Raw genomic sequence first — 72,089 nt, forward strand, 5'->3', positions numbered from 1 at the left:
AGTCCATCACCAGGAACCAAGTTCTAGACCTGCTCCGCCAAATCCTCTCCGCTCTTCGCCATCCGACCATCCCGATCCTGTCCCCGAGGCAGGGCATCCAACCAGTCTCCAACCGCCTCCGGCCGGTCGAAGAAGTGTGAGCGACCCCCGAACTCAACCCGCAGCCTAGCCGGAAATAACATCGCATATTTCAGCTCCATGTCCCTCAAGCGCCGTTTGACGCCCAAAAATCCCAGCCGTTGTTTTTTAACCGCTTGCGTGAAATCCGGGTAAAAGCTAACATTAGAGTTCTCAAACTTCAGAGGCCCGGCCACCCTCGACGCCTGAAGGATAGCATCCCTATCCCGAAAGTTAAAGAGTCGGGCGATTATAGGCCGCGGGGGAGCACCCAGTTTGGGCGCCCCACCCGGAATCCTGTGGGCCCGCTCCACCGCGAAGAACTTGCTCAGTCCCTTGGGCGCGAGACGATTAAGCACCAGATCCTCCACAAAAAGATCAGCAGCAGAGTCCTCCGATCTTTCCGGCACTCCAATGATACGAACATTGTTCCGTCTAGCCCTGCTTTCGGAGTCCTCAAGTCGACGGTCCGTCAGGTCACTGGCTAGCCGCAACCTACGGACCTCCGTCTGCAGGGCGGCCACGTCCACAGTTAGGCTCGACGCAGCCTGAGCCAAGGAGTCGACCCGCTCGTTAGTTTTGGACAGGTCTGCCCTGACCAAATTCACATCGATCAGGACCGCGTCCAATTTATGAGCCGGGGTATCAAACTGCTGACCCACAGCAGCCTTCATCTCCTCAATGGCGCCCATGACGTCCAGCAAAGTCAATTCTGACGATGGGCCCGAGACCTCTTTGGACCTCTCAGGCGATTTATGCGAGCCACTAGGGGATCCCTTTGTCTGCGCATAACGATCCATGTTATTGACCTGAGTATAGGCGCCCCTCCGGGTTGACTTGGGTTTCAACTTGTCTCCGTCTAGTCTCGCCGCCATCGTCCGGGGGCCACCAAGGTTGGCACCCGCCAGCACCAGGAACAAGGACCAGGGAGCTAAGTCAATTGAACACAGCCGTCGTAGACAGTAAGCCCGGGTATAGTCCGAGAGTCAGGCCAGACACTCCGCCATCCGCGCTCCTCTGAAACACCAAAGTCCCTCAGCCGATATCAGCAAACAAGCTTGAAAACGAAAGTGAAAGTGCGGGGTACGTGGCAGGTCAAGCCCGGGATGCCGCTGTTGTTCACTTCGTACCCGGGCACCTCACCAACTCGAGATCGGGACCAAGGCAAGAGCAGGCCGCATACTTCGGAGCGCAAACATTGCGGTTCCCGGTGTCCGATTTGAATTTGAAAAACGGGTGGCACCTCAGCGCAAGTTCATCAGCAAAAGCCCGTCAAAAAAACCAGGATTAAGTCAGGATAGACGTGGGAGGTTGCGGAGGCCCTCGAGAGCCGTAAGCCTACGCGGCCATCTTGGTTGCGCGCTAGGCTCCTCCCCGAGGCCCTCAGTTTTAATGACGAGGTTTAGTCTACTTTCAGTGTCTGAGGCCCTCAGTTTTAATGATGAGGTTTAGTCTACTTTCAGTGTCTTAGGCGCTCAGTTTAATGACGATGTTTAGTCTGCTTTCAGTATGTGAGGCCCTCAGTTTTAATGACAAGATTTAGTCTACTTTCAGTGTCTGAGGCCCTCAGTTTTAATGACGAGGTTTAGTCTGCTTTCAGTGTCTTAGGTCCTCAGTTTTAATTACGATTTTTAGTCTACTTTCAGTGTCTGAGGCCCTCAGTTTTAATGACGAGGTTTGGTCTACTTTCAGTGTCTTAGGCGCTCAGTTTAATGACGAGGTTTAGTCTACGTTCAGTGTCTGGTGCCATCAGTTTTAATGACCGGGTTTAGTCTGCTTTCACTGTTTGGAGCCTTCAGTTTTAATGATGAAGCTGTGGTCTCCTGCAAGGTCTGGGGCCCTCACTTTTAATGATGATGTTCTGCTCTTCTGTCTGGGGCCTTCAGTGACAAGGTTGTTTTGTTTTGCCAGTGTCGGAAGCCCTCTGCTTCAATAGTAGGGTTTCAGGGCTCCTGCCAGTGTCTTGGCCATTGGTCAATGATTCACCCTGGTCTGCTGCCTGTGTTAGGACCCTCAGTGTTAAAGATCGTGTGATTATCCTCTGGTGGTGTCTTAGCTAGCACTTTTAATGATGGAAGGACTCTGGTCTGCTACCTCTCACCCTTCCCTCATCTCTCACACGTGGCCTCTCCTCAGACCTTGTTGTGGTTCTCGGCTGGGAGTCAGTGAACTTCTGCAGGCAGGCAGCCAGGCTCAGGCCAGCAGCCAAGTCTGGGACAGCCACCACCAGCCACTAGAATCAGCCACCGACAGTCACATGCACCCAGCTACCAGTGGTAAGTGCTGAGTGGCACATGTGCGACCTGTTTCAGTTTTTAGGTCGAGCCTAAGCGTACAATGTCTTGTATACTTTAGTATACTTCTCTTGTGGGTTTAAAGCCATCCTCCTGCTTTTGATTTGTGTGCTTCATTGTCCTTTAAAAATCCTTGCTTGCAAGTGGATAGTCCTGCCTCTTTGTCCCTCCTTTTCTCTCCATTCCTCCCATAGAGCAGGGACTAAATTCTGTCTCATTCCGCTAAGGTTCTTTATCTGATCTTTGAGAGACTATTTTTTCTTGGTTTCCTGATCTGTTACTGTTTGCCTGTGCTGATGGTGCACATGCCGGTAAGCCCCCTAGATATTGGCAACAATAAAAAGGTCAAGATATCTCAAGTGGTGATTGATCTTACGGCTGGAGAAGGAGAGACGTATTTTGTTTTGTGGCAGTTTGGACTTATCTAAGGTAGCGCAGAGGGTTCATATGCCTTCTTCAAAGAACGTGTACCATGCAGATCACAGAACTGTATTTTATGTGCATAGTTTAGTGGGTTACTGCTTTTGTCACAGAGATTCGTTTGTTACTTGCAGTTCATAACTGACCATCATAATCTAGCACAGTGAGCTATGAACTGCCATCAAGGAGCTGCATGCAAGGCTACTTTTGGCTTCCAGCCCTGCCCTTTGCTGCCTGTGTGATTGTGCCTTGGAGTAAGGACTGTGTGCGCCCACCATTCTTTCTTGCTTCCGCACATGGCCTTTGTCCTGCTATATAGATGTGCACTGCTAACCTAGCACATCATGTGGCCCCAGCTGCCCTTGCCAGGGCAGGCTTTAGTGCGATGTGACCGGTGGCACCCGACCCCAACGAGCGCAGAGCTAGCTTCACACTGTTGTGAAATACGTTATGTTTTTAACAGCACCTGCTGCAGAGGTCCTTGTATATCTAGCAGTTTTCAGGCAACAATAAAAGGTTCAAGATATCTCTGGTGATCAATGTTCTTGATAGAGAGAGATCAGAGTTTCGTCTTGAGGTAGTTTCGACTCTTCCAAGGTAGCATGCAGAGCGCAGACCTGTATTTTAATGTACGTAGCTCAGTGGGTTACTGCTTTTGTCACATAGATTCATTTGTTACTTGAATTTCAGAAGTAACAATCATAATCTAGCACAGTGAGCTGTAAACTGCCATCAAAGAGCTGCATGCAAAGTTCCTGGTACATGTTAGAAAGCTATGTTTTTCCCAGTCTTTCATTATCCCAAAGTTGCTCAAATGTGTTTGTTTTGGTAGAAATAAATACTTATTAATAACACCAACCCTAACCACTGTGTTACGTTTTGAATCATGAGTTTGTGCTTCTCCAGACCAAGCACTCTTAAAAAATGCCTCTCAGTATGGGTGTGAATCCTACACCTTGTAGTACACATTTTATTAAGTAGTATTTCCTACACACCACACTGGGGGGAGGAGGAGGGAGGGAGCGGGAGAGAGAGAGAGAGAGAGAGAGAGAGATTTGTGTTATGTAAAGAGCTCTGATACACTATACTGCTATGAGAGGTGCTTTAAAACTAATGTCAGGCTCTATTTTCTGACAAATTGATGCTTATTCTTTTAATATTGGGTTTGGTGTGTACTTTTCTTTCCCTGACTGCAAAGTGAAAGGTATTTTTAAAGTGAATTATGTGAAAATCTTGCTGAGTACAGGGAACGTGAAAGGCAAGGCTGTCGCATGTCGTGTTTTTGCAGCACACAACAAAATGTAAATACTGTTAATGGGGTACATGAACTGTATGCATTCAGCAGTTAGTAAAACAAGCATTTGCAATGCAAAGGGTCTAGCCTTTAGGACCTTATAAGTATTTAGCGATGCAGCACATTATCGCACATTACTGCTATGTAGCCCCGGGCACATGTATTTTCAGTAGGACATCCAAAGCTGACGGTAAGCACCACAACATATGGAAGACCCAACGACTACCGATGATTATTATATATAAATTTGCGTAATCACAGACCCACGAATAAAAGCAGGCACTGAGGATCCGTATTCGAGTTCTGTCACAATATTCACCACTGTGCGCATCAAACCGACAGAGATGCTCAAAAAGGCAGGGGCCGCAGATCATTCCATGTCAGGGGCCTTTACCGTAGAAATCAATGCATTCTGGACCAGAGATGCGCCTTCCATGACTTTATTTGAACCAACTTATCTTTGGAAGAAGGAAGTGAAGGGCTTGAAACAGGGTCTTTCTTTGGACATGGCCTTGCCTGGTATTTTGAAGAAGTAGCTCAGACTGCACTCCTTCAGGGCATATTATCAAGACAGGTGATAAAATTATATCCACTTTAGCGGCAGAAAACTGCCGCTAAAGCGGCGATAATGGGCCTGATAATATGCTCTATGGCATTCCAATTGAAGATCAGGTTAGACGTCCTACACATCTAACATGGGCTTCAATTGGAATTCCATAGAGCATATTATCAAGCCCATTATCGCCGTTTTAGCGGCAGTTTTCTCGCCTGTCTTGATAATATGCCCCTCAGTCTTTGACCACAGTGGTGGGAATCCTACCAAGGAGTATGGTGTGCAAATTGCTCTAGCAGTACTTCTTTGCAACAGACACCTGGGGGCAGATTTATGAAGCCCTTGCGCCTCATTTACGCCGCCGTTGCGTCACTTTTGTGACGCAGCAGCGGCGCAAATCCTGCGCCATGGTGCGGGGTATTTATAACGTGACGCATCTGGGAGATACGTCACGTTGTAAAGCCCTGCGCCACATGTAGGCGTTCCAGGGCAGGTGGGGGCGTTCCGGCGCAGGAACGCCTCCCAAAAGTGGCTTAGTGAAATCTACAAGATTTCACTCAGTCACTTTTGAGCCCATGCTGCGTCAAAACCCTGCGCCTGCTTGAAGCAGGCGTAAGGATTGACGCAGCATTGTGCAGATATGGCACCCTCGAGCCTTGCTGGAGCTGCGTCGCGCTTGCGACGCAACTCCAGCAATGCGCCACTTTTCGGCACAGATGAGTGACGCATCTGTGCCGTTTTTGCCCCATGGTGCGCCGCATTATAAATGCGGCGCATCCATGATGGCGGAGCTGGGGCGCAAAATAACTGGCGCATCCCTGCTGATATGCAGGGATGCGTCAGTTATTATAAATATGCCCCCTGGTGCCTTAGAACTTTGCACCAGATACCCGGGGCCTTAGAAATGGAGAGCATGGTCTGAATTCACACGTGTTACCAAACAATTTGATAGTTAGAGAAAGTGTTCGGCACCTGACAGCCAGTTACCTGAAGGAGTTAAACGCTCACTGCTGATATCGGCCTATCACTAACTTCAGTTTCGGCACGACACACGCAGCCTTCCAAGGTTGGCAAACCTGGAGTTAGTTCGGAATCAGTGACCCAAAACTGAAAGACTCCGCAGCCCTTCTCTGAACCCTTATGCGCTGAATACCCATACATTCTGAAATAGCCCGACAGATCTATGCTCGAGGTGGAAGACTGACTGCTGCTGTTCGATTAGCAGCTCGTGAACAGTGAGTGCTAATTGCACATAATGTTAGGAAAAAGAAGCCTATAACCAGAAATCCACAGTACATACATTAACGGAGAGCGCTGAGGTCTAACCAAGCCCCGGGAGCTCCCACAGGCCAGTGCTCCTCACGCGCAGCTGCCTTCGCCGAGCCGCCACACGTGCAGCTAGCTCCTAGAGGTACTTTGATGTGCAGCGGCCCCTGAAGAGCCCCTGAGCCAGAGTTTACCTTTCCCTTGCAGCCTTTCACTTAGCTACACATGAAAGGGCCGCTGTACAGTGAGAAGGGGAAAACAAGCAGTGGCGACTTCACCCACATTGGTTCTCCCCGTGCCCTCTTACACTCCTTGGCCAGGTCCCTTCCCTCACACTCATTCCTTGTACCTTCAGGTAGCTCCATGGCTCACCTGTTGCTTTCACTGATCTCCAAATTTCACGCGACAGTGACGGACAGGGCCATCGTAGCAGCAGCACCAGCGAGTGCTCTAGTGAGCGAAACAGAACCCAACACTTTCTCTGGGGGAGAGCAGGTCGTCAGCCCACTCGTTCCCATGAGCAGCTTGGCCCCTAATAAACTATGGGGCTTATTTACAAGGCCCTTGCGCCACTTTTGCGTAATTTTTAACATGGAAAAGTGACGTAAGGGTGGTGCCAGGGGCGTGTAAATAAGCCCATATGTACTTGCAGAGCGAGGGGGGTGGCCTTTTATCTTCAGCATAACAGTGTTGGTTGCGGGAGCACGGCTCACGGCCACCATGTAATCTTAGCACCAGCAGTAGGCAACACTCCCCTACCCCACCACAATAGCATGCATGTTCTACGCATAAATAAAACACACCACACAATTTTTGTTTGGGTAAAAAACTCCTGCACGTTTATTACATACACCATCTGTGCTGCCCCTTCGCTGATCCTCTTCCCGGATCACGGTCCCTTATTACTCATGCCCCTTTCAGGGCGTAGCGTAGCAAGGCAAGCCCCCGGTTGTTCAGGTCCACAACCACCCGAAGGACTAATGGGGCGCCAACACGGTTTTCCAGGAACCTCCCATGAGGCTCCTGGGCTCTGGCACCCCCTATGGTGCCGCGCAGAGGTACCCTTCGTTACCCATTTGCTTCCAGATCGCCCTGTAACTCCGCCACAGCTCTGGAGGCGGCCACCATCACCGCCAGAGCCCCCCACCAAAACAGCTATAGTCTTGCCCGCTAACTCTCCTGTCTAGAGCCTCCTGCAAATCTAGATGAAAGAGAACATCCCTACTGGTTATCGATGCCCCATCTATATCCCAGTAGCCCTAGACGTTAGATTGGATCAGCTAGTGTCTGGTGAAACAAAAACGCCCAAATCCAGTGAAGTTATGCCAAGCACTATTCACCGCATGCGGCAAAGTTCCACTGCGTCACATGACTCAGCCCCGTCCCACTCTGGGCAGGACAGTTTCAGACACCCTGGCTCACACTGCCCCATCTATTTGCTGATCCCACTGGCAGCCGCCCATCTAGCACCGTGTGTGGCTGGAAACATGTGTCTCCCATCTCTGGGACAGCAGCTCACACGTTGGAAGACCGTTCCTACCCCCGCTTGCCAGCTTCGGCTATGTGGGCGAAGGGGGATTATACTTAACCCTGGCACAGTCCCTTTACCTGCTAAATCCATGCGCACAGGAATGTCCATAACAGGCGTATGAGACAATGAGCACGGCTGCCCGCCAGCACGTGCCCTGCATCCCTTATTCCTTATGGGACTTTCGAACACTCCGCTCCCTCTGGTGAAGCCCCCTAGGCATACCCGCTCAGAGAATCTGTCTGATTCGATACAGGGTGCACTGTCTGTAATCCAGTGCCTAACACTTGATGTGGGAGATGCCACACACTGCCTTGGTCATGGGAACCTAAAGGAGCACACCATATTCCCCGGGCGTACCTCTAGATGGGACTGGCTCCACGCATCTGGGACACCAGAGACACACCTCTTTACTGGTTATTTGCCCCTTGGCACCCTTCTTGTTGCAGTTCTGTGTATTTGTAAAGCGCGCATGCCCCCGGGGCACGAAGCCGCTGATAAGCCAGTGTATGTTACCCACTCGCTGATACTTATCTCGCTAACTGCTCTTCCTTGGATTGAAGGAGTGCTGGATGCTACCCAAGGACTGAAGACTTACTGTTCCAACTCAGTTTGACCCCAGAACTTGGGGGCAACCCAAGTAGTGACCATGCCTTTGATGGTACATCTACCCCAGCGCTTGACTATCAATGTGTTCGGGACCCCGTCCCAAAAGATGCCCCTTCTACTATCTGGTTCTAGCCCGCAGAAGAATAACCCAGGGGGGGCAGACAAGTCTGTAGACCCAGGGGGAAAGTTATGTGCAAATACCTACCCTTTCCTGAATTTCGAAAAAGGTCGGTAATACCCTGTCGCCATTTGGCACTAACGCAGTGTTCACCAAACTTAACTGTGCAGCAGCACACTGTTAGCCTACAACTACCACCACCCGCCTGCCGCCCTTGTTGGAGCGCGGGTGGATATGTCTTAACAGAAGCTACCCGATACCGGCCCTCGGCTGCAGGGGGATGCCCGCCCAGTGTGCAAGGTACCTGATTCTATATGGTGCCCGCAGGTGTTCCACATGAGAGCCATCGTAGTCAATTGCAGAATGCAGTCTCAGTATTTAGCAGTTCCTTTTTTCGTGTTGAAGTTTCCTGAGTACGTGTAACATTCGATTTTCCCACCACGAGGCTGGTAACCGGTGGGAAAAGCAGATTGTTATTTTGCGGCTTCTGACCTTGTCTCCGGATATATGCTATAAAACCACACTACCACAACACGCCAGTACCCTTAGCTTGAACAATTGAACAATGCTTGTTAGTTGTATAAGATAACTAAACTGAAGCCACAATACTGGCTTCCTTGCGTAGCATATTGAAAATGCTTCCGTTCTGAACTGGTGGGACTGTCACCCTAACGTGAACATACATTAAATGTCTCCCTTCGATGAACAGCAAGCTCTACCGCAAATGGGACCATTACACTACACAACTTCCACAACAGCCAGACAGGTCACCTGCACGTGAGCCAGGTGCAGACGGCGGAAAGGGGGAGCCCTTTGGAAACGGAATATGGTGCACCATCTCCGCGTTGGAGACAAAATGTACCTCGCTGAACTGCGGACGAAGACCATGAGGGTACCAAATAACTATTCTTTGCAAAACCAAGCCTGTCCGTAACTTTTGTCCCTGTTGGGACAAAGGATGAACTATGGTTGACATTTAAGGACTAAGATTGACACTTTATTGCGAGCAAAATCAACAATTTAGATGAGGGTGACATGTTGATATCCGTAATAACCCCCATTAGACCAACGAGAAACTTTGAGACCACCAAGGTTTAGGGCTGCCATTGTGTGCATTACTGGGCTTAGGGGTGCCTTGAGCGACGTACACATGTTACATAATGCCTGGTGGCACAAGGACCTTGTCGGCCAAGCAGTGAAGTCTTCACTCAATGCAATAAAACAAAACCGATTGCTCCAGCGCACAGCCCCCACAGCGCCCCCCCTGACGCCAAAGTTTGTACCGAGCTCTGGGGACTTAAATCTCAGCACTTACTCCACCATGTGAGTGAGAAATGACACTAGTTAGCACCGTGCAATCTTGCCAAACAAGTACGTAATATGTAACGGGTCATGCGCATCGTGCTCCCCAACAAAGTGCAATGTTAAGAACATTGACTCCCTGTACTATACAGACCTGTACAACAGTACCTACATATAAACCGGTCCAACACGTGGTGCTCGATAACAATGTTCAAACTTAATGCAATTGACGCCGTGCCTATTCACCAGCGTATAAACAAGTCAACTTCTTCCGAGGAGAACATGTGAAATGCATGCTAGAGGCAGTGCATGACATTCAGCTTATGGGATACCTTGAGGATAATGGCAGAATTTGAACCCTTGTCTTGTGGGAGCGTGCTCCACCAGAGGCACAAGGATTACAATTGAGCTTGCGTAAAACAGTGCGCAAACGCGGTCCCAAAATCATCCACCGACGAGACCTGCAAGAACGATCATCCTCCCCTTAGTACGTTAACACCCCAACTTGGTTGGGTTGAATACCAGTTGGGATGTGTGTATAACATTAATAATTACTTGGCTTTAAGCCATCCCGGATGAAGTTGGCTTTGTGCTTAATGGAGACTTGCCTTCCCAGTAGAACAACTCATGATACTACTTTATCGGCAATGCTAGCTCGGGAACAGTAGAGCAATGCCCTCGAGTGACCTGCACCGGTTTACAGCCGGCCCACTGGAGGCAGTGGTCTGTCCAGTTCTCCTCCGAATTCTCCGCATCGGGGGCTCCAGGTAAGCTCAGGTGTGAGAAAAGTCTATCTAACGTAGCCAACCTATGCTTTATACGTGAGTGACTGCCCCCCATTATGGTACGACCAAACCAAGGCTAAAGCAATAGGAGCATGCGGCCTTAAGCAACGTGTGTCTTTGTGTACTGAAAACATTAATTAGCCACGCAAAGAACCATGGACATCCCCTTAACTGCGAGTCATCAGATCATCAATGCAATCGTGTTGGAATTGAAACATAGGCCCCATCCACAACCACTGATTAAAATTAGCGAAAATAGTTCTATGAAAGAAAAGCATGGAGCAATGCCCATTATTGGTATTAGTGAATGACGGCATCGTTCATTAATGTGCAGCCAAAGTGAGAAGCACTGCCCTCCAGTGGCCTTCCCACTTTATGGCCCCTGGCTGGACAAATTGGTTTAACGCACCAATCATCAACCCCAAACTGATATACTGTTTTGCCCCACCCAGGGCACCCTGTCCGGTTGCTGCCAAGACACACGCCCCGCCCGCAAAGTGCAATCAAGTCTGTGATGTCATAGTCGCTACCTCTGGCATATTCTCATAACTCGCCATATATGACTGACACCGCACTCTCATCCTATGCTTTGTGTAATCGTGGCCCACTTCAGTGTGAGCAGAGACCCGCGATGCATACTTGGCTTCATGGTCGACAATGCACACGTAAACTCCCCTGCTGCTCCTTGCCGCTGGGTCATCCTACCCCCCGGAGCCCTACAGCAAGACCAGGGAACATTATATCACCCTCAACACTTAAGCTTAAAACTTTTGCTTAGCCTAGGTGCTGAAAGCGATGTGTAAACATTTCACCTGGTCCCGGACACTGCGGTGAAGAGTTACAGAAGGACCTGGCCAATATAAAAGACACCAACAGAGCTGAGGGAGCCCTGAGCAAGCTTCAAGGATTGTTTAAGAGTAAAAACTAATCTGCAGGGCTACCCAGCTTGCTCAGGCAAGGACTATGGCATTCAGGCAGGCCACCGGCACACCGCGCATTTCTAGGTATTCCGCTCCCGGGAAAGCCTGACCGATCCGCCATTCATAGCATTAATCTAACGTGCATTGAGAATTACATATCAATTACACAAATGTAACGTGTATGTGAATGCAAATGTATTGAAACGCTATACATGAACGCTCACTTGCTGGTTGGGCGGAATTATTGCGAATGAAAACATCCGTTGAAGGCTAACAAATATGCCCCCCACCGTTGGAAGAGTACAAGGTGCAGCTTTGAGAAGCCGGAGCAGCAATGCCTCCGAAAAGACAAATGTGATTTCCACAATACAACGTGACTGAGCGGGAAGGTATGCGCTTAACAACCGTTCTAAAGAGAATGCTCGACTAAAACATGAGGCATTGCCTGCTTCTAGATCTTACCAGAGCTGCTCGGAAATGACGCAACAGGCCATAATCCCCAGTGAAGTAACATTCTGGCTCCCAACATTGCATGCGTGACCCCGCCCACTCGCGCTGGCCAGCGGGACCTCATGTTTGCTGCCCCGGCACCCTTACCAACCACGTGCGTGGCGGTGGCTATTTTACACCCTGAGTTTTACCTGCACCTTTCTGTTGCCACGTAAACCGCCCGGCGTCGCACTACTGCGCACCTGTAAAACAAAAAAATGTTCTTTAAAATCCGCAAGTTACAAGCACTGTGGTGCTGCACCCAGCTGTCCGGGTCCTCACGACCCATGCAACCGCAACCCTAGTCTGTGCGGATCCAGTGTTGTGACCCCCTTGCCTGCCGATAACCCATCTTGCAGGTCCCTCTGGCACCCATCATTGCCCACTCATTCACATCTCTGGAGCAGTGCCATCTGATGGTCAACCTGACTCTTCAGCTGGTTTATTAGTCTTTAAACATCCATGGTCTACCTGCTGTGTACACACACATTCAGGGACCCACCACTCGGGCAAAACCACGTGCAATATTGGTTGGTCAAAGTGGTGAATCCACATTAGGGGCAGCCTTTGTGCAGGCCTTTCCTGCAGTGTGCTCTTTAATGCTTGCTCCTAGTCAAACAGAATGAAGAATTTATGCTTTTTGTTGGGACCTAAAATCCATCTTTAATATTCATTATGGAGACCCGGGCAGGCCTTTCTTCACGGTCGGATACTCTTGCAGCCACTCCCCCTGGTATAGGGATTATTAGACTTACTCGGTCTGTAAGACGGGACTGCATTGCATTGCAGTGATGCATAGAGCAGAACGTTCAGTAACGTTGCACCCCAATTTCGTCATCGCTCTGCGAGGCTGTTTGTTTTCAGTTGCAGCATGGTCGTGTGGTGTGTAAACGAAAACGCTTACTACAATGCGCAGCCATAAACCAATGCTCCCGCGCTCACCTTGATGTCCGCGCCGCGATTGCCAAGTGTGCAGCAAAACTTTTCCCTATACCAACGACGAAGCCATTACCTCGCACACATGCCATCAGCCCCGTCAGATCGCCACGAGAAGTGGGTGACTGAGGCCGCATGAACTCCACCAAGCGCGTAGGGGAGGGAATAAACTGCTACACGAAGCACGGCTATCCGTTGAACTCTGCAATGGCACCATGACCCAAGCAAGATGTTTTGCTCGAGGCTTGCCGCAGGAATTTGAATACACATGCCCCTGCTATACCCGTCGGAATGCCATTATAGACTGTGATGAAGGAGATTACACAGCAAAATAGATAATAATTATTAATGCTTTGCTGCTGTTGACAAACATTGTTCACGCTAGCCAGTTTGCTTGTTAGGCGGGTATGTTTATTGTGCTAAATGTCTGCCTAACTTAATAGAATACTCACAGGCACGCACATACTAGTTGTTGATTTGATTGACTCCCAAGGGAGGGTCTACCGAGGTGTTACACATTAAGCACTTCAGCACGGATTGAACTCCAAATTGCTTGGAGGAGCAACCTCTGCTAAACCCGACCCCGCATACCGCCACGAGACCCCTTGCATCCTGTGCAGCAACGCACCGCCGGGGCATCGAGCGTTGTGAGTACCTCTGTGCAGATGCCCGCCGTGGCTCTATGCAGACGTTTAGTTCATGGGTCTTAACAGTAGCAAAATCTTTATAAAATCGGACTCAAAGAGCCCAGAACGGGGGCCCGGGGACGCTCACTGCAGGCATTCTAAGCGGCGACGTAATTGTAGTTAGTGGTGCCAAGTTTTGGTCAAATGGGACACTAATGCGAATTTTACCTAGGTCTACAGCTGGCATCAAAACCCATGGGGTGTGTTGCGCATGTTAATACCCTATACCTACGTGTGCGCGCCTTGCGATCCATGAAAGCAGCTGACTGCCGCGCGACGACTAGCGGACAGAGCTGCCCGCCGACTGTGTGCCGCGCTGCCATTAAATCAGCGGTGCCATAGCCTGTTACTCTCCACAACGCGCCCTTTCCCCGCCACGCTGGGTAACATCATCCCACGGAGGAACAAGGGAGAGCAACGTCGAAGAGCCACAAAACTCAGCATTGAGGGAGGCCATCCTCTATTCACCTGGCACTGGGCAGGACGTGCGCGCCCCCCCCCCCCTTTCTGTCCACATGGCCTCTGCCCCCACATAAGGAAAGCCAACGAAGCCCTTCCCATTATCCCGGGACCCCGGCTGACCCATGGTAGGCTGCCCTGGCATCCCAACCCCGCTGGGCCCAGGCACACCCAGGCCCCCATACCTGGCGCTCTTTTTGCCCCCAGCTTGCCGGGAAAACCGTACATCAATGTGGCGAAAGCTGGCCCCGCCCCCAACTCCCTCAACACCAACCGAAACTTCTACCTCCGGGACAACCTCAACCCCATACCGGCAAACTACGTGGTCGAGGCCACCGGGTCCTTTTAAGGGGAAGGGGGCTGCTCGTTCCACGTACTGGCCTCTCTTGGCTACACCACTGAGGGATCCCACTCCCACCCTGGGGCCACGCTTGCAACGAAAGATGCGAGCCCCGCATGGATTCCCTTGTGGTTGGGCCCGCCACCCCCATGCTGTCCCATAGTAACCTCTAACAGCCGCCCGGGCCAAACTTGCGCGGGAGCAGAGAGAGAGAGGTGGGGAGGTGGAAGGGGAATTTGGGCCGTCCTGAGAAGGAAGGTAGGAGGAGCGAGCGCTCTTCTGCCTGCCGCTTGCTGTGCAGGCCTGCGCGGCTACTGCTCGGGACATGGACACCCCCACCCTGTCCTGCCCCCTGCCCCAACCCACACAGGTACCATCACAAGCGGACCTCTCGCGGGGAGCGGACCAGGAACATAGAACAGTGGAAGGGACCCCACATGGGCCCTGGCCCACATGGTGGGGGGGTTAAGTGACTAACCTCGCAATTCCATCGACCTCACTTCAGCAGCTCCCAGCACGACCCACAACGGCGTGTCCCGCTCTCTTGCTCAGGGGACATGGTCGACCCACGTTGTGCCCCCTGGTTGCATGCGCGAGGCCTCTGTCGTCCCCCTGCAAGGCCAACCCTGGCAGCCCAGGGCCACACTCCGTGGCGGCTAAAATGCCACTTGGCCGTGCGGATTGCCGGGGCGGGGGGGGTGGTAGACTCACCTCGCAATCAGCAGCCTCATGATCCGCGATTAACGGTGGCGATCACAGGACTGTACACGACAACGTATCGACGGCGTGTCCAGGGCGCAAAAGAGGAAGGCCAGTGGGTGGGGGAGGCCTATATACCCCCCGTTCCTCGTGCCCCAGAAATGACCCTGGCTGCCAGAGTAGAGGGACTCCTCCCGAGGTGTCCCTACACCAAGAAGAGTGGGGTGGGCTGGTGCCTTGCTGGCACTAAAGGCCCGCCCTCCTTAGGGCACCCTGCGGGCGCCTCGGGCAGCCGCAGTCTCAGGTGTTGGTCTACGGTGAGCGCGCCTCGTAGTAAAATAATTTGGGGCTGCTCGAAAAGGGCCGGGTTGCAGAGAGCACATCTGCCGGTCCAGACACGCTCTCTAAAGTTCTTTACAAGTTGCATGTAACATGACCTCACGGGCCCCGCCAATGAAAGCAATTGGAATGCAAAAAACAAAATTACTGAAGAGAAAGTAAACGAGTGCCATGTGCTGGCAAGGTCGAGCAATTAAAGGAAAAGTAGTGCAGTTAAACAAAACATATGGCCCATTGTGAAAGTATCCACGTAGCAGGGCCAGTAGACAGGGTGGGAGCAAAATAGCCACAAGGTGGGACAAATGGACACTATTCACAAACGAAAACTATGGAATCTGCAAAGGCAGGCCAAGCCACCAATGAAAAAGCTGTGTGCATATGTGGGCGTGTTCAGTCTCCACAGAGGGAATACAGCTTGTCTTGCAGAGCAGCACATATGCGCTGACTCTAGGCTCGACCCAGCAAAAATGAAGCACTTTTTTGTAGTTCTGAAGTGTGCTGGAAACAGAAATGTTAGTGGGATCAAAACAAAACAAGACACTTACTTGCTGATGCACAAATGATAAATACTCACAGACACCCTATTTACACCCATTATCATTTGTGTCCTATTAGGGCATAAGTCAGGGCAGGGTACACACGGGGAGACATCGTCTACTCACTCTTTTCACAGGGTGAACATCCTTCAGCCTGCCAATAAGCAGGTTCTCACTCAAATATGCTGGCTTTGTCCCAGTGTTCTGACACGGGACACATCCAGCAGAGCCGGCACATTGCCTGCTTTAGGTCTAACCAGCAACTTGCAGGCGGCAGGGGGGCTCTGCTACTTAAAATTCCATCTGGGTCCAAAACAAAGGCTGAAGTTAAGGGGCCATCAGGCCTTAATGTGTTGAAGTATCCTAGCTGGAAGCTAGCTGGAGCCTCACACCTAAATGCAATGGAGGGGAAACAAAAGCACACAGTTTGTTATTAATTCAGGAGTACAGGCATGCTTTTGAGTTTGTTCAGTCCCTGTATAAGAGTTGTGCCTTCACTGTAAGAATGTCAGGTGTGTTGGTCTGTCCCAGCATTTACACAAATAACACTTTAAATCCTACTATTTATTTTTTATAGCTCTACTCATTCCAATGCAGGGTGTCATAGCGCATCACATCACACATACACATTATAGATTGACAATAAATCATATAAGTGTGTAAATCAATGTTCAGGATCTATTACATAAGAAAGTGAGGGTTACAAGGAGTCGAAGTCACATACCTTTCATAGTTCACTGTGCTATATTAGAAGGATTACAATTTATGAACTGCAAGTAACAAAATGATCTCTTTGTTAAAAGAAGTAACCCATGTACCTATCTACATGAAATACAAATATTTTATATGCATGTTACTTGATGTCCTTTGCAGGAGACTTATTAACCCTCTATGCTACTTTGATTCAGAACTGGGAATAGAAAAAACATAGATCTCTCCCGATGGCTTTAATCTCCAGAGTTATCGTCCCATTATTAGTGTTCCCCGGGACGTACTAGGCACACAAAGATGTCTGTAGCAGGTGCCTTAACCCCATAGGATATTTTAAAATGCAGACTTTGCAACCAATGAAGCAGAGCAGATGTGCTGCCACATTTTCCTTGTTGCCAATTTCTTGGTGGCAGATCTTTTAAAAATAAATGTGTACATTGAGGCCCAGATTTCGCTTTGGTGTTGAGTCACTTTTTTGTACAACCCTGATACAAAATCTCATTTGATAGATATTGTAAAGCACGCAAATGTACTCATGATAGAGCTGTTAAACATATGTGTGAGGTCTTAAGATCTGATGTCACTTCTTGTGATGTCACTTCCTATGATGTCAGGTGCAATGTCACGTGCCTTGATGTCCCGTGCCATGATGTCACTTGCATACTGCCTAACGTGGTTAGTCCCCCTACATCTTTTTTTGGGACTTGTGCCCTGTGTGTTGCATAGTTTTGTCCAAAAAACTGTATGTCTCGGTACATTTTAAGCGGCCAATTTAATGTAAAATATGCTGTCTGTGAATGACAATGATCTACCACACGATGCTCTAGTTACATTCAGAAATCGCCCGCCTTACGTCAAATAAAGCTAGGTCGGATGCAAAGGTTTTCCATTCTAAAAATTGGCCTGTGGTTCTAAAAAGTTTTGTAACCACTGGTCTCCGCAAAGAAGACCCCTGCAGGGGAAATGATTGACCCTTAAAATTCTCTTTTACATAGGGTGACCAGAGGTCCTGGATTTCCCTGGACAGTCCCTAGTTTTTGAAGGACTGTCCCGGCTTCCCGACACTTTCTCCTAAAACAAAATAAATATTGCGGTTTTTAAGGGAGGGTCGGGTGAACCTGCACGTTAACCTCAGTGCTGTGCAGGCTCACACTTAGAAACGGGGACAGACGTTCACTTCTTTAAACTCTCCTGCTGTGCTGCCTCGCTTCATTCAAGCAGCACAGCTGGATTGAATGAGGTGTGAATCAGGGCTGCAGAACCCCTACGTCAAGGATACATACGCACTGTTCCCAGCAATATACATGTGTATTGATTGCATTGTTTTTGGTCTATTCATACACTACAGGTGCAAAACATCATACAGAACTAGACAAGCATTTGCAATGCAATAGGTCTCGCATTTACGTGAGTTTAAGTTATTGGCATTGTAAATAACAATGCCTTTAATTTTATTTTTTTAAACGGAAACAAAAATAAAAGGCATTGTCATTTGCAATGTCAATAGCTGAGACTCACGTAAATGCGAGACCTAGTGCACTGCAAATGCTTGTTATTAGTGTTTCAAGTTTATAGATGTAGTAATTGCCATTTATATAGCGCTTACTACCCCTGACGAGGCGTCGAAGCGCTTTTTCGGCGAGTACCACGCTACTCAGGAACCCATAAAGGATTAGTGTTGAATTAGTTTAGTGAAATATGAAAGTAATTTGAGCGGTGGATATTAGTCAGTTATTTGGATTGAGAAGGACAGCGGAGGGATATGAGAGGAAAAAAAAGTTTGCATTTATATGACGCTTGTTACCCCTAATGGGGTGTTGAAGCACTTTCTTGGTGAGTAGCACGCTGGAAGTCATAGGCAGTATCCGGCGGTTGATAAAACACGTGCAGAATGGCAGCAGAGTAGGGCATCTGTGACAGTCATGTGAGTGCTGAGGAGTCACAGGTCTCAATCCTGGAGGGCGTGGTGAAGACTTTCATCCTGCCAGGTTCGCTAAAACGGGTACCACTGAGCAGGATGGCGACAATAAATAAAGCGGCAGGGCTGTTACGAATCCTTTAAATTGTTATTATTACCATGACTTCAGTATACCTCGGCATGAAAGGCAAATTATACAGTGGGAATAAGTAAAAACAAAGGGCATTGAAACCCGATGGCACAATCCAGCGCACGGTAACCATAGCAACGTTAGGTTGAATCTCTCACTGTATTTTCGGTTCAACTCCTTGTACTTTTCTTGCTTTTATCATTTAAAATGTACTTTAACGGAAGGGATTCACTTCTGTGCAAGATATCGGGTTTTGAGGAGCACTTGTGGGAACTCCCTTTATATCGTTCCCTGCTAAATGTTTCATGTAGGGGATCTCATTCTTTGGAAAAGGTCTGGAACAATAAGCCAACGTGATTAAAGTTAACAGTACTCACGCTTTTTTATATTAATCTCAGAAGGAAAGTTCTAACATCCTTGCAGTGTTGTTCCTCAGGATAAGGTTTATGGTAACAGGGTATTCATTTTATACCCGTGAGCTCAACCATTACACTGTTTAAGTGGTCAACTTTTGCGAATGCGAAAAGGCTAGGGCCAGAGGACTAGCTTTCTCAATATGATCACAAACAATTGTGTAGTGCACAATAAACGTATTAAGCACAAGGTAACCACCCATCTCCGATTATTATGTAGTTAAGTGGTGAGAGGGTCGGTACTTGCACAGAGGCCGGTATTTGATGTTGATTTTAGACAGAGTCCATTATGATTGCCCAAGAGTCACCTCAAACCTCAGTAATAGGAAACTCTAGAGTGGACGCAGGAAGGTAAGAAGGTAGGAATGCGTGGACAGAGCTAAGCCTCTATCAAGTGAGGAAGCAATTAAGTGAAGGAGAGCGGGAGGAAGGGGAGGGAGAGAGAAAGGAAGTGAGAACAAATGAGAGTAGGAGGAGAAGGAGTGACTATGATGTCACATTGCCTCATTAAGGCGGCCCAGTGAGGGTGAAATCAGTCTTCGATAAGTGTTTTCTAGATCAGGGTGGGCATGGCCTGACAATTCGGGTTAAGCTGTTCCTACTGAAGCAGGACCAATACAGATTTGCATATGGCTGCCGAGAACGTGAAATTAGAAAAATAAAGTTGTGTGTTTAACATGGATAGGACGCAAATAGAGTAAATGTATTGTACTTTCTTAATGAAGTTTTAAACTTGACAGAACAAGGCCTCAAATCCATTTCATTTGCATGGGTTCTACATTTTAAACTGCTTTCTTTTATCTGTCCGTGCAGCATGTTTTCAACAAGCATTGGCCGCTCGCGAGCGGCCGGAGACGCAATATGTGGTGGGGGAGGGGGAGAAGCGGGAGTTGTGTGTGCGCGTGCGTCATCGTGATCGCGATCGCTCTGAAAGCAAAAGTGATCGCGATGACGCACGAATTTTCAAAGTGCTGCTGGCGGCCGGCTGCGCGCGTGCACGATCGCGTGAACGCAAGCATTAGGCCAGCCAGCAGCACTTTGAAAATCCCACTTACAAAATGTGCTGGGGTCAGCGAGACCGAAAAAATGGATAAAATAAAAGAATAAATAAATAAAGATAGGAAAGATACAGGTGCCCAGTGGGCCACCGTACAAGTCATACATGCCCCCTATGTAGTTATAGGCTCACCTATTAGGAAGCAGGGTAAATGAAGTGCATGAAACGTAGGTTTCAAATAAGGGGGAACCCAGAGTAGACACGACAACCACCTTTGATACCCTGACCTGCGTCTCGACTTTTACACCTAACACCAACCAAGTGACCAAGGTTCTCAAAAAACATTGGAACATCCTTAACACAGGGGCAATTAATCTCGAACCACCCCGGTTTGCATACAAACGCTCCAAAAATATTAAGGACTTGATCATCCAAACCAGACCTAGACCCAAAACAAAATCTACACAGAACACACTTTGGCAACTTACAGCAGTTAAGGGACACTACCCTTGTGGTATGTGTACTGCCTGTACGTTCACGTCCGTACATAAGACCGTCACCCTCAACACCACGTTCACCTGGGAATTGAGGTCACACACGAACTGCAATACCAGTAACTGCATATACCTGATCACATGCCCCTGCGAATTATATTACATAGGGATGACGACCAGACCGATAATATTGCGGATCTCAGAACACCGCAGCAATTTTCGGTGCCACAAACAGAACACTAAGATCAGTGCCCATTTCTTAGAGAAGAAACACTCACCAGACTCGGTTAAATGGCTAATTCTAGAAGCCAACCCCCATTTATCTCAACATAACCTTTTCAAGAAAGAACAGAGATGGATACACCGTCTGTCCTCGAATGTCATGGGGCTTAATGACGATATTCCATGGGGGGCTCTCAAGTTCTAAACTGACTTTGTCCAGAAGACTCCGAGCTTATAGAGATACTCGACTGTGCTTTCTTCTTAAACTCATTAGACCTGCAGAATTGACACACACCCCCTCCCACTCCATTTTCTAATTGGATACCTTTTTCCAACTGCCCCGCCTCTTAAACCTCTACCGTTTATAATATTCATACTCAGGTCTGAATTGTATTCTTAACCCTGTCCCCCAATCCAAGATGGCCGACACGGTTTTTCTGCCCGGCGCTACCGGAGTGCAATTGGCATGTTTCACATTGCTCTGAGGGTATTCTGTGCAGTACGTTGTTCAGTGTATCTTTCGCTCCAGTTCACCCTCTCTGCACTCACAGACTAGATACGTTTTTTCACATTATCAAATCCTTACTCACGATAGAGTTCCGATCACGTGAGATGATCACGTGACTAGACCGGATGCATATAATCCGCGTACTGCTTCCTAGACGCTACCTTCCAGACTCGGTGGCTCGGGTAGGTCAAGAAGGACAGCGTGAGCGGGGCAGATGTGAGTATCACCATCACTTCCAATCCAGACACCCCTCTAGTCTCTGGGTAAACCAACTACTGGCTAGTTCTCACTACTGCTAGCGCTCTTTACTTAGATGCCCTTTCCTTTTAACTTCCTGCTCTCCCTTCCTTGCCTAATACTGGCAGTTGACTACTACTTAAAGATCCTGACCCACAGTTTTGAATACTTTTGAGCTGCCAGCATGTCATTTCACGTTATGTTGATCATGTGAGTTAGTGCTCGAATACATTTTTAACTAACCCACAACTGATCGTTAACACATACGCGAGCTGATAACCTCTGATCCATTATACATCTTTTGGATCCCAGTGAACTCACATGCTTATTCATCACACAATTGGATTATTGTTGCCCCTGTTGTCTTAACGTTCATTTATTTGTTGTGGCTTGTGACTTTCTCCTACTCCCCTGTTTTATGTCATTAAGCCCGTTACAACTTTTTGGGTCTAGACCTACTTTTAGAGGTTCCCCAGCTAATGCAGAGCTCACCAAGTACTGTTGTGGTCCGCAGTCCTACTGAATAGGGTGAGTTCTATGACTTTCTCTGCTGCTTTGTTTTTATGTTTTTATTTGTTCCACATAGGTGAATAGTCACTCTAGTTCACTCTGTTGGCACACCACTTAATGAGGGCGTTCTTCGACGCTCATGCATCAGTAACCACCACTGATCGTTTTAAATATGATTGAGATGAATCACCTCGAAAGCGACTTGTGTTTATTCTTCATTTATCTATTACCTGTGATCATATTTGATTTAACTATGATCTGTTTAACCTACCGTTCCCCCCCCCCCTTTTTCCGCAGGTAGAACCAGACTAAGACAGGTATTTTAGTTAACAGACTTTCTCACATTATTTGTTGTGACTGCGAGACTAATATTCCATATAGTCCCCTTTTTGTAGATAGTTTTGTTTATAGGTCCTGACGAATCGCGAGTGCACGAACTCTTAGCGAGAAACATGTTGACCATTTACACCAATTTTAAAACACTTTAATTAGAGACATTAAACTCTACCGAGTGTTCAACACACCTTTTTAATCAGGGAAGGAGACCTTTAGAATAAAATCGAATTCCTATACTGGTACTCTCGACCCTGTTTTAAATCACACTTTTTCACATCTACATCAATCAGGCCCCCATACCCGCACTTCACCATACGGCTGTTGGATTAAAAGAACTCCGATAAAGTGCCCCTTTAAGGGAGCCCGTTAGGCATTGCACCGCCGGCCCGACGAGGAGAAGCCCAGATGATGAAGCATGACACCTGAAAGGGTGTGTGAGGGCATTAATATCCAACAAAAGGATTACCCAATCCGCACACAACGCATTTGTAGTCTAAACCCAGCTCTCTTGTTGATTCACTCTTAAACCTTCTCTCTTCATCGAGGAACAACAGGTAACACTTCTTTTGATAGTCGTGCATGAAACGTAGTCTTGATATAGCAGCGATAGCATCCGCTGCAAAGGAAAGAAAATCACTTTGTCACATTCTTGCTAAGGCAGGGAAAGCAACTATGTATTCAATCTCTATTAAAGAAAAAAGAGGAGAGGAGGGATCACTTTCAACAAGTTGTAGGACTGGACACCACATTGTCAAATCTATCATCCCCTCATCGAAGAAAAAAACCAAGGGGGATATGTACAATGAAGAGGCGGAGTGTGTCTTTAGCCTCCTGGGCTCAACGCCTCTCTCCGCCACTTCTGAAACGCAAGGCTGCACCATATTTACAAGAATGTGCTGCAGCCTTGCGTTCCCCCTTGCAATGGGGCTAAGTTTAACAACGTAGTGCCAACGCAAGCACCCTTGCACCAGAGTGCAAGTGTGTCTGCGTGCAGGGGAGGATTGGTTATGTGTAGGAAGGTCCCCCTTCCTGCACATAAACAATCCTAAAACGCCATTTTGTAACTTTCATGTGTTCTGCTTCATACATGCTGCTTCATGCAGCACACATGAAACTTACAAAATGGCATTTAGAAAGGTTTGTTTATGTACAGGAAGGGGCACCTTTCTGTACAGAAACAAACCATGGCATTTTGCTGTTTCCATGTGTACTGCACAAGGCAGCACACATGGAAAAACCAAAAACGAGGAGAAATAACGCACTTCTCCTCGTTTCGCCAACTTAAGACCAGGATTTTCCTGGCCTTAATTTTGGCGCTGCCTCCTATGTACGCCATCCTTGTACATAGGGGGCAGCGTCAAATACAATGGTTGCTGGGGTGGAAAGCCCACTACAACACCCACTGCACGCACCTTTCACGCTAACCATGCGTGTAAGGGTGCCTTATGTACAAGGCAGCGTTAAGCCACGTTTGGTGGCTTAACGCTGGCTTGTACATAAGGTGTAGCCCCTATCACCACTGTAACATCACAAAAAGTGACGTTCCCGTGGCGACAGGGGCTTGTTCATATGCCCCCAAAGTTCCAAACGCCCTTACTAGACAGCATGTTACTCTCACCGAATGTGAAAAAGCAAAAAACACTCTCACGCTGAAAAAAGACATATCGTGCTCTACAGCTCACTATAGAAGCTTGCTGCTACTGGAAACGTACACGGTGTTATAAGTCTCATAATGTTAAATAAACTCAGTCAAACCAAAGGAGTTTCTTTGAGCTAGGCAGAAACTAGGGCAGAGAGACGAACCCTCCCAGAGAAAAGGCCTCTTAGTCCCAGCACAGGTCTTATGGCGAGCCTAAATTCAAAATCAGAACTTTCAGGTCACCCTATGGGACAGATTTACAAGAACTGGTGCATATCTGCATAGCAGCAGAGATGCGCCAGTTAATTTGCGATACGTAAAAATACCCTTACGCCACCATGGATGCATCGCATTTACAATGCGGCGCACCTTGGCGACTTTTGACATAAGGGCAGCGCATTGCTGGAGTCGTGTCGCAAGCACGACGCAACTCCAGCAATGGTCAGGCATGCCTCTTCCTATCATGCTGCGTCACTCCGTACGCCTACTTCAAGCAGGCGCAATGTTTTGATGCAGTGGTGTTGTAAAAGTGACTCAGTAAAATCTTCTAGATTTCACTGAGTAACATTTACGAGGCTTTATTGCGTCGGAACGCCCACCCTGCACACATTATACCTGACGCGAGTATAATGTAGCGCATTGTTTACACCGTGACGCATCTCCCTAGATGCGTCACGTTGTAAATATGTCGCAACGTGGCGAATTGTTTACGCTGCCGCTGCGTCACAGAAGTGACGCAAGGGGCTTGTAAATCTGTAAGTCTGTCCCTATGTTTTTGTACTTATTATAAAAGGAACGAAAGTTGCAGAGTTAAGAGTTACCATGCTACCTTGCGTGTGAATAGTAATTCGGGCGTCTCAGATGCGCCCCGGCCTTAAAGTGCAGCGCGCATTAGCAAAGGCGACATTTCAAACAAACCCTCCGCGCTGATTAAAATATGCAATTTATTAAAATATAGCGCGGATTAGCACCCTTTGGAGAGTTCTTAATGTCCTAGTTGAGGGGATGGGACGACGGGCACTTGGGAGTGCGATAAATTGAATGTCATCTTGAGAAGTGAGTGCTAGGGCGACGAAAGAGCGAGTTTAAACGAAAAATCCAATTAGCAACGTCGCCCCTTTGATTGGACTCATTTTCAAGGCACTAGACTGTGTGTGCTTTAATGTCGGCGGGAGAGGGTGAGCCGGGGGTCCGGGGCCCTCGCAGGACACATTTGCTTCTCCCGGTGCGGGGGGTGTGGTGGGGGAGTATTTTAACTCTAAACAGCCGTACACAATTTATCGACCTAGGAAGGTTGAAAGGCTGAGCTGGTCTTGTAGGACTCGAATAGTGCTCTGGAGCTGCCTCAGTCTTCCCTCAAAAGCTAAATCCAAGGACAGGAGGTTCATGAAACTTAACAATGGATGTTTCAGGTGCACCTTCAACTAAGATGGCTAGGAGCAAGCATTTGGCATGCTTAATCATCCACCCAATTGGATGCTAACGTTCCCCCCGAAAATCAAACTTTTCCCCACATCTGCAAGCACTCTGAATTTACTAAAGGGCAGCATACAGCGGCTTATGAAATCCTACAGAGCATAAATAAATATTAGGGCTTGCCAATATAATTCATCCAACTTCTTTCTTTACTTTTACTCTTTCCTTCAACTATTTATTCTTTTCTGCTTCTTGCTTTGTCTTCTTCCTTTCTATACACTATTTCTTTTTCAGACTCTTCCTTTGTTTCCCCTCTCTCTTTCCTTAACTCTTTCTTTCTTTCTTTCTTTCTTTCTTTCTTTCTTTCTTTCTTTCTTTCTTTCTTTCTTTCTTTCTTTCTTTCTTTCTTTCTTTCTTTCTTTCTCTCTTTCCTCTCTCTTTCTTTCTTCTTTTCTGTAGGCTTACATCCTTTCTTCCTACTTTCCTTTCTTTTTTTCTGTCTCTTACTTTCTTCCTCCTTCCTTTTCCCCTCTTATCATGCAATCTTTCTCTATAGCTCCTTCCCTCCCTTACTCATTTTCTTCCTTCCTTCCTTCTTCCTTTAGCCAAATGTTCTTTCTTTCTTATTTACACCTTTCTTCATATTTTCTTCCTTCTTTCCTTGTCTTGCCACCCATCAATTTCCCTTTTTCCTTGCTGCCTCCTTCCCATCTATTCTTCTTTATTTCGTGTTTCATTTTGTGTTCCTTTCTTTCGTCTTTCTTTGCCCATCAGGTTTTCCTTTACTCAGTTTTCTGTATTTTTCACACAAAGCAGTGGAGCAACCAAAGTTGCTGAACGGCACTGCATTGTGCTGCTTGAAATGGAAAGAGAGGAACAGTGCCATACATACTAAGGTATGTGTTGGACCCGGCCCTCGTAACATAGCCCTCCTTGTCCTCGCACCACATAACCTGACCCCTGCACCTCACGCAGCCCCCGAGCCCCCGGCCTAGCCGATCCTTCCCCCCAGAACACACACACACCCGACCCGGACTTCCCCGTCCGTGGCCTTCCTCCCTTCGGCCACACCAGGCCCGCGTGCCCACTCCATGCACCATGATGGCCGCCCGGCCCCAGAGCGACCCTGGCCTAGAGGCGCCACTCCGGCTGGAAGACATCGCCCTCCCATTGGGATGAGAGAGGGAGGAGCAGTTTCCATCGCACCTCTGAGCTCCCCTGGGAAGGCGGGTTTCGATCGGCCCTCCGGCCTCCCCGAGGGCTGGCTCCACGCCTGCTGGGTGTCTGGGACTCCTCCCGACCCGGCCCTGAAAGGATCAAAAGACAATGGCAGGAAACCCCGACAGGCGACCCCCAGGTGACAAGACCCCTGCCTGCACAGACTCCGGACATCAAAGAGGAGTCGTCCTATAACAAGGGGTGCTCTGGGACTGTCCGGCAGATTCGCCTTTGGAACCACCTGAGCCCTGCTGAGTGACTCGCGGCTCCCTGAAGATCGTAAGACCTCCGAACTTGTGCTTGAGCCCTGCTGAGTGACTCGCGGCTCCCTGAAGATCGTAAGACCTCCGAACCTGTGCTTGAGACCTGCTGAGTGACTCGCGGCTCCCCGAAAGATCGTAAGACCTCCGACTTGTGCTTGAGCCCTGCTGAGTGACTCGCGGCTCCCACAGACTCTCTTGGTCCCGCCGGACCCCGACGACGACCAGCGTATCCCCCAGCTCGAGGATTGTGAGCTGCGCGCCGGGTACGCTCCTGCATTTGATCCATATCCCCAAAGACTGTCCCGCTACCTCCTACCCCCCTCCAAGACTCTGTGAGCCCGCGCTCCACTTGTATATATTTGCCTTGCTGATCATAAAGATCTTACGACTCCGATCTGATAAAGATTTGCTCTTAAGAACTCCCGGTGTGGTGTCTCTTTGTCGTGTGGTGCCGAGTGTACGATCCTAGATACGAGATTCCTCCCCTGAGGAGTCTCCCGCCAGTGCCCGGCTACGATACCTCGAGGATTGGTCTCAGGATAGCCAGGGCCCCCTCCGGGCTCCTCTGAGGTCGCCTTCTAACATTGGTGGCAAGCGACGGGATTCGGGCCCATAATCTAGAGATCGTACCGTGAACGGCTGACGCACTACCGACAAAGATGGCAGAAGGAAACGCCGTGGTTCTCGCAGAAAACGACACCAGTACCGTGTTCCAGGCGGAACAACTGGAGGAGTACACACACAGAGAATTGAAGCAATTCTGCAAGGAACTCAAAATCACTACCACTGGTCTCAACACCAAAGAGGATATGCAGAAGGCACTAAAAGCTTGGGTGGATTCTGGAGCCCCCCGCCCAGAAGGAGCGGTGGAGCTCCACGACGAAGCTGGACCCTCCCAAGGAGAACGCAGCAGCAACCAGGTGCGAAGCTTCGTACCAGACGGGGCCTATCCCCGGAGGAACTCGCAGACAGAGAAAGAAGTCGCCATCACAAACTCGAATTAGCCAAACTCAAAATCGAGGGTGAGTTGAAATTAGCCGAGAAAAAGCTAGCAGTGGAACAGATGCGGGTGCAAGGAGAACTAGAAGAGAAGAAACTCCAACGGGAACACGAAGGAAGAAGACTTCAACTGGAGCACAAACGCAGCTTGAAGGAAATGGAGCTAAAGGCAAAAAGCGACGAAGCGCGGCCCCCGGGGAACCGAGAGGCGGCCTCCCCGGCGGAGCAGAAGGTCCACATCCCCAAGGAGGTGGTCAAAGAAAATTACAAAAACGATGACATTCAACAGTGGTTCAGGGCCTACGAGGTCGCCATGACCTCCCATCGGGTCCCGCAGAAGGATTGGGGGGCCGGGTTGTGGGGACGATTCCTGAGCGAAGGGAGAGACACCCTGCTCGACCTACCAACCTCCTTGCAGACCTCCTACGACCACATGAAAGAGGCCCTCCTCACAAGGTACGGCCTCACCCCGGAGATGTACCGCCAATGGTTCCGGGACTGCAGGAAGATCCCGGGCACCACCTGGGTGGAGTATGTAAACTTCTTCAGCCGCGCATTCGATGGGTGGATCAAGGGCAGCAAGGTAACCACCCTAGAAGAACTAACCGACCTCATGTTGTGGGAACACCTGGCTGCGAACTGCTTTGTGGAACTGCGCCAGCATCTGCTCGACAGCAAGCTCACGGATCCGAGAAAGCTGGCTGTCGAGGCGGATCGCTGGACCAACACCCGGGTCTCCCGGGGCCCTGTAGGAGAGTACCCCCGAGCCAGTCAGGGACCACCCCGCCAGAGAGGGGGGGGGGGGGGGAACCAGGGAGGGCAGAGAGAGTCCCAGTCCAGTCCCCCGAAGACCCAACCTCCGCCTTTCCCGGCACCCCCACCAGCTGTATCCGGCCCCCCCCTGAGACGGGGGCACCGGGTGACCATCACTTGTTTCCGTTGTCAGAAGCCCGGGCATTACGCCAACGACCCTGAATGCCCCATGGCCCCACACACCACCCAGGCAGCACCTCCCGCTAGACAGATAGCCAATCCCAGGAGACCGTAAAGTGGGAACCCGCAGCCATGGCCCTAGTATCCGTAGGAGATAGAGAAATGGTCCCTGGAAGCCTCCTGCCCTCCAACACGAAGAAATATGGGCAGCTCGTAACGATCAATGGCCACCAAGTAGAAGCCCTCCGTAACACCGGGGCCAGCATCACCGGTGTCCTCAGTCATTTGGTCAACGAAGACCAGGTCCTCCCCAACGTCTTTTGCCCGGTCATTTCCACTGACAACACGGAAAGTCTGTGTAAAGTAGCCCTGGTGCCTTTTGAATGGGGAGGGGTGGTCGGTAAACTGAGAGTCGCAGTGAGAACCTCCCAGCCAGTCGACTGTCTCCTGGGGAACGACCTGGAAAGTTCCCCCTGGAAACAAGTCGAGCGCAAGACCCACCTCGGGATGATGGGTCTCCCTGAGTGGGTGTGCGCCACCACCCGATCCATGGCGGCCCGACAGACCCCCCTGGGGGAAGTCGGCGACGCCCCGACCACTGAAGATAGGATGGTCCCCGCCGAGGGTCCCCACATCCCCCCACAAGAAGGGTCGGTCGCCAGTGACGAACCCCCACCTTCCGACTCCGCACAGGTCACCGAGTTAGGCGATCTGCCCGAATTGGCCCAGTGGCGCCACGAGGGGGGCCCCTCCCGAGAGGAGTTCTGCCAAGAGCAGGCTACCTGTCCTTCCCTGGTCGGACCCCGGCAACAGGCAGAGGCCCAGGCCGCGGGCGGCCAAACTGGAACACACCGGGTGTATTGGGAGAATGACCTTTTGTACAGCGAGCAGAAGTCGGTGGAGCTGGGATCCGCCCGGGTGCTGGTGGTACCCCTACGCTTCCGAGACCTCCTCCTGGGCTTGGCCCACGATGTTCCCCTCGCAGGTCACTTGGGCCAGGACAAAACCTACAGTCGCCTCGTGACTCACTTCTACTGGCCCAGAATGAAAGCAGATGTAGAAGCCCACTGCAAGTCCTGTCCCACGTGCCAGGCCAGTGGGAAGAGCGGAGGAAAGCGCAAGGCTCCCCTCCAACCCTTCCCTGTCGTCAGTTCCCCTTTTGAGCGGGTCGGGATCGACATCGTGGGGCCTCTGGACCCCCCAACCTCCAAAGGGCACCGCTTTATCCTCGTCCTGGTGGATCACGCCACCCGATACCCTGAAGCCATACCCCTGCGCACCGTCACAGCCCCCGTGGTGGGCCGGGCGTTGATGGGAATCTTCTCCCGTATGGGTTTTCCCCGCGAGGTCGTGAGCGATCGCGGTACGAACTTCATCTCCAGATACATGATGTCCTTGTGGCAACAATGCGGAGTGTCCTATAAATTCACCACCCCGTACCACCCCCAGGGAAATGGCCTGGTGGAGCGGTTTAACCGGACTCTGAAGGGGATGATCGCGGGCCTGGAAGAGCCCCTCCGGCGTAAGTGGGACGTCCTGCTCCCCTGCCTCCTGTTCGCCTACCGAGAAGTTCCCCAGAAATCCTTGGGGTTCAGCCCCTTTGAGTTACTCTACGGGCACCCCATCCGGGGGCCCCTCAGCCTGGTCAAGGAAGGGTGGGAGGCGGCGCCCCGAGGCCACCCCTGAGATGTGTTCCGATACGTCCTGACTCTCCGAAACCAGACTAGGAAGTTCCGAGAGATGGCCGAGGCCAACCTGGACGCGAGCCAGGAAGAGATGAAGCGCTGGTACGACCAGAATGCCACTCTGGTCGAGTTTCAGCTGGGCCAACAGGTATGGGTCATGGCCCCCGTGAAACCCTGCGCCCTCCAGGATAAATGGACCGGGCCCTTCAAAGTGGTTGAGAGGAAGAGCCAGGTCACGTACTTGGTGGACGTCCAGTCCCCACGGGACCCCCTCCGGGTCCTCCACGTGAACCGCCTCAAGCCCCACTTTGTGCGGACGGAGCTGAGCCTCCTGCTGGCCACTGATGACGGGTCCGAGGAGGAGTCGGATCCCCTCCCTGATCTCCTGTGCACCAAAGAGAAGGACGGCTCCGTGGAGGGAGTGAACCTCTCCCCGTCCCTCACGTCCCAGCAACGTGAGGATTGTCGCCAGCTCCTAGGGCAGTTTTCCGACCTCTTCTCCCTGGTCTCCAAAGTCACCGACTGGTGTGTCCATGACGTGGACACCGGAGACAGCCCGCCGGTGAAACACCGAGCCTACCGAGTCCCTGATCGGGTCCGGTCCTGCATTCAAGCCGAGGTCTCGAAGATGTTGACCTTAGCAGTGATCGAACCCTCAGACAGTCCCTGGGCCAGCCCCGTGGTTCTGGTCCCAAAAGCAGCTGCCCCCGGTGTCGCCCCAGAACTCCGCTTCTGCGTGGACTACCGGGGACTCAATGAAGTCACCCGAGCCGATGCCGACCCCATTCCCCGAGCAGACGAGCTCATTGACCAGCTCGGGGCTGCTCAGTTCCTCAGCACCTTCGATCTCACCTGCGGCTACTGGCAAATTGCGCTCACAGAAGGAGCCAAGGAGCGGTCCGCCTTCTCCACCCCGGATGGGCACTATCGCTTTCGCGTGATGCCCTTCGGGATGAAAAATGCCCCGGCCACCTTCCAGCGACTGGTAAATAGAGTCCTGGCCGGGCTGGAAAAATTCAGCGCTGCCTATCTAGACGATATCGCAGTTTTTAGTTCCGAATGGAGTGAGCACCTCCAGCACCTCCGGAGGGTGCTAACCGCCCTGCGCCAGGCAGGCCTCACCGTGAAAGCCAGCAAGTGCCAGATCGGGCAAGGTTCGGTAACCTACCTGGGGCACCAGGTCGGAAGCGGCCAGGTCGCCCCTCTACAGCCCAAAATCGACGCCATCCTAGCCTGGGAACCCCCCACTACCCAAACGGAGGTCCGAGCCTTTCTGGGCCTCACGGGCTACTACCGGAGATTCATCCGGGGGTACGGCAGCCTCGTCGCCCCCCTCACGGGACTCACATCCAAGAAACAGCCCAAGAAAGTGCAGTGGACCCCTGCCTGCCAAGAGGCGTTCGATGCCCTGAAAGCGGCCATGTGCACTGCCCCCGTCCTCCAGGCCCCCGACTACTCCAAGGAGTTTGTGGTCCAAACGGACGCCTCCGAGCATGGAATTGGGGCCGTCCTGTTCCAGGTGAATGGCCAAGGCCTAGACCAGCCCGTAGCCTTCCTCAGCCGAAGGCTGTTGCCCAGAGAACAGAGATGGAGCACCATCGAGCGCGAGGCGTTCGCCGTAGTCTGGGCCCTCAAGAAGTTCCGCCCTTACCTGTTCGGCACCCATTTCAAGGTCCAAACCGACCATCGCCCCTTGCGATGGCTCATGCAGATGCGAGGAGAAAACCCCAAGCTACTGCGGTGGTCAATCTCCCTCCAGGGGATGGATTTCACCGTGGAGCATCGCCCTGGTACTGACCACGCCAACGCCGATGGCCTCTCCCGGTTCTTCCGCCTCAGCGAAGAGAACCCCCAAGAGGATGGGTAGTTCTCTCCAGCTTTCAGCTGGGGGGGACGCGTGTTGGACCCGGCCCTCGTAACATAGCCCTTCCTGTCCTCGCACCACATAACCTGACCCCTGCACCTCACGCAGCCCCCGAGCCCCCGGCCTAGTCGATCCTTCCCCCCAGAACACACACACCCGACCCGGACTTCCCCGTCCGTGGCCTTCCTCCCTTCGGCCACACCAGGCCCGCGTGCCCACTCCATGCACCATGATGGCCGCCCGGCCCCAGCGCGACCCTGGCCTAGAGGCGCCACTCCGGCTGGAAGACATCACGCTCCCATTGGGATGAGAGAGGGAGGAGCAGTTTCCATCGCACCTCTGAGCTCCCCTGGGAAGGCGGGTTTCGATCGGCCCTCCGGCCTCCCCGAGGGCTGGCTCCACGCCTGCTGGGTGTCTGGGACTCCTCCGACCCGGCCCTGAAAGGATCAAAAGACAATGGCAGGAAACCCCGACAGGCGACCCCCAAGTGACAAGACCCCCGCCTGCACAGACTCCGGACATCAAAGAGGAGTCGTCCTATAACAAGGGGTGCTCTGGGACTGTCCGGCAGATTCGCCTTTGGAACCACCTGAGCCCTGCTGAGTGACTCGCGGCTCCCTGAAGATCGTAAGACCTCCGAACTTGTGCTTGAGCCCTGCTGAGTGACTCGCGGCTCCCTGAAGATCGTAAGACCTCCGAACCTGTGCTTGAGCCCTGCTGAGTGACTCGCGGCTCCCCGAAAGATCGTAAGACCTCCGACTTGTGCTTGAGCCCTGCTGAGTGACTCGCGGCTCCCACAGACTCTCTTGGTCCCGCCGGACCCCGACGACGACCAGCGTATCCCCCAGCTCGAGGATTGTGAGCTGCGCGCCGGGTACGCTCCTGCATTTGATCCATATCCCCAAAGACTGTCCCGCTACCTCCTACCCCCCTCCAAGACTCTGTGAGCCCGCGCTCCACTTGTATATATTTGCCTTGCTGATCATAAAGATCTTACGACTCCGATCTGATAAAGATTTGCTCTTAAGAACTCCCGGTGTGGTGTCTCTTTGTCGTGTGGTGCCGAGTGTACGATCCTAGATACGAGATTCCTCCCCTGAGGAGTCTCCCGCCAGTGCCCGGCTACGATACCTCGAGGGTTGGTCTCAGGATAGCCAGGGCCCCCTCCGGGCTCCTCTGAGGTCGCCTTCTAACAGTATGGCGTTGCAGTTCTATCTCCTTTCATTTTTAGGTCGAAGCCTACCAGACAGCAAAGTTGTCTGGTTTGCTAAGGAAATCTTGGGGACCTTCGGACAGCTTCCCTGGGAATACATTACACTCATTGCCTACCATTGGCTTTGTGGTTTGCAACTCGCTTTTGCTTGGTTTCTACTTGCTGGCTTTTTTGTTTTAGGCTGTACAGCTTGATTTCATCCCTTCCCTTGCCCCAAACCTATTTACCGTATCTCTCAACCAGTGCTCAATTTCTATAAACCTGTCTTTAAATATTGTTCTAATCTTGTCACTTTTGCTGTGCATTCAAAGGCAGTCCTCAAATGTCAGGCTGTCTTCCGTGATCAAACTTGGGGCTCCATTAGGATAACGGGTGGATCGCCACCGCCCGTATGGTGGTGGCGATCCGCCCGCAAAAAACAACCGTCCGCTGCAAATTTCCCCCCGCCACATTACCATGGTGGGGGGGACCCCGGCGGACGGGAAGACCGTCCGCCAGTTTTCCGCCGGTAGGCATTCCGCCCGATTGCCTACCGGGCGGAAAAGCATTTTATATGGTGGCGGTGTCTGGTAGACACCACCATCCATATTATTATGCAGGAAGGCGGTTTTTGCCATTGGGGGCCCATAGCAGGCCCCCAGGGATCCTGGGGGGTGCACATGGGGGTACCTATGGTACCCCCCTGCAGTTCCATGTGCAGCAGGCACCGCGTGGTGCCTGCCATGTTGAGCATGGAAGTGCACGACACGCCTTCTTGGCACTGTGGTGGGTGATGCTGAGAGCACCGCCCGCCGCAATGTCAAGTAACAGGATGCGCCCGCCAGTGTGGCGGGCGCATCCTAATGTCTGCAACGGGACCCCCGCACCGATGGCGGGCGGTCCCATTCTCCGAGAGGATTGGGGGCAGACAAAGTCCGCCCGCCATCCTAATGACCCTTTTGGTGTTTACTTTTCTTTCTCTGACTTCAAAGTGAGAGCATTTATGTGAAAATCATGCTGGCTACTGAGGGTGTGCTGAACAGAAGGCTGTACAATGTTGTTTTTTTCTAGCTCACAACGAAATGTATATGACTGTTAAAAAACCGCAGATATTTCAGAACAGGGGAAGCACAAATGAAGCAAAAGTGTAGTGGAAACAAATTTTAATACCATCAGAAATCAATAAACTAGGTGATAACATTTTTACACATTATCGTTTGTGCACTGTATAATTTAATCAATATAACTGTATGTTTCTGCAAATGTAATGGTCATTTCAAATTAAGATGTGTGTGCGCTAACACACCAAAAATACTCCACTTTACACCACTCCACTCTACTCTGCACCACTACACGCCACTGCACTCTACTCTGCATCACTCCACTCTGCGCTACTTCACTCAACGCCTCTACTCTGCACCTCTCTACTTTATGTCAATGCGCTTTATCCCACTCTACTCTATTTTGCACCATTGCACTCTTCGCCATAGCACTCTACACCATCTCATCTAGGCCACTCCACTCTACTCTGCACCACTTCACTCTATGCCGCTCTACTCTGAAACACTGAAGCACTGCACTCAATGCCACTGCACTCTACGGCACTTCACACTACTCTGCACCACTCCACTCTATGCCGCTCTACTCTGAAACTCTGAAACACTGCACTCAATTCCACTGCACTCTATGGTACTGCACTCTATTCTGTACCACTCCACTCTATGCGAATGCACTTTATGCCAATCCACTCTAAACCACGCTAATCTACTCCTCACCACTGCACTCAATGCCACTGAACTCTACACCACTGCATCTACCCTGCACCACTCTACAGCGCCCAACTCCACTTCACTCTACTCTGAAACAATCTACTTTGATCCTCTACTCTATGCCACTGCACTTTACTCTAACCACTGTCCTCTAAACCACTGCCCTCCATACCAATGATCTCTACACCACTTTCCTCAAGACCAATGTACACTATGCCACTCCACTCTATGACAATCTACTCTGCACCACTACACTCTACTCTGCAACACTCCATGCCTCTGCACTATGTTCCACTCTACACCATTGTACTCTCTATCACTGCACTCTACGCCATTCTATCCGACTTTTCACTGCACTCCACTCTACGTTACTGCACTCTATGCCAATGTGCTCTACGACACTTTACTCAAAACCAGTGCACTCGATGCCACTGCACTCTATGCCAATCTCCTCTGTACTTTACACCACTTCAGTCTAGGCCACTCTACTCCACTCAGACACTCCACTCTATGATGCTCTACTCCATGAAACTCTTCGCCTTTCTATGACATTGGACTTCACTCATCGTCACTCCTCAACACACTACTCCAATCTATTTTTGATAGACAGTGGTATAGTTATAGGTTATAGGGCGCCTTAGGAACAACCGCACATATATCAGTTAAGGACAGTATTGAGCTACGGTGCTGTAAGGTGAGGAGAACCACCCACCTCCCCCAAAGTTGTGGCCAAAGCCAACATAGAAATTCACAAAATCCTCAGCACAGTCTGTAGAGTAATATTAAAATACACAAATTATAAACACAGGTTCAGAAATCTTCTCTTTTATTCTTTATACGTACTCGAGGACCGGACAGACTGATCTAGTTGCGGCTGTACTACGGCACGGAGCGGGGTGCTTTTACTGAAAATTACGGATTTGCACACTTCAAAGCAAGGATACTAGACTCACTCGCAGTCTAAAGTGTGTGGGATGGAATTATCGCCACATGGAAAGTTGCTACCAATGACACTGAAGCCTTGAGAAAGTCGCGGGATGATTTCCCAGTTTGTGCGACGAAACACATGTTGGCTGATCAGAAAGAAAAGAATAAAAGAAAGAGAAGATTTCTGAAGCTGTGTTTATAATTTGTGTATGCTTGCATTGGTATTCAATATTACTCTACAGACGAGTGCTGAGGATTTTGTGAATTTCTACTACATTCTATGCCACTCTATGACACTACTCCACTCTAAGCAACATCCTCACAACCACTCAAGTCTTTGTTACTCCATTCTATTTTACGAAACACTACACCACTAACTACTTCACTCTGATACTCTATGCCACTCCACTGTACTCCACTCTACTCCTGTCTACTCTACTTTAAGCAACTGTACACCACTCCACGACACTCCACTATATGAAATTCCACTCTACTACACTACTCCACTCTATGGCACTACACTCTACTCTATGACAGGCTTCTCTGCTCTGCGCCACTCTACTCTACAACATTACTACACTCTACACAACACCCTCTATGCTACTCCAACCTGTCACTCCACCCTATGCCACTCCGCTCCACTTTGACACTCAACTTCACTTTACGCCACTCAATTCTACTCCATGCTACTCCACTCTACACCTTTCCACTCTACTCCCTTAATGACATTCACAACACTGTGCCATTCAGTTCTACTCTGTGGCCCTCCATGCCACTCCACATCACCCTACGCCACTTCAGAACACTCCACTCTACTCCACAACACTCTATTTTATGAAACTCCACTCTCCTCCACACCACTCACCTTTATTCCACTAACATTCGGCCACACTGAACAGCAGCCACACTGCTGTACAACATGGCTAAAACATTGGTAAAGCCAATAGCTCTTGCATAGGAGAAAACTATTGGCTTTGCCAGTTTTTTAAAATATTTGTTGCGCTCCTTTTCTTCCTTTATTTTTCCTTCTTTTCTTCATCCCTCTTTTCTTCTCCTTCTCTTAAACCCTCTTTTCCTACATTTTTTTGCTTCCTTACTCCCTTCCTTCCATCAATCCATTTTTCTTCGTTTCTCCCCTTTTGCAGTTGTTGGAGAGTGGGTTTAATAATTGTAACAGGGCAGAGTGCCTACTACGATCTTATTGGTCACTTTTCTGGGACTCAGTCACAGCAGCGCCCCCTACAAGTCATCCCACTAGTCGGCGTATACTCAATCTGGTAAACACAGAAAAGGACATTTCATCCCTTCGGATAACAATTATATTCTGCTTCCAGGGGGAACATTCAATCAATCAATCAATCAATCATGGCATTTGTAAAGCGCACTACATACCTGCGAGGGTCTCAAGGCGCTGGGAGGTAGGGTGGAAGCTGCTACTGTTTTAAGAGCCAGGTCTTGAGAAGTCTTCTGAAGGTCAGAAGATCTTCGGTCTGCCGCAGGCGGATGGGGAGGATGTTCCATGTCTTGGCGGTGAGGTGGGAGAATGATCTGCCACCGGCGGTCACTCTTCGGATGTGGGGAACGGTTGCGAGTGTGCGGTCTGCGGAGCAGAGCAGGCGGGTGGGGGTGTAGAGGCTGAGTTGGCTGTTGAGGTGTGTTGGTCCGGTGTTGTGGAGTGCCTTGCGTGCGTGGGTGAGGAGTTTGAAGGTTATCCTCTTGTTGACAGGGATCCAGTGTAGGTCTCTCAGGTGGGGTATGATGTGGCTGCTGCGAGAGATGTCGAGGATCAGGCGTGCGGAGGCGTTCTGGATGCGTTGAAGCAGATTCAGGAGTTTGGCCGGGGCTCCTGTGTAGAGTGCGTTATCGTAGTCCAGTCTACTGCTGACGAGGGCCTGGGTGACCGTCCTTCTTGTTTCGGTGGGGAGCCACTTGAAGATCCTGTGAAGCATGCGGAGGGTGTTGAAGCAGGAGGAGGAGATGGCATTGACCTGCTTCGTCATGGAGAGGGTAGAGTCGAGGATGACTCCCAGGTTGCGTGTGTGGTCGGTGGGTGTTGGGTGTTGGGGGTGTTCCTAGTGCGGTCGGCCACAGGAGTCGTCCCTGGCCGAGGGGTGGATCCGAGGATGAGGACCTCCATCTTGTCCGAGTTCAGCTACAGTCAGCTGTTCCTCATCCAATTGACCACCGCCTTAATTCCTTCGTGGAGGTTGCTTTTGGCGGTGTGGGGGTCCTTGGTGAGGGAGAGGATCAGTTGGGTGTCGTCAGCGTAGGAGATGATGTTGAGGTCGTGCCGTCATGCGATGTGGATGAGTGGTGCCATGTAGACGTTGAGCAACGTTGGGCTGAGGGATGAGCCTTGGGGTACGCCGCAGATGATCTCGGTGGCTTCGGGGCAGAAGGGGGAGGCGGACGCTCTGTGTTCTGCCGGAGAGGAAGGAGGAAGTCCAGTCCAGGGCTTTCTCTTGGATTCCGGTGTCATGGCGGCGTGTTCGTAGTGTGTGGTGGCAGACCGTGTCGAAGGCGGCTGACAGGTCCAGGAGGATGAGGGCCGCGGTTTCTCCGTTGTCTAGCAGCGACCTGATGTAATCGGTGGCGGCCTTGAGGGCAGTTTCGGTGCTGTGGTTGCTGCGAAACCCGGACTGGGATGGGCCAGGATGCTGTTCTCCTCGAGGAAGCTGGTCAGTTGTTTGTTGACAGTCTTTGCGATGATCTTTGCTGGGAACGGGAGCAGGGAGATGGGTAAGAAGTTCTTGAGGTCCTTGGGGTCCGCCTTGTGTTTCTTGAGTAAGGCGTTGATCTCTGCGTGCTTCCAGCTCTCCGGGAAGGTCGCTGTCTCGAAGGAGATGTTGATGGTTTTCCGGAGATGGGGTGCGATGGTGCTGCTGGCTTTGTTAAAGATGTGGTGTGGGCAGGGGTCTTCCGGGGATCCGGAGTGGATGGTGTTCATGATCTTGATGGTGTCGTCGTCGTTGATGTTGGTCCAGGAGATCAGGCGGTTGGTGCGAGTTGTGGTCGTGGGAGCGGGGGTCTCAGTGGTTGCCGGGGTGGTGACGGTGTTGAAGCTGTTGTGGATGTCTGCGATCTTGCGATGGAAGAAGGTGGCCAGCGAGTTGCACAAGTCTTGTGAGGGTGGGATGTCGTTGGTGTTGGAGCTGGGGTTGGAGAGTTCCTTCACGATGTTGAAGAGTTCTTTGCTGTTGTGTGCGTTGTTGTCTAGGCGGTCTTTGAAGGAGGTCCTTTTGGCGGATCTGATGAGGTGGTGGTGTCTGCGGGTGGCGTTCTTGTGGGCAGTGTAGCTTTCGGTGTTCGTTCATGGATCCAGGTTCTTTCGAGTTTTCGGCAGGTCCGCTTGGAGGCCTGGAGGTCTTCGGTGAACCAGCTGGCTTTCTTTCTAGTGTGGGTGTTGGCGGGCTTCTTGAGGGGGTCGAGGGTGTTGGCACAGTCGTTGATCCACTGTTTGAGGTTGCGAGCAGCGGTGTCGGGGTCGGTTGGATCTGTAGGTGGGTTTCGGGTGAGGGAGGTGGAAAGCTGGTCTTCGGTGACTTTGCTCCAGCAGCGGCGCGGCATCTGTTGGGTGCGGTGGTGCGTGGTGGGTTTCCGCAAGGTGAAGTGGATATAGCAGTGATCGGTCCAGTGGAGTTCGCTGGTGTGGCTGAAGGAGACGTGGGAGCTTGCGGAGAAGATGGGGTCAAGCGTGTGGCCGGCGGAGTGGGTGGGTGTAGTGACGAGTTGTTTGAGTCAGAGATTGGCGAGGTTGTTGATCAGGGTATAGGAGTTGGCGTTGTTGTTGTTCTCGAGTGGAAGTTCAGGTCCCCGAGGAGGATGTAGTCCGTGGAGGCGAGGGCGTGTGTGCTGACGAAGTCGGTGATGGAGTCGCTGAACTTCGCTCATGGTCCGGGGGGTCTGTAGATGAGGGTTCCTCTGAGGGTGGTGTTGGGATTGGTGTGGATCTGGAAGTGCAGGTGTTTGGCGGTGTTGAGGGTGTCGTTGGTGTTGGTTAAGACTTTGAGAGAGTTCCTGTGGACGATGGCGATTCCTCCTCCTACTCCATTGGTGCGGTCCCTGCGGGTGATTTTATAGCCTTCGGGGATGGCTATGGCGATGTCGGGTGCCGAGGAGGGGTTCAGCCAGGTCTCCGTCAGGAAGGAGACGTCTGGGGTGTTGGAGTCCAGTAGGTCCCAGAGTTCCACGGCGTGTTTGTGTTGGGAGCGGGTGTTGAGAAGGATGCATCTGAAGTAGTTGGGTTCTTTGGTAGGTGGGTTGGCAGGCCGGACGCTGGAGAAGCTGCAGTTCCGGCAGGAGAAGGGTCCTTGGGTGCGCTTCGGGGCTGCCAGGCCGCAGGTGTGTGATCGTCCGGCGTTGAGTACGTGGAGGGTGCTAGAGTCGTAGCAGAGGCGGGCATCATGGTGTTCGCAGGGGCCAGGGGTTCTGGCGCTGGGCGCGGTCCAAGTGCGGACGGGCGCAGATGGGCTTGCCTTAGGCGCACCATCGGCGCGCCAGCGGCGCGGCTGTGCAGTGGCCACCATATATGGGGAGGAGGGAAGGAGGAGCAGCTGGGAGGCAGGAGGCGGGGAGGTAGGGGCATTGAATGGACAGTCAGGGGGGTGGGGCCGCAGGGGATGCAGCGGCGGGAACAGGAGCGGTGGACAGCACGGGGGCAAGGGCACAGAATCACGGGGGCACAGAAGAGAACGGGACACAGATCACGGGGGCACAGAAGAGAAAGGGACACAGATCACTGGGGCACAGAAGTAAAACGGGGCACAGATCACGGGGGCACAGAAGAGAACGGGACACAGAATCACGGGGGCACAGAAGAGAACGGGACACAGATCATGGGGCACAGAAGTAAAACGGGGCACCGATCACGGGGGCACAAAAGCGAACGGGACACAGAATCACGGGGGCACAGAAGAGACTGGGACACAGAATCACGGGGGCACAGAAGAGAACGGGACACAGAATCACGGGGGCACAGAAGTAAAACGGGGCACAGATCACGGGGGCACAGAAGAGAACGGGACACAGAATCATGGGGGCACAGAAGAAAACGGGACACAGATCAAGGGGGCACAGAAGAAAACGGGGCCCAGATCACGGGGGCACAGAGGTAAGAACGGGGCACAGATCATAGGGACACAGAGCTTACCTAAGCAGTGGCAGCTGGGGCAGGGCCAGGACGCACAGGCGGTGCTGTGCGGAGGGGGAGCGACCTACCTAACAAGGTCAAGGGTCGCTCACCGCGCAGCGGCCGCCATATATGGGGAGCAGGGAGGGAGGAGCAGCTGGGAGGCGTGAGGCGGTGAGGTTGGGCAGCGAATGGACAGTCAGGGGGTAGGGACGCAGGGGATGCAGTGGCGGGAACGGGAGCGGTGGACAGCATGGGGGCAAGGGCACAGAATCACGAGGGCACAGAAGTAAAACGGGACATAGATCACAGGGGCACAGACGAGAGTGGGAAACAGATCACGGGGGCACAGAAGAGAACGGAACACAGATCACGGGGGCACCGAAGTAAAACGGGGCACAGAATCATGGGGGCACAGAAGAGAACGGGACACAGAATCACGGGGGCACAGAAGAGAACGGGACACAGATCACGGGGGCACAGAAGTAAAACGGGTCACAGATCACGGGGGCACAGAAGACCTACCTAACAAGGTCAAGGGTCGCTCTGTTGACCTATTTTGTGGTGCTAGAACCCCTCAAAAACCCTGGAATGAGGTGCTGGTCTCGTGTGACCCCTTGACATATGACTCGAGCCTCTCTACCCTTCTAAGACACTTCCTTTGGGATCATGACAGGCGATTTGAGGGTCCACCCATTTTATGCCACTCTAGAAGTCCAGCAAGTAGTAGGGCCTGGAGTTAGCTATCCAAAAAACTGCGGGTTTACCCTGGTAATGTGGTAGAGCTGTGCCAGGGCCTCTCACTGTACACATGAATGAATGAATGAATGAATGAATGAATGAATGAATGAATGAATGAATGAAATACATTTATATTGCGCAACTAAAACCCGAAGGCATCAAGGCGCCTACAAAACAGATCCAAATTAGAAAACAGAACACCACTACAGGTATGACTTTGCGAAAAGATGAGTTTTCAAGGCAACTCTAAAAAGCTGTAATGTGGGAAGAGACCTAAGTTCTAGTGGGAGATCATTCCACCACTTAGGTGCCAGAAAAGAGAAGGCTTTGCCTCGCCATCTAGCTTTACGAATACGGGGGACTAGTAAGAGAAGTCTGTTGGAGGAGCGCAAGTTCCTGGAGGGGCTATAATGAAACAGAATAGAACCCATTCCAGAAGAGCTACCATTAGCTAGAGCCCTATAGGTCATACACATGGTTTTAAAGAGTATCCGGTCCTCTATAGGAAGCCAATGTAACAATTTTCTGGCAGAGGTAGCCGAGGCATGCCTCCAAGCTGGATTCCCATGAATACACATCCTTCTCACTGGGTTGAAAGCTTTATTATGGTAGCCACAAATATGACAATCCTACCTGGACCTAGCCCAACCTATTGTCACTAACAACATGGTGTTGTACGGTTTGTACCTCCTTCGGTAAAAATGTGCGTTTGTTGAACAACATAAACGTCAGGATTGAGCTAGACTGATTCGTTGCACATCCTCAGGATATGTTGGCCCATCTCCCTGCTAGCCCACAGTGCACTAACTCGACCCCTCTCCTTACAGGGCACCAAATGTGTGCGCAACCTCAGAACACGACAACCCCGATCCCCCAAGGAAATCATGGCAACAGATCTAGAACCTGTTCGTTTGGGATCTCATGCATACCCAAAGAAGAACACCAGAAATACACAGCAAGGCTTTACAATAATTATTGAAGTGTTGTGATTCTTGCATAAAATACATGTGGTGCGATAATTAGTAGAATGAAACAGAATAGCGTAATTAGCATCATGAGAACAGTGAGAAGGCTGCACATTGCCACCATTGACCTTAGACAGTGTTAATGCAGGCATATCAGTGCTGAGTATAGTTTTACTCCTGCCGAGCGCTCCCTAACCTGGTTTTGCCTAGGGTGAGTGATCTTCCAAATCCCTGCCCGGGTGATCCAACTCCGCATTACCTGTGGGTAAGTGTCATCAGGCTGTCCGCCTTGGTGTAGAGCTGGACATCCCACGTGTTGGTACACAGGAATCAGCTGAGCCGGGATACCAACATGGAGTGACCTCACAGTGTCAGCTGAGTGCTCCTCTCCCTAAACAAGGAAGTGGTTGTGTATTTATAGCAATAGAACCCATGTGGCCATGTCGCAACCCGGTTCAGCCACTAAGTGCTTAAGCTATTTGGATAGGGTTGTTGCCTTTCGGACAATTACATAAATAACATTTGCGCATTGAACTTTATCCATTATACTGAATGTTCAAGGTATCGCGATATTATGCCTATGAAGTGTTAGTGTAAGAAATGCAGATTAAGGAAATTTTATCCTGCATGGTCGTGCATGTCAATGCTTGTCAAAAGTCACTGTGGGTAAAAGAGAAGGCAACTTAAGAAACGTGAGCGTGTAAAATGGCAGCACTTCTAACCAGGCTTATCCTGACCACGTGACAATGACAGAGGGCTTCAAAGCTCAAACTGACAACTTCAAAAGGAGTCCGATTAAAGGTTTGAGAAAGCTAATTTAAGATGAGATTTGAGTGCGTTTCTTGAGCACCAGACCACTAAATCAATCAAATTCTTTATTCGGCTAAAGTTTAGCCATAAAAGATCCTTACATAAGAAGCTAGAAATCCATTATAAGAAATAAGAAATTACATGTAAAGCATGAGATTACATAAGTAACAATTTTAAAATAATAAAATGTTTAGGTCAATACATTCAGTGGTATACAGCAAACAGATAAAAATGTTTCATAATATTAATCGCTCTCTGTGTAAAGTTCACAATAGCTAGAGTAATAATAAATAATTAAGGAGGGTGTGGAAAAAAGGCAGCACTGGGTGACACTGTCTGAAGGCAACAGTGCAAAGTATCGGCATCAAATCAGGCCTGGGCGTAGTTCGCAGAGTTTTGCTATGCAGAATTCCGTGAAGTGGCAAAAAAACTTTGAGATGTTCCGCTAGTGGCAGAGTACAGTGCAAACTGCTGTTTGCACTGGCTTCTCTGCTGCTTGGGAAGAAATTCTACCCGAGCTGCAGCTCGCGCTCACAAACTTACCGTTCACGAGCAGGGAAAAAACTCCGCTGCACTACGTGGAGTGGAGTTTTCTGCACTCCGCAAGATCCGTGAAGCACGGAGTGCAGAAAACTCCGCAAACTCCTCGTACGGAGTGGAGTTCACTGCCCAGGCCTACATCAAATATCTTTTTCTGGGGTTCCTATAGAACTTTCAAAATAGTGTAAACCTCAAGGTGCTTTATGCCCCATTACCACAGGGGCACTGTGTACAGTTTGGGTGTCGATAAACCCCAGGAGGAAAGGATGCCGGTGGCTTGCTGTGCTCTATCTGTATTCTAGAGATCTCAACTTATTCCAAATAAACTTGCTTAAATTCGTTTGAAGAGGTATTTATAAATTTTGGATGATCGAAAAACTCTTGTGCTTCCATTTTGTGGAAAAGCCACAGTACGTCACAGCCTTTTTCCAAAGACAACAGTCATTCAGTATGTTCTAGTTAACTCAGAATCAAGTTTCAGTCCATAAAAGTAGAGGTTTGTTCTTCATCAGGTCCTCCACATACGGGACCCACAACTCCTCATGACACAAAAACCTGTCCAACTCTGTGGTACTGCAGAAAGTTGCTGGCCTCTGAATCAATCTGCAGACAGACTATCTCCACAGTCCCGCCCCATATATCAGCACAGTCCTGCCCCATATATCACCACAGATCTGCACTTGTGCTTAGAAATTGTCATCATTTGATGCACTGGTTTCTGTCCCAACCTAGTAGTCAATCTGAATACTGCCTTTTATGCCCTAAGGGAGTGTTGTTTAAGGTTCCTGGTCTTAAGTAGGTTTCCCCATACAAAGGGCCAGTCTGTCAGGATTCACAAAAAATTGAAAGTTGTACCTGAGCCCAACTAATCACCCACTATTTGGGGACGCCTAGATCTAGATATTTTCAACCCACTTTTCATGGTGAAGGATTCAGTGAGATGTTCTGGCATGGCAACCTGGAGCATAAAGATGTAAACATAGCAAACAGGACCACATCATCTGCACACAGCAGTATGGGATCAGTCACCTGCCTGCTTGGGGCATGTCTTTGCCTTGCTAAAGCCGGAAATCCTCTCATCTGTTAACATATAGCGTGAAGGGAAACAGTGCCAAAACACACTCTTGCTGCTGCTGTTTACATTAAAAGACTTGAAGCACTCCCCACGTGGGTCAAATCGACACCAGACCACCCATTCTCTACCCTGCAGGACTCTAGTGGTTCTAGGATCTGAATGGCACCTGCTCATCCACAGAGCACCCTGGGCTGGCAGGCTGGCCTGGCAGCAAGATGCCCCAAGTGATCTTCCCCTGGGAGCTCTGTTCAGCCAAGTACAGAACTAGCCAAACAATGGGGCTTATTTATGAGAGGCCTGCGCTGCCGGAGCATAACTTTTTCTGACTCTCCGGCGGTGCAAACCTCTCAACCATATCTAAGTTGGCTCGTAAATACATGGCTTTGCATGGCCTTATAGATATGGAGTAAGGCAAGGCAGTGCAGGTAGCTGTGTTGCCTTACTCTACCCCAGGGTGGCGTTCCATGGGCGTTGCAGCGGACTTTCCCACACAACACCCTTGGATGTTGACGCTGCCTCAGATTCACTAAATCATGTAAACCTGGGGCTGCGACAAAACGTTATTCCGCCTCAGAGCAGGGGTGACGGGGAGAAATATTTTCGTTTCTCCTCTGTTTTCCTCTTTCAATGTGTGCTACATTCTGCAGTACACATGGAAAGAGGAAAACACCTCTCAGGACTGTTTTTGTGCCAGAAGCTGTCCCTTCCTGCACAAAAGCAATACTGCCTGCAAAGCAGACACCCTTGCACCGTGATGCAAGGGGTCCTATGTTGCTGCTAGGCAACCAATTGTGCGCAAGTGCAGGGACAAAGGGCAGGAATGTGCCGTATTCCATAAATACGGTGCATTCCTGCCCTTTCACATTGGCGTAGTGCAGCACAGCAAGAAGACTTGCGGTGCTGCCCTACTCCAAACCCCATAAGTTAGGCACCATGTGTCCCATCAGTCACAGAGCCACAGGCTGGAGGAAATCTCTTTCCAGGGTAAGAACGGAGGCAGAACAGCCCCAACCTGGGGGCCCAAGGTAAGGGGGGTCACCATGGAAAAATATGTTCCTGATGGAGAAAAAGGGTGCAATTGTACATCAACGCCACCTTTTTACAATGCAGAATTACATACTGCATTACAAAATGCTACAACTCTAAAACATCACGACTATGCAAGCAGTGTGGTTGAAAACCAAAACTGGTGCCACTTTCCGGGCGTGTCCTTGGACAGGTGTACAGATACGAAAAAAAAGTAGAGGAATGTTCAACTGGGAAAGAAATTCTCTGTATTTACTTTTAGACTTTGTTTGTGCTCGGCCCCTGATCCACTGACATCTTTAGAGAACACTTAAGGGGCCGATTCGAACCGGGTCGGAAGGGCACCGAACGCGATCCGGCCGGAAAAACTATGAGCCGTACGCGTGTATTCCGCCCGACTCGTACAGCTGTACGAGCGAGCAAGTACGATGCGAGCTACATGAAATTCACCGACCGAGTCGTTTCCGGGTCCGAACCGCTTCGTACGTCTCGGCCGCAAGCTAACCGTGGCGTGCAATGGATGTGATTTACGACTGAGCCAGTACGATGCACGCGTCGGACAGCCGGTGCGAGCCGGAGTGTCCGGCTCGCAAAACGTCCGGGAAGTTGCCTTTGGGGGTCCGCGTCCGACCCCTTGTCACCCGCAGCCCTACGACTTGGACACAGGGGGAGACCCAAGGGTCTCCCCAACACAGGCATGCACGGTGCGGATGGCACCGACACGTACCCACTGTAGCGGGCGCCCTTGTGCGAGACGTACCCATTCAGTTAATGGGAGCCCATGTACGTGTCTTTCAACCGACTCCCATTGACTTCTATGGGAGTCCGACCGAACCGAGTCCGGCAGCATTTGGCCGCATCGTACTTGCTCGGTCAGACTGCGGGACTCCGGCTCGGTCGGAGAGCTTTCCGACCCGGATCGGAATCGGCCCCTTATTGGGTTTAGGCACCCGTACTCTTATATTAATATTCATAATTAAAATAACAAGAAGAAAAGAGAAGACGATTTATAATATGAGAAGTAAGAATGCAATTTATTAATACTAATGATGTTCATGAAATCATTACTTTTATTGCTAAATCAGCAGAAATAAAAATAACAGTAATAAAAATAATTATAGATGTTTTAAATAGTATATTTGTATTTTAGCGCAAACAACTCTTATTAGGTCAACTACACATCCTGGAAAGAACCTGTTTATTTTAATTTATACGTTTTATTTGTCACGGACCAGGGGCTGCTCCTCCACGTGGGCAGAGGAGCGTCGCCCCACTGCTATCTCGCAGTGCGAGAAGCACAAACATAAAATGGTATTTTAAAAACCATTTTAGGTTTCTGCTTCTCGCACTTCGAGAAAGCATAAGGGTATGCCAGGTTGGGGGCGGGCAGGTGGGCGGTCCTGCAGGAGTCCAGGGGAGGAGTGGCTTGCCCACTCTGAGTGCGCCGACCAAACCAGTCATACGCACTCTGCATTTTCTCTATGTAGGCTGCGTACAGCCTACATAGAGATAATGGCCTCCCTATAAACGCCTGTGGGGTCGGCTTCCTAGCCAATCAGAACGTTGCCATTGCAGCATTGTGATTGACTTAGGGGAGGGGAGGGAGGCTGCCTGCTTCCTGTATGGAGGAGACGAGACATGAGGTGACGCGGGGCCGGAGGGTATGATATATAAAATTTTTTTTATTATTAAAGTAACCCCCTTTTCCCGCGCGATTCCCTCCCCGTACGAAACGAGTCATGCCGGCCGCGACTGTCACGGACAAGAAAAAAAGGGTGACTACATGAAAGTTACAAGTTACACAAGAGGAACTACATATAACTCGAAATGATGTCGAGCAGTTCTGTGGGGCATATTATCAAGCACGGCGTTAAAATTATCGTCGCATTAGCGGCAGAAAACTGCTGCTAAAGCGGCGATAATGGGCTTGATAATATGCCGCAGAGAATTCCAATAGAAGCCCAGGTTCACACCTGAACATGAGCTTCAATGGGAATTCTCAAGGGCATATTATCAAGCCCATTATCGCCGCTTTAGCGGCAGTTTTCTGCCGCTAAAGCGGCGATAATTTTAACGCCGTTTCTTGATAATATGCCCCCACGTTTCTAACTGGAGGCTATGATCTAATATCATAAAGATGCTCCAAATAGGCAATGAAATAACACCAACAGCAGCCGCATTATAAATCCATTTTCTGCGTTGCGCTGGTGCAGAAGGGATCCGTGCGTGTCTTTTTGGTGTCTTCGGTGCATACATTACCTTGAAATATCTTCCTAATGCATGTTTTTCTGACAGCAGAACTCGGAAACATACAGAGCCAATTACTGTCTTGAGTCTCCGAGCTCTGCTTTCAGCAAAACATGTATTCATGCAGAGATATTTCAAGTTAATGTATACACTCAAGATGCAAAAAAGAAGCTATGGAACCCTGCTGTGCTGGTGCAGCACAGAAAACACCATCATGATACGACCCCAGATTTAATATAACCCCTACTCATCGAGATACCTCAAGGCTGCATGCCTGCCGAGCACGGCTGCTTTTAAAGGCTTTTCTTGTCACATTCACCTGAGAAATTAGGCTGTTGGTTGAAAGGGGTAAAACAAAATACATTAAACTGTGCTTAATTCTCTGGAAGCTTGGTACAAAAGCAGTCAGCCTTAACTTAGAAGCAATTTGTAAAGCATGTATACAGAACTTAAACAGAAAAAAAGTGAAAACACAACACAAGATAATTCCCACACCACTTGAACAAATGGAGTAAAATGAAATAAATCATTTGACACCACAACAATAAAAATCGAATCAGTAGAACTGGAGATATGCAATTTAAAAGATTTCAGGTAAGTATAGTGCCTAAATGCTCAGAGCACCACTCTCTGTTATCTGGTGGTGCGAGACCGGGTGATAGTCACAAGTTCAGGCCGGATACAGAGACCAAATTAGTCTAGCTGGAAAAGTTACTTTCTAAAGTACAGCTCAAAGAGTTCCGTTCTCGGGGGGAGGAGGCTGCGAGTAGCAAGGAGAGCACCGTGGATGGTTGTAGCTCTAGCGCAAAGAGCAGACCGGGTGTCGTGGACAGTCATCGATGTAGCGTAAAGATCCCGTCCGGTGTCACAGATTGTCATTGCTGGAAAGTTGCATCAGCAGTTATTGCGGTTTATGGTAAGGTAAGTGAAACTCATATTTCCATATACAGAGGACAAAATAAATACTTGATCTGCAGCAGGATCATGTGCACGGTGTCTAACTGAAAACACAGTTTGGTCGTATTGCCTGGAAGATTTATTTTTTGCTAGTTTTTGCACTTTAAATTATTGTTACTCTTTGGAACTACACATAATGGTGTTTTAATAAAGAATTATGCATTAAATATCGCCCATCCTTTATTTTGTTGCTAATAACTTTGTCTGAGTTTCACAAATCTCCATAAAGCTTTCCAAAGAGGTGCTGCTTTTTGACTAGTGTTGGTGTGAAATTTTTTGGGGTGATTCGTCAAGCAGGGGCAGAGAAAAAAGGAGGGGTCTAAAGACAAAATCCCCATGCATTTTCCATGGACTTCTTTAAGAAGGTCTACAGCAAAAACTGCTGAACGGAATTACACCAAATTTGGCAAAAAGCTAGATCTTTAGTTAACAGATTGTACTTTTCGTGATTTGGAGTAAATCAGTTCAGGAGTTATTTAAAAATTAAGGGTCAAATATATCTGTATATCTGGATGGTTGGGTCTGCGAGAGGCTCAAGAGACTCTTGCAGAACCACCAGTTTAAAAATGGAGCGTTCTGATTGGCCCAGGGAGCTTTTTTTGCCTTTTGCCAATTCGCTTCTGCAGGAGTCAGACTGCCATGGGAGCAAGCACTCTGATTGGCTGCCAGCTGCATGACAAAAATGTTGCTGGCAGCCATTACATGACTTTGGTACTTTGCACCCTGTTCTGAAGTGTTAACTTAAAAAAAATATAAGGGAATAAGAGTTACCCCATCCCCATAGGCCTCATGGGCATGCTCCAGAGGGTCTCCCAAACAAATCAGCAAATTTTGCTACGAACCCGCGGGACCAAAATCAAATGGTGGCCGGGGCCGCATTCTTCAGTTATAGGCCCCAGGGAGCCCACCCCCAGGGCTGCAATTATCAAAAAAGGGGAGTGCGTCCCCCCATCCCCAAGCCATTAAAGGACACAGGTCCACAATTTGTATAAAAGGGGAAGGGAGCCCTGTGGTCCCCTTCTCTGAGAGGCCCTGGGAACCCCATCCCCCGGAACCTATTTCATTAATAAAGGGGAGGGTGAATCCCTATCCCTAGCCAAGATAGGCCCCGGGGAGCCCACTACTGGGGCCGAAATGCTCCAAAAAGGGAAAAGGCCACTGCGCCTTCCTCACCAAGCTTTGGTAATGCCATGGGTACCTCATCCCCCAGGGCTGCTATGTTTCTAGAAAAAGGGAGGGGGCGTGCTAGCTACATCACGGGAGCCCACCCAAGGACATAGTGGTTTCCCTGCCCACACCGGCGCGGGTAGGTAAACCTGTGTTTGCGTCCACTTGGCAGGAGCATTTTTTTAAATCTCCTGCCATGCAGGAACAAACACAAAGTCTGCTCCCAATGGACAGGAGCTTTGAAAATGCTCCAGCCATCTGAGGGCAGACTTGGCATCTGTTTCCCTGCCCACAGTGATGCGGGTAGGGCAACAGATCGCTCAAGCCTGGAGGGAGCAGCATAAAAAATTGCTCCCTCTGGGCGGGAGCAATGCTGTTGGGGCTGCAGGGGCCCTGAGGCTCCGCCTGCATCCCCCAACAAGGTGCATGGTTAGTGCCCTCGGTAAACACCAGGCCACCCACATTTAATAATACAGGCCCTGGGAGGATGGGGTCCCCAGGGCCGAAAACGACTCCAGGAGGGGAGCTGTGCGGCCCCCCTCCCCAGAAACTGAACTAGTGACCCAGGGGTATGTGGTCCCCAGTACCTTCAAAATGCTCGGGAGGAGGGCCATACAGACCCTCTCCCCTTTAAAAAAACACAGCCCTCTGGGATGGGTTACGGCTGGTTTGTGGCTTTTTAAGTCTCAGGAAGGCGGTAGTATGGCCTCCTCCCCTTAAGTTATCACAATTGGGCCCCAGGGGTGGGATCTCCTGGGCCAATATAGGCTCAGGGAGCAGGACCCCCCTCCCCTCTAAAAAAAAATGGCCCTGGTAATTGGGTTCCCAGGGCTGAATAAGGGTCGGGGAGGGAAGCCACTTGCCCTCGGGGCCCCTTCCCGTAACAAAAACATGACCCTGGGGATGGGGTGTCCAGAGCATTTTAAAGGCTCGATGATGGCGGCCCTCCTCCCCTTAAAAAATGGTCCTGTGGATGTGTCCCTAGGGCCTAATAAGGATCAGGAAGGGGGCCTCTTGGTCCTTCTATATTTTTTAAATCAATATTTCATACCTTAAATTCGATATTCTTGACCACGATATTCTTGCGGTCGATATTTCTGTGTCACGATATTTAAAACTCGATATTAGTGTATGTTGACATTTCCAACTCAATATTTTGACTGAATACCACTTCTAGATCGGTGACCACTCTGCCAGGGAGATGAACTGCTGTGATACTGAAAGGACTAGCACTCTATTGGACTGCTAGTTTGCTGCCTTGCTGGACTTATGCCTTGCTGAGCTGCCCTGCTGCCTGCTGATTTCCTGCCTGGGTGAGAAGGACTGGACCTGCATCACTTGAACCCTTATTGACTAACCCTGGGCACAAGTTCCTGCAAAACTTCTGACTCCGTAGCGGAGCGGAGTTTAGCCCCGGATCCTCTTCGGAACCAGCCCATCTTTGCCTTTTGTAAGATGGATAACGAAAACGACTGAGTTCCTTAAAAATAGTCTCCTTATAAATGAACTAATCTCTAAAGAGTGTGAAAAGTCATAGTAATATTAGGTGCTAAGATTATTAAACTGGTAACTGTTATAAGATCCAAACGACTTAAGTTGGATATGTACTATTTTTATAGTATCTCGTATCAAGGGGAGCTGGAGTAAAGAGAAAGTAGAACCGCCATACTTAGGTGAGACAAAAAGGAAGAGGGGCACATTATGAAAGTCCTTTTGAGAATTTTTACAGGTAAATACAAGGGACACTGCGGGTACTTTATTTGTGAATTTGAAGTCAACCAGATGGGAGGTGCAGAGTAGGTCTACAAGAAGTAAAATTGGAGAAGTGATAAATAACCACCATCTAGAAAGAGTAAGGGGGAGATTACGATGTCGGGCGGACCGCCTCGTAAATGGGACCGACTGACCGACCTCCGGTCGGCGGTCCCGCACGCCTCATTAAGATCACTTTCGGACATTTCCCTATGGGAGCATGTATTACGGCCATAAACCGGCCGTAATACATGCTCCCATAGGGAAATGGGAGGTGTTATTCATCCCTGAACCTCGTGGCAGGCACCACAAGGTGCCTACCATGGGGTGCAGGGATCAACAGGGGGGCACGATATGTGCCCCCTTGGCCCCTGACCAGAGGCTGCACACACAAGGGGGCCCTGCTGTGGACCCCCAAAAATGCTTCCCGACATGATTTCCATGTCAGACAGGCCGGCATGGGAACCATGCTGGAAACAATGCATCGTGATCCCAAGGGTGGAAAGGCCCTCTGTTTGGGATTACGAGCTGGTCGAATGGCCGATGGACTCCTTGAGCCTGTCGGAAGCTAGCCCTAATTGTCCGGCCGATTTCAATGCCGACCGGCTGATACATAATCAGCCGGTTGGAATTAAAACCTGACGATGGGGGTGGGAAAGCCTCCTTTCGAGGAAGGCACGTTAGATGGGGCAATATGACCCGTGCGAAGGTAAGTGTGGCATGACATATTCACAGGGTGGTGTTACAATGCACATGGGCTAGAGAGTGTCATAGCATACGCACTAGCTGGTGGAATACAACACAGAGGTGGGTGGCACTCAGCGGGCACAGGTGGGTGTAACACAGCATTGGGCTCAGCCAGGAGCACGCTGTGACTCTCAAGTGAGGTTCGTCTCCTTTCCAGAGAGTAAAATAAAAAGTATTACACATCCGGCGGTGGATGTGTGTTTTATTAACCGTGAAGGAGGTTTCTTACATAGTTTGATCAAATTTTTGTCGAATGCCCTTTGAATGGCTTGGTGTGCTACTCATGTTTGTATAAATAAACGACAAGGGTGTCTACTTGGAGAGTACTCACCGGCGGGGGTGCCGGGATTAGGCACGGTAGGGCGTCAGACACGTCAGAGCTTCACTAGCGGTGTAAATACATTCCACGTGGATTCATTGTATGCATAGTCGCCTTTTAATGAATATCACGCAAATCGTCATGGTGATAGGTACATACGGTTTGTCCAGCATGTCCTAGGTGTTTCTATAAATATATATATTTTTTTTATTAATAAAAACAAAGGCCGGCCCCGGGGGATGGGGTACCCGGGGCCATAAGTGGCCTGAGGAGGGGGGCAATGCAGCCCCCCTCCAAAAGAATAAAAAAAAAAAAAAGGCCATGACCCGGGGGTTGGGGTCCCCGGGGCCGATTAAGGCCTTGGGAGGGGGGCCACGCGACCCTCCTCCAAATTTATTTTTTTCAACAAAAAAAATTAGGGTGCAGGCCCTGGGGGATGGGGTCCCCAGGGCCAATAAATTAGAAAAAGAAGGGGGGCCACACAGCCCTCCTTCTTCAAAAAATAAAATAAATATTAGACTGGTATCGCGCCAGAGGCCATGCCCTCTCCGTGCAGCACTCTGCAAACGCGCCCACTGGCCAGTTGTAAGTTGGGGAATTAATTCCCCTTCAATACTGAGGATCCCTGAGGGCCAACTAGCCCAACAGGTATCTCCAGTATGCGCCAGGGAGCTGCGTTGCAGACAGGTGTTCTGAGGCCACGCCCCTTATTACACCTCTATGCAACACAGCTCTGTGGCGCTTACTGGAGGTACCTAGTGGGCTAGTTTGACCCTAGGGACCCTTAGGATTCAAGAGGACTTAATCTCTCAATTTAGAACGGCCACAGAGCGCGTTTACACAGTGTCAGTCAGTCAGTCAAAATACTTTATTTCGATAAATAAATATCATAAAAAGACATAGGAACAATACAATATGATTTCACACAATCAATAATTCATAATTACTAAAATGTTTAAAAGAGGTCAGTTAGTTAAAAAATCTAAACACATCATTTGCATATTACATTTATATTCTCTTAATTTCACAGAGGGACCATTTCATATGGAAAAATAAAAAATATAGCCATTCATAAAACCATATTAGTTGGATTAATAGCCGACATCCTCTTCTTAACCCTAGCAGCACCCACTAGAAAGCTAGCAACATTGAACATAATCCTAGGGGTCTGCAATAGCTGTAAAAACAGAAGTGCAGGTTTAACCTGATTGAACCCAGCATCCTTTAAAATCGGAATCAAGTAATTATTTCTTAATGCCATGAAGTGATCACAGAACATCAAAAAATGCAATGTGTTCTGGATCGAAAAATTATCACATTTACACGGCATTGCATTTTCGGGAGTGCACCAGGTTGGGAAATGACCAAGGGTTAGATGGATCAGGTTAAACCGAAAACGGTGAAAAGGTTTATTTACAATAGTTAAATATAATTCAGGGCCAACATGTGTGCTCAAAATGATACTAGCCCGCACCGAAGGTTTCTCCAATTCTACTTGTTCCCTTTCAAGTCTTAACAAATCTCCCATCATGCCTTTGATCAAACCAATGTCTTTAACAGTTATCGATTCCGGGGGAAAAAAGAGGTCTGGTCTCCCCAATTTAACAAGGCAATTTTTAATGTAGACTAGCCGTGCTATTTTATTTACTTTATCCAACTGCAGGCAATCTTTTAGAATGATATGATTGAGGGGAATTTCTTGATTCACCCAAGTCTTTAGCCAGGCCAAAACGGGGGCCACTCTAATCAGATCTGAAAGATAACCTATACCAAGTTCAGTATGGACAATGTATGTTGGCGTAGACTGTGGAACAGAGAGAACAGATCTTAAGAATTTATTCTCCGTAATCTGTATACTTTCCATGGAACGATTACCCCAGATCGCACTTCCATATGTAGCAACTGCGAGACATTTTGCTTTGTAGATTTTTAACAAAGTTACTATTGGCCTTGCTCCCAATTTTTTCATAAAACCCTGGAGTGCAGAAGATGATCTAGCAAGGGCGATATTTCTATTTTTTATCTGGGGACTCCAGGTACCTCTCTCATCAAAAGTGATCCCCATATATGGGAAAGTGGCTACTCTACACAGTTCTTGCTTCCCACAAGTGAAAGTTTTTAAGAGTTTATTTTTACTACTCTTGCCCATAATCATTATCTGAGACTTTTTAACATTTATCTTTAGGTCCAGAGAACCCATAAAGACCTCAAAAGCATCCAATAATCCTTGGAGGCCAACACCAGTACGGGAAAGCAAGACGGCATCGTCCGCGTATAGGAGCACTGGAATTCCGAGTTCTCCTATACGTGGAATGTCAAGGGTTGCATCTTTTAGTGTAGGTTCCAAGGCATTTATATAAACGGTGAATAGAAGGGGTGCCAAAATGCAAATTCTGAATTAAAGTGACTCGTGCAACGCCCCTCTGGGGTCACTCTGACCGAGGCTATTAGACAGTGGTGAAGGGAGGGGATCGGGCCTGAGGTGACCTGTGCAAACACGCCCTGTGGCACATTTTAAGTTGGGGAAATAATTCCCTTTCAATCCTGAGGGACCCTGGGGGCCAAGTAGCCCACCAGGTGCTTCCAGGCAGTGCCACTGCGCTGCGCTGCAGAGAGGTGGTGCAGGCCGTGCGCCTTTTTACATCTCTCTGCTACGAAGCTCTGTGGCGCTTACTGGATGTTACTAGCGGGCTAGTTGGACTCTACAGACCCTCAAGATTGAAGGGGAATTATTTCCCCAACTTAAAATGCGCCACAGGGCGTGTTTGCACAGTGGTGAAGCGAGGGGATGGTGTAGGAAAGTGGCTCTATATATACTGGACCGAAGTAAAATCAGCCGAACTACGAATTCCGATTTACTCACCTGTTATCAGGAGAGAACCCAGTGCTGCATCTTTTAGCCCAGCACTGACCATGAAAAGTAATTCTAAGAGTACTTACCAGTAACTTGTATTTCCTTCCATAGGAATCCATTGTGTGGTTTTCAGCAGAAAAGTTTCTAAGTATCGATTTTTGGAACGTACAAAAATTCCTCTAAAATCAGCCGAACTACGAATTCCGCTTTACTCAACTGTTATCAGGAGAGACCTCAGTGCTGAATCTTTAAGGCCAGTACTGATCCTGAAAAGTAATTATAACCGTACTTACCAGTAACTTGTATTTCCTTCCATAGGAATCCATTGTGTGGTTTTCAGCAGAAAAGTTTCTAAGTGTGGAGTTTTGGAATTTTAAAATATTCCTCTAAAATCAGCCAAACTACGAATTCCGATTTACTCACATGTTATCAGGAGAGAACTCAGTGCTGCATCTTTCAGCCCAGCACTGACCCTGAAAAGAAATTCTAAGCATACTTACCAGTAACTTGTATTTCCTTCCATAGGAATCCATTGTGTGGTTTTCAGCAGAAAAGTTTCTCAGAGTGGAGTTTTGGAACTTACAAATATTCCTCTAAAATCAGCCGAACTACGAATTCCGATTTACTCACCTGTTATCAGGAGAGAACCCAGTGCTGCATCTTTTAGCCCAGCACTGACCCTGAAAAGTAATTCTAAGCGTACTTACCAGTAACTTGTATTTCCTTCCATAGGAATCCATTGTGTGGTTTTCAGCAGAAAAGTTTCAGTGTCGATTTTTGGAACGTACAAAAATTCCTCTAAAATCAGCCGAACTACGAATTCCGCTTTACTCACCTGTTATCAGGAGAGACCTCAGTGCTGAATCTTTAAGGCAAGTACTGATCCTGAAAAGTAATTCTAACCGTACTTACCAGTAACTTGTATTTCCTTCCATAGGAATATATTATGTTGTTTTCAGCAGAAAAGTTTCTAAGTGTGGAGTTTTAGAACACTTAAATATTCCTCTAAAATCAGCCGAACTACGAATTCTGATTTACTCACATGTTATCAGGAGAGAACTCAGTGCTGCATCTTTTAGCCCAGCACTGACCCTGAAAAGTAATTCTAAGCATACTTACCAGTAACTTGTATTTCCTTTCATAGGAATCCATTGTGTGGTTTTCAGCAGAAAAGTTTCTAAGTGTGGAGTTTTGGAACTTACAAATATTCCTCTAAAATCCGCCGATCTACGAATTACGATTTACTCACCTGTTATCAGGAGAGAACACAGTGCTGCATCTTCTAGCCCAGCACTGACCCTGAGAAGTAATTCTAAGCCTACTTACCAGTAACTTGTATTTCCTTCCATAGGAATCCATTGTGTGGTTTTCAGCAGAAAAGTTTCTAAGTGTCGATTTTTGGAACGTACAAAAATTCCTCTAAAATCAGCCGAACTACGAATTCCGCTTTACTCACCTGTTATCAGGAGAGACCTCAGTGCTGAATCTTTAAGGCCAGTACTGATCCTGAAATGTAATTCTAACCGTACTTACCAGTAACTTGTATTTCCTTCCATAGGAATATATTGTGTTGTTTTCAGCAGAAAAGTTTCTATGTGTGGAGTTTCGGAACTCTTATATATTCCTCTAAAATCAGCCGAACTACGAATTCCGATTTACTCACATGTTATCAGGAGAGAACTCAGTGCTGCATCTTTTAGCCCAGCACTGACCCTGAAAAGTAATTCTAAGCGTACTTACCAGTAACTTGTATTTCCTTCCATAGGAATCCATTGTGTGGTTTTCAGCAGAAAAGTTTCTAACAGTGGAGTTTTGGAACTTACAAATATTCCTCTAAAATCAGCCGAACTACGAATTCCGATTTACTCACCTGTTATCAGGAGAGAACCCAGTGCTGCATCTTTTAGCCCAGCACTTTCCCTGAGAAGTAATTCTAAGCGTACTTACCAGTAACTTGTATTTCCTTCCATAGCAATCCATTGTGTGGTTTTCATCAGAAAAGATTCTAAGTGTCGATTTTTGGAACGTACAAAAATTCCATTAAAATCAGCCGAACTACAAATTCCGCTTTACTCACCTGTTATCAGGAGAGAACCCAGTGCTGCATCTTTTAGCCCAGCACTGACCCTGAAAAGTAATTCTAAGAGTACTTACCAGTAACTTGTATTTCCTTCCATAGGAATCCATTGTGTGGTTTTCAGCAGAAAAGTTTCTAAGTATCGATTTTTGGAACGTACAAAAATTCCTCTAAAATCAGCCGAACTACGAATTCCGCTTTACTCAACTGTTATCAGGAGAGACCTCAGTGCTGAATCTTTAAGGCCAGTACTGATCCTGAAAAGTAATTATAACCGTACTTACCAGTAACTTGTATTTCCTTCCATAGGAATCCATTGTGTGGTTTTCAGCAGAAAAGTTTCTAAGTGTGGAGTTTTGGAATTTTAAAATATTCCTCTAAAATCAGCCAAACTACGAATTCCGATTTACTCACATGTTATCAGGAGAGAACTCAGTGCTGCATCTTTCAGCCCAGCACTGACCCTGAAAAGAAATTCTAAGCATACTTACCAGTAACTTGTATTTCCTTCCATAGGAATCCATTGTGTGGTTTTCAGCAGAAAAGTTTCTCAGAGTGGAGTTTTGGAACTTACAAATATTCCTCTAAAATCAGCCGAACTACGAATTCCGATTTACTCACCTGTTATCAGGAGAGAACCCAGTGCTGCATCTTTTAGCCCAGCACTGACCCTGAAAAGTAATTCTAAGCGTACTTACCAGTAACTTGTATTTCCTTCCATAGGAATCCATTGTGTGGTTTTCAGCAGAAAAGTTTCAGTGTCGATTTTTGGAACGTACAAAAATTCCTCTAAAATCAGCCGAACTACGAATTCCGCTTTACTCACCTGTTATCAGGAGAGACCTCAGTGCTGAATCTTTAAGGCAAGTACTGATCCTGAAAAGTAATTCTAACCGTACTTACCAGTAACTTGTATTTCCTTCCATAGGAATATATTATGTTGTTTTCAGCAGAAAAGTTTCTAAGTGTGGAGTTTTAGAACACTTAAATATTCCTCTAAAATCAGCCGAACTACGAATTCTGATTTACTCACATGTTATCAGGAGAGAACTCAGTGCTGCATCTTTTAGCCCAGCACTGACCCTGAAAAGTAATTCTAAGCATACTTACCAGTAACTTGTATTTCCTTTCATAGGAATCCATTGTGTGGTTTTCAGCAGAAAAGTTTCTAAGTGTGGAGTTTTGGAACTTACAAATATTCCTCTAAAATCCGCCGATCTACGAATTACGATTTACTCACCTGTTATCAGGAGAGAACACAGTGCTGCATCTTTTAGCCCAGCACTGACCCTGAGAAGTAATTCTAAGCCTACTTACCAGTAACTTGTATTTCCTTCCATAGGAATCCATTGTGTGGTTTTCAGCAGAAAAGTTTCTAAGTGTCGATTTTTGGAACGTACAAAAATTCCTCTAAAATCAGCCGAACTACGAATTCCGCTTTACTCACCTGTTATCAGGAGAGACCTCAGTGCTGAATCCTCAAGGCCAGTACTGATCCTGAAATGTAATTCTAACCGTACTTACCAGTAACTTGTATTTCCTTCCATAGGAATATATTGTGTTGTTTTCAGCAGAAAAGTTTCTATGTGTGGAGTTTCGGAACTCTTATATATTCCTCTAAAATCAGCCGAACTACGAATTCCGATTTACTCACATGTTATCAGGAGAGAACTCAGTGCTGCATCTTTTAGCCCAGCACTGACCCTGAAAAGTAATTCTAAGCGTACTTACCAGTAACTTGTATTTCCTTCCATAGGAATCCATTGTGTGGTTTTCAGCAGAAAAGTTTCTAACAGTGGAGTTTTGGAACTTACAAATATTCCTCTAAAATCAGCCGAACTACGAATTCCGATTTACTCACCTGTTATCAGGAGAGAACCCAGTGCTGCATCTTTTAGCCCAGCACTTTCCCTGAGAAGTAATTCTAAGCGTACTTACCAATAACATGTATTTCCTTCCATAGCAATCCATTGTGTGGTTTTCATCAGAAAAGATTCTAAGTGTCGATTTTTGGAACGTACAAAAATTCCATTAAAATCAGCCGAACTACAAATTCCGCTTTACTCACCTGTAATCAGGAGAGACCTCAGTGCTGAATCTTTAAGGCCAGTACTGATCCTGAAAAGTAATTCTAACCGTACTTACCAGTAACTTGTATTTCCTTCCATAGGAATCCATTGTGTGGTTTTCAGCAGAAAAGTTTCTAAGTGTGGAGTTTTGGAACTTACAAATATTCCTCTAAAATCAGCCGAACTACGAATTCCGATTTACTCACCTGTTATCAGGAGAGAACCCAGTGCTGCATCTTTTAGCCCAGCACTGACCCTGAAAAGTAATTGTAAGCATTCTTACCAGTAACTTGTATTTCCTTCCATAGGAATCCATTGTGTGGTTTTCAGCAGAAAAGTTTCAAAGTGTCGATTTTTGGAACGGACAAAAATTCCTCTAAAATCAGCCGAACAACGAATTCCGCTTTACTCACCTGTTATCAGGAGAGACCTCAGTGCTGAATCTTTAAGGCCAGTACGGATCCTGAAAAGTAATTCTAACTTTACTTACCAGTAACTTGTATTTCCTTCCATAGGAATATATTGTGTTGTTTTCAGCAGAAAAGTTTCTAAGTGTGGAGTTTTGGAACTCTTAAATATTCCTCTAAAATCAGCCGAATTACGAATTCCGATTTACTCACATGTTATCAGGAGAGAACTCAGTGCTGCATCTTTTAGCCCAGCACTGACCCTGAAAAGTAATTCTAAGCGTACTTACCAGTAACTTGTATTTGCTTCCATAGGAATCCATTGTGTGGTTTTCAGCAGAAAAGTTTCTAAGAGTGAAGTTTTGGAACTTACAAATATTCCTCTAAAATCAGCCGAACTACGAATTCCGATTTACTCACCTGTTATCAGGAGAGAACCCAGTGCTGCATCTTTTAGCCCAGCACTGACCCTGAAAAGTAATTCTAAGCATACTTACCAGTAACTTGTATTTCCTTCCATATTAATCCATTGTGTGGTTTTCAGCAGAAAAGTTTCTAAGTGTCAATTTTTGGAACGTACAAAAATTCCTCTAAAATCAGCCGAACTACGAATTCTGCTTTACTCACCTGTTATCAGGAGAGACCTCAATGCTGCATCTATTAGCCCAGCACTGATCCTGAAAAGTAATTCTAACCGTACTTACCAGTAACTTGTATTTCCTTCCATAGGAATATATTGTGTTATTTTCAGCAGAAAAGTTTCTATGTGTGGAGTTTCGGAACTCTTACATATTCCTCTAAAATCAGCCAAACTACGAATTCCAATTTACTCACATGTTATCAGGAGACAACTCAGTGCTGCATCTTTTAGCCCAGCACTGACCCTGAAAAGTAATTCTAAGCATACTTACCAGTAACTTGTATTTCCTTCCATAGGAATCCATTGTGTGGTTTTCAGCAGAAAAGTTTCTAAGAGTGGAGTTTTGGAACTTACAAATATTCCTCTACAATCAGCCGAACTACGAATTCCGATTTACTCACCTGTTATCAAGAGAGAACCCAATGCTGCATCTTTTAGCCCAGCACTGACCCTGAAAAGTAATTCTAAGCGTACTTACCAGTAACTTGTATTTCCTTCCATAGGAATCCATTGTGTGGTTTTCAGCAGAAAAGTTTCTAAGTGTGGAGTTTTGGAACTTACAAATATTCCTCTAAAATCAGCCGAACTACGAATTCCGATTTACTCACCTGTTATCAGGAGAGAACCCAGTGCTGCATCTTTTAGCCCAGCACTGACCCTGAAAAGTAATTCTAAGCGTACTTACAGTAACTTGTATTTCCTTCCATTGGAATCCATTGTGTGGTTTTCAGCAGAAAAGTTTCTAAGTGTGGAGTTTTGGAACTTACAAATATTCCTCTAAAATCAGCCGAACTACGAATTCCGATTTACTCACCTGTTATCAGGAGAGAACCCAGTGCTGCATCTTTTAGCCCAGCACTGACCCTGAAAAGTAATTCTAAGCGTACTTACCAGTAACTTGTATTTGCTTCCATAGGAATCCATTGTGTGGTTTTCAGCAGAAAAGTTTCTAAGAGTGAAGTTTTGGAACTTACAAATATTCCTCTAAAATCAGCCGAACTACGAATTCCGATTTACTCACCTGTTATCAGGAGAGAACCCAGTGCTGCATCTTTTAGCCCAGCACTGACCCTGAAAAGTAATTCTAAGCGTACTTACCAGTAACTTGTATTTCCTTCCATAGGAATCCATTGTGTGGTTTTCAGCAGAAAAGTTTCTAACAGTGGAGTTTTGGAACTTACAAATATTCCTCTAAAATCAGCCGAACTACGAATTCCGATTTACTCACCTGTTATCAGGAGAGAACCCAGTGCTGCATCTTTTAGCCCAGCACTGACCCTGAAAAGTAATTCTAAGCGTACTTACCAGTAACTTGTATTTGCTTCCATAGGAATCCATTGTGTGGTTTTCAGCAGAAAAGTTTCTAAGAGTGAAGTTTTGGAACTTACAAATATTCCTCTAAAATCAGCCGAACTACGAATTCCGATTTACTCACCTGTTATCAGGAGAGAACCCAGTGCTGCATCTTTTAGCCCAGCACTGACCCTGAAAAGTAATTCTAAGCGTACTTACCAGTAACTTGTATTTCCTTCCATAATAATCCATTGTGTGGTTTTCAGCAGAAAAGTTTCTAAGTGTCAATTTTTGGAACGTACAAAAATTCCTCTAAAATCAGCCGAACTACGAATTCTGCTTTACTCACCTGTTATCAGGAGAGACCTCAGTGCTGCATCTTTTAGCCCAGCACTGATCCTGAAAAGTAATTCTAACCGTACTTACCAGTAACTTGTATTTCCTTCCATAGGAATATATTGTGTTATTTTCAGCAGAAAAGTTTCTATGTGTGGAGTTTCGGAACTCTTACATATTCCTCTAAAATCAGCCAAACTACGAATTCCGATTTACTCACATGTTATCAGGAGAGAACTCAGTGCTGCATCTTTTAGCCCAGCACTGACCCTGAAAAGTAATTCTAAGCATACTTACCAGTAACTTGTATTTCCTTCCATAGGAATCCATTGTGTGGTTTTCAGCAGAAAAGTTTCTAAGAGTGGAGTTTTGGAACTTACAAATATTCCTCTACAATCAGCCGAACTACGAATTCCGATTTACTCACCTGTTATCAGGAGAGAACCCAATGCTGCATCTTTTAGCCCAGCACTGACCCTGAAATGTAATTCTAAGCGTACTTACCAGTAACTTGTATTTCCTTCCATATTAATCCATTGTGTGGTTTTCAGCAGAAAAGTTTCTAAGTGTGGAGTTTTGGAACTTTAAAATATTCCTCTCAAATCAGCCGAACTACGAATTCCGATTTACTCACATGTTATCAGGAGAGAACTCAGTGCTGCATATTTTAGCCCAGCACTGACCCTTAAAAGTAATTCTAAGCGTACTTACCAGTAACTTGTATTTCCTTCCATAGGAATCCATTGAGTGGTTTACAGCAGAAAAGTTTCTAAGTGTCGATTTTTGGAACGTACAAAAATTCCTCTAAAATCAGCGGAACTACGAATTCCGATTTACTCACCTGTTATCAGGAGAGAACCCAGTGCTGCATCTTTTAGCCCAGCACTGACCCTGAGAAGTAATTCTAAGCGTATTTACCAGTAACTTGTATTTCCTTCCATAGGAATCTATTGTGTGGTTTTCAGCAGAAAAGTTTCTAAGAGTGGAGTTTTGGAACTTACAAATATTCCTCTAAAATCAGCCGAACTACGAATTCCAATTTACTCACCTGTTATCAGGAGAGAACCCAGTGCTGCATCTTTTAGCCCAGCACTGACCCTGAAAAGTAATTCTAAGCGTACTTACCAGTAACTTTTTTTTCCTTCCATAGGAATCCATTGTGTGGTTTTCAGCAGAAAAGTTTCTAAGTGTCGAATTTTGGAACGTACAAAAATTCCTCTAAAATCAGCCGAACTACGAATTTCCGCTTTACTCACCTGTTATCAGGAGAGACCTCATTGCTGAATCTTTAAGGCCAGTACTGATCCTGACAAGTAATTCTAACCGTACTTACCAGTAACTTGTATTTCCTTCCATAGGAATATATTGTGTTGTTTTCAGTTGAAAAGTTTCTAAGTGTGGAGTTTTGGAACTCTTACATATTCCTCTAAAATCAGCCGAACTACGAATTCCGATTTACTCACATGTTATCAGGAGAGAACTCAGTGCTGCATCTTTTAGCCCAGCACTGACCCTGAAAAGTAGTTCTAAGCGTACTTACCAGTAACTTGTAATTCCTTCCATAGGAAACCATTGTGTGGTTTTCAGCAGAAAAGTTTCTAAGTGTGGAGTTTTGGAACTTACAAATATTCCTCTAAAATCAGTCGAACTACGAATTCCGATTTACTCACCTGTTATCAGGAGAGAACCCAGTGCTGCATCTTTTAGCCCAGCACTGACCCTGAAAAGTAATTCTAAGCGTACTTACCAGTAACTTGTATTTCCTTCCATAGGAATCCATTGTGTGGTTTTCATCAGAAAAGATTCTAAGTGTCGATTTTTGTAACGTACAAAAATTCCTCTAAAATCACCTGAACTACGAATTCCGCTTTACTCACCTGTTATCAGGAGAGACCTCAGTGCTGAATCTTTAAGGCCAGTACTGATCCTGAAAAGTAATTCTAACCGTACTTACCAGTAACTTGTATTTCCTTCCATAGGAATATATTGTGTTGTTTTCAGCTGAAAAGTTTCTAAGTGTGGAGTTTTGGAACTCTTACATATTCCTCTAAAATCAGCCGAACTACGAATTCCGATTTACTCACATGTTATCAGGAGAGAACTCAGTGCTGCATCTTTTAGCCCAGCACTGACCCTGAAAAGTAGTTCTAAGCGTACTTACCAGTAACTTGTAATTCCTTCCATAGGAAACCATTGTGTGGTTTTCAGCAGAAAAGTTTCTAAGTGTGGAGTTTTGGAACTTACAAATATTCCTCTAAAATCAGTCGAACTACGAATTCCGATTTACTCACCTGTTATCAGGAGAGAACCCAGTGCTGCATCTTTTAGCCCAGCACTGACCCTGAAAAGTAATTCTAAGCGTACTTACCAGTAACTTGTATTTCCTTCCATAGGAATCCATTGTGTGGTTTTCATCAGAAAAGATTCTAAGTGTCGATTTTTGTAACGTACAAAAATGCCTCTAAAATCATCCGAACTACGAATTCCGCTTTACTCACCTGTTATCAGGAGAGACCTCAGTGCTGAATCTTTAAGGCCAGTACTGATCCTGAAAAGTAATTCTAACCGTACTTACCAGTAACTTGTATTTCCTTCCATAGGAATCCATTGTGTGGTTTTCAGCAGAAAAGTTTCTAAGTGTGGAGTTTTGGAACTTATAAATATTCCTCTAAAATCAGCCGAACTACAAATTCCGATTTACTCACCTGATATCAGGAGAGAACCCAGTGCTGCATCTTTTAGCCCAGCACTGACCCTGAAAAGTAATTCTAAGCATACTTACCAGTAACTTGTATTTCCTTCCATAGGAATCCATTGTGTGGTTTTCAGCAGAAAAGTATCCAAGTGTCGATTTTTGGAACGTACAAAAATTCCTCGAAATTAATCAGTCGAACTACGAATTCCGATTTACTCACCTGTTATCAGTGCTGCATCTTTAAGCCCAGTACTGATCCTGAAAAGTAATTCTAACCGTACTTACCAGTAACTTGTATTTCCTTCCATAGGAATATATTGTGTTGTTTTCAGCAGAAAAGTTTCTATGTGTGGAGTTTCGGAACTCTTATATATTCCTCTAAAATCAGCCGAACTACGAATTCCGATTTACTCACATGTTATCAGGAGAGAACTCAGTGCTGCATCTTTTAGCCCAGCACTGACCCTGAAAAGTAATTCTAAGCGTACTTACCAGTAACTTGTATTTCCTTCCATAGGAATCCATTGTGTGGTTTTCAGCAGAAAAGTTTCTAACAGTGGAGTTTTGGAACTTACAAATATTCCTCTAAAATCAGCCGAACTACGAATTCCGATTTACTCACCTGTTATCAGGAGAGAACCCAGTGCTGCATCTTTTAGCCCAGCACTTTCCCTGAGAAGTAATTCTAAGCGTACTTACCAGTAACTTGTATTTCCTTCCATAGCAATCCATTGTGTGGTTTTCATCAGAAAAGATTCTAAGTGTCGATTTTTGGAACGTACAAAAATTCCATTAAAATCAGCCGAACTACAAATTCCGCTTTACTCACCTGTAATCAGGAGAGACCTCAGTGCTGAATCTTTAAGGCCAGTACTGATCCTGAAAAGTAATTCTAACCGTACTTACCAGTAACTTGTATTTCCTTCCATAGGAATCCATTGTGTGGTTTTCAGCAGAAAAGTTTCTAAGAGTGAAGTTTTGGAACTTACAAATATTCCTCTAAAATCAGCCGAACTACGAATTCCGATTTACTCACCTGTTATCAGTAGAGAACCCAGTGCTGCATCTTTTAGCCCAGCACTGACCCTGAAAAGTAATTCTAAGAGTACTTACCAGTAACTTGTATTTCCTTCCATAGGAATCCATTGTGTGGTTTTCAGCAGAAAAGTTTCTAAGTATAGATTTTTGGAACGTACAAAAATTCCTCTAAAATCAGCCGAACTACGAATTCCGCTTTACTCAACTGTTATCAGGAGAGACCTCAGTGCTGAATCTTTAAGGCCAGTACTGATCCTGAAAAGTAATTATAACCGTACTTACCAGTAACTTGTATTTCCTTCCATAGGAATCCATTGTGTGGTTTTCAGCAGAAAAGTTTCTAAGTGTGGAGTTTTGGAATTTTAAAATATTCCTCTAAAATCAGCCAAACTACGAATTCCGATTTACTCACATGTTATCAGGAGAGAACTCAGTGCTGCATCTTTCAGCCCAGCACTGACCCTGAAAAGAAATTCTAAGCATACTTACCAGTAACTTGTATTTCCTTCCATAGGAATCCATTGTGTGGTTTTCAGCAGAAAAGTTTCTCAGAGTGGAGTTTTGGAACTTACAAATATTCCTCTAAAATCAGCCGAACTACGAATTCCAATTTACTCACCTGTTATCAGGAGAGAACCCAGTGCTGCATCTTTTAGCCCAGCACTGACCCTGAAAAGTAATTCTAAGCGTACTTACCAGTAACTTGTATTTCCTTCCATAGGAATCCATTGTGTGGTTTTCAGCAGAAAAGTTTCAGTGTCGATTTTTGGAACGTACAAAAATTCCTCTAAAATCAGCCGAACTACGAATTCCGCTTTACTCACCTGTTATCAGGAGAGACCTCAGTGCTGAATCTTTAAGGCAAGTACTGATCCTGAAAAGTAATTCTAACCGTACTTACCAGTAACTTGTATTTCCTTCCATAGGAATATATTATGTTGTTTTCAGCAGAAAAGTTTCTAAGTGTGGAGTTTTAGAACACTTAAATATTCCTCTAAAATCAGCCGAACTACGAATTCTGATTTACTCACATGTTATCAGGAGAGAACTCAGTGCTGCATCTTTTAGCCCAGCACTGACCCTGAAAAGTAATTCTAAGCATACTTACCAGTAACTTGTATTTCCTTTCATAGGAATCCATTGTGTGGTTTTCAGCAGAAAAGTTTCTAAGTGTGGAGTTTTGGAACTTACAAATATTCCTCTAAAATCCGCCGATCTACGAATTACGATTTACTCACCTGTTATCAGGAGAGAACACAGTGCTGCATCTTTTAGCCCAGCACTGACCCTGAGAAGTAATTCTAAGCCTACTTACCAGTAACTTGTATTTCCTTCCATAGGAATCCATTGTGTGGTTTTCAGCAGAAAAGTTTCTAAGTGTCGATTTTTGGAATGTACAAAAATTCCTCTAAAATCAGCCGAACTACGAATTCCGCTTTACTCACCTGTTATCAGGAGAGACCTCAGTGCTGAATCTTTAAGGCCAGTACTGATCCTGAAATGTAATTCTAACCGTACTTACCAGTAACTTGTATTTCCTTCCATAGGAATATATTGTGTTGTTTTCAGCAGAAAAGTTTCTATGTGTGGAGTTTCGGAACTCTTATATATTCCTCTAAAATCAGCCGAACTACGAATTCCGATTTACTCACATGTTATCAGGAGAGAACTCAGTGCTGCATCTTTTAGCCCAGCACTGACCCTGAAAAGTAATTCTAAGCGTACTTACCAGTAACTTGTATTTCCTTCCATAGGAATCCATTGTGTGGTTTTCAGCAGAAAAGTTTCTAACAGTGGAGTTTTGGAACTTATAAATATTCCTCTAAAATCAGCCGAACTACGAATTCCGATTTACTCACCTGTTATCAGGAGAGAACCCAGTGCTGCATCTTTTAGCCCAGCACTTTCCCTGAGAAGTAATTCTAAGCGTACTTACCAGTAACTTGTATTTCCTTCCATAGCAATCCATTGTGTGGTTTTCATCAGAAAAGATTCTAAGTGTCGATTTTTGGAACGTACAAAAATTCCATTAAAATCAGCCGAACTACAAATTCCGCTTTACTCACCTGTAATCAGGAGAGACCTCAGTGCTGAATCTTTAAGGCCAGTACTGATCCTGAAAAGTAATTCTAACCGTACTTACCAGTAACTTGTATTTCCTTCCATAGGAATCCATTGTGTGGTTTTCAGCAGAAAAGTTTCTAAGTGTGGAGTTTTGGAACTTACAAATATTCCTCTAAAATCAGCCGAACTACGAATTCCGATTTACTCACCTGTTATCAGGAGAGAACCCAGTGCTGCATCTTTTAGCCCAGCACTGACCCTGAAAAGTAATTCTAAGCGTACTTACCAGTAACTTGTATTTCCTTCCATAGGAATCCATTGTGTGGTTTTCAGCAGAAAAGTTTCAGTGTCGATTTTTGGAACGTACAAAAATTCCTCTAAAATCAGCCGAACTACGAATTCCGCTTTACTCACCTGTTATCAGGAGAGACCTCAGTGCTGAATCTTTAAGGCAAGTACTGATCCTGAAAAGTAATTCAAACCGTACTTACCAGTAACTTGTATTTCCTTCCATAGGAATATATTATGTTGTTTTCAGCAGAAAAGTTTCTAAGTGTGGAGTTTTAGAACACTTAAATATTCCTCTAAAATCAGCCGAACTACGAATTCCGATTTACTCACATGTTATCAGGAGAGAACTCAGTGCTGCATCTTTTAGCCCAGCACTGACCCTGAAAAGTAATTCTAAGCGTACTTACCAGTAACTTGTATTTCCTTTCATAGGAATCCATTGTGTGGTTTTCAGCAGAAAAGTTTCTAAGTGTGGAGTTTTGGAACTTACAAATATTCCTCTAAAATCCGCCGATCTACGAATTACGATTTACTCACCTGTTATCAGGAGAGAACACAGTACTGCATCTTTTAGCCCAGCACTGACCTTGAGAAGTAATTCTAAGCCTACTTACCAGTAACTTGTATTTCCTTCCATAGGAATCCATTGTGTGGTTTTCAGCAGAAAAGTTTCTAAGTGTCGATTTTTGGAACGTACAAAAATTACTCTAAAATCAGCCGAACTACGAATTCCGCTTTACTCACCTGTTATCAGGAGAGACCACAGTGCTGAATCTTTAAGGCCAGTACTGATCCTGAAATGTAATTCTAACCGTACTTACCAGTAACTTGTATTTCCTTCCATAGGAATATATTGTGTTGTGTTCAGCAGAAAAGTTTCTATGTGTGGAGTTTCGGAACTCTTATATATTCCTCTAAAATCAGCCGAACTACGAATTCCGATTTACTCACATGTTATCAGGAGAGAACTCAGTGCTGCATCTTTTAGCCCAGCACTGACCCTGAAAAGTAATTCTAAGCGTACTTACCAGTAACTTGTATTTCCTTCCATAGGAATCCATTGTGTGGTTTTCAGCAGAAAAGTTTCTAACAGTGGAGTTTTGGAACTTACAAATATTCCTCTAAAATCAGCCGAACTACGAATTCCGATTTACTCACCTGTTATCAGGAGAGAACCCAGTGCTGCATCTTTTAGCCCAGCACTTTCCCTGAGAAGTAATTCTAAGCGTACTTACCAGTAACTTGTATTTCCTTCCATAGCAATCCATTGTGTGGTTTTCATCAGCAAAGATTCTAAGTGTCGATTTTTGGAACGTACAAAAATTCCATTAAAATCAGCCGAACTACGAATTCCGCTTTACTCACCTGTAATCAGGAGAGACCTCAGTGCTGAATCTTTAAGGCCAGTACTGATCCTGAAAAGTAATTCTAACCATACCTACCAGTAACTTGTATTTCCTTCCATAGGAATCCATTGTGTGGTTTTCAGCAGAGAAGTTTCTAAGTGTGGAGTTTTGGAACTTTAAAATATTCCTATAAAATCAGCCGAACTACGAATTCCGATTTGCTCACCTGTTATCAGGAGAGAACCCAGTGCTGCATCTTTTAGCCCAGCACTGACCCTGAAAAGTAATTGTAAGCATTCTTACCAGTAACTTGTATTTCCTTCCATAGGAATCCATTGTGTGGTTTTCAGCAGAAAAGTTTCAAAGTGTCGATTTTTGGAACGGACAAAAATTCCTCTAAAATCAGCCGAACAACGAATTCCGCTTTACTCACCTGTTATCAGGAGAGACCTCAGTGCTGAATCTTTAAGGCCAGTACGGATCCTGAAAAGTAATTCTAACTTTACTTACCAGTAACTTGTATTTCCTTCCATAGGAATATATTGTGTTGTTTTCAGCAGAAAAGTTTCTAAGTGTGGAGTTTTGGAACTCTTAAATATTCCTCTAAAATCAGCCGAATTACGAATTCCGATTTACTCACATGTTATCAGGAGAGAACTCAGTGCTGCATCTTTTAGCCCAGCACTGACCCTGAAAAGTAATTCTAAGCGTACTTACCAGTAACTTGTATTTGCTTCCATAGGAATCCATTGTGTGGTTTTCAGCAGAAAAGTTTCTAAGAGTGAAGTTTTGGAACTTACAAATATTCCTCTAAAATCAGCCGAACTACGAATTCCGATTTACTCACCTGTTATCAGGAGAGAACCCAGTGCTGCATCTTTTAGCCCAGCACTGACCCTGAAAAGTAATTCTAAGCATACTTACCAGTAACTTGTATTTCCTTCCATATTAATCCATTGTGTGGTTTTCAGCAGAAAAGTTTCTAAGTGTCAATTTTTGGAACGTACAAAAATTCCTCTAAAATCAGCCGAACTACGAATTCTGCTTTACTCACCTGTTATCAGGAGAGACCTCAATGCTGCATCTATTAGCCCAGCACTGATCCTGAAAAGTAATTCTAACCGTACTTACCAGTAACTTGTATTTCCTTCCATAGGAATATATTGTGTTATTTTCAGCAGAAAAGTTTCTATGTGTGGAGTTTCGGAACTCTTACATATTCCTCTAAAATCAGCCAAACTACGAATTCCGATTTACTCACATGTTATCAGGAGACAACTCAGTGCTGCATCTTTTAGCCCAGCACTGACCCTGAAAAGTAATTCTAAGCATACTTACCAGTAACTTGTATTTCCTTCCATAGGAATCCATTGTGTGGTTTTCAGCAGAAAAGTTTCTAAGAGTGGAGTTTTGGAACTTACAAATATTCCTCTA

This window comes from Triturus cristatus, chromosome 4_2, assembly GCF_964204655.1.
Source record: "Triturus cristatus chromosome 4_2, aTriCri1.1, whole genome shotgun sequence".
In the NCBI taxonomy this organism is placed as follows: domain Eukaryota; kingdom Metazoa; phylum Chordata; class Amphibia; order Caudata; family Salamandridae; genus Triturus; species Triturus cristatus.